Raw genomic sequence first — 72,089 nt, forward strand, 5'->3', positions numbered from 1 at the left:
GACTGATAGGGTGTAGGTCCCTTATAGACTCGGGGTGCTCCTTTTTTGAAATAAGCACAAGGAAGATTTTATCTCTCAGAGTTTTTCAAGAAATTCAAAGAGCTCTTTAACAAGTTTAACCATCTAGGACCCCACAGTTTTCCATTGACTTTGGTAAAAAATAGGACCAAGCCTATCCGATCTTAGTGATTTGATTGCACCCATTCCAAAAACCGCTTCCTTTATTTCTTCATCTCCCACTGACTTCTCGATAGCTAACAGCTCCATAGAATTTATTTTTAGGTACATCACATTACATTGAATATTTCTTCTCTTTACCTCCTCCTCTAAGAAAAGGTTCTCAAAGAAGGAGGTTGTCATAGCTTTTAGTGTTTGACTGTCGTATATCCACTCTCTATCATCACCCTTTAAAGCACTGATTCTATTAGCTTTCCTGTGTCTATTGGCCTTTGTATGAAATTACTTTGTATTTTTATCTTCATACAAGAACCAATTAGACTTAGACTTCTGAGCCTATAATAAATTTTTTTGTAGCATAATATCTTCTAATTCAATCCACAGACTTCTTTGTAAATCTTCCAACTCTTTAAACTTATTACCTCAGCTTAGCGCTTTATTCAGCCCATCAATTCTTTGTAAAAGAGTTTTCTTCCTTGTGTTTAAATTCCCATACACCTTTATGTTCCAGATACTGCAATCATGAGTGAATTTGGATATTCCATCATTCCATCTCTCGCCCAGTTTTGCACAAACTATTCAAACTTGTCATGCAAAACCCGTGATGCAATGAAATGAAAAGGCCTATAAACTCTTTCTTCCATACTTGATTCAAGATTAGAAGAATGAGACGATGATCTGACTTTAAAAATGTGAGATGGGTCGGTGAAGCATCCAAAAATAAACTGACCCAGCTCTCATTTGCCAAAGCCCAATTGAGTCTACTTTTGCTCTCACCCCATTACCATGTGAACTCTGGTCCAATAAAACCGAGATCATGAAGTCCTTCCTTCTCAACCTAGCTACAAAAGTCCAGGTCACTACGAATTCTCCCACTAGAATGAGATCATCTTTCACAATGAATTAAGGTAGCATTAAAGTCACCTGCAAGGCACCAGGGGCCATTAATGCCCTCTCCAATCCTAGATAGTTCCCCCCATATACTCCTACAAACCATCACATTTAGACTAGCATACACAATGGTCAACCACCAAGTAGTCTTACCCGGGCTATCTATACTGAGATGAACATATTGTTGATGAGTTTTAATAGCGCGCACCTTCAATACATCATTCCTCCAAAGATACCAAATGCCACCACTATAGCCTTAAGCATCAACAATACCAAAACTATCAAAACCCAGACCAGCAGCTATCTTCTTAGCCTTATCACCACTGCAACGTGTTTCCATAATAGCAAGAAAGTCCACCTTGTAAAACCTTTTTAACTTACTTATGAGGCTAGGGACGGTTTTTGACCCTGTACCCCTTAAGTTCCAGATCATGTAATTCATGTGTACACTTGAAGGTTGTTTAGGCTAGAACCCCCTATAATATCCTCCAAGACTATATCCACAGACTGGGTTTCTCTTATTTCTTTTGAATTTTTCGACTCTAAACCACTTTGTGTGGCCAAATTACTCATGTCAAGGTCTTTGTAATCATTTACGAGTCCTTTCTCTATGTTGGGTGGCCCAACAACCATCTGGTCACTGTCATCAACCTCCACAGTCAGCTTGGTTTGATGGCAATGATTTTCTAGAGATGAATTTGGCCCAATGTCAAGTATTGAAAATGGATTAAAGCCCATTATGTTGCTAATATTACTGATGGGACCTTTATCTTGTCCATTTGTCGTACCCTTGCGCCTTCCTACGGGTATATTCTCTTTACCCTTGAATTTCCTTTTTGGTCTCCCTTTCTGTAAGTCTCGCACAGGGACCCAGTCGCTTGCGTTATTTTATTAACTCCCTTGAAGGATCGAGGAAGGATCCTCTTGTTTACTGGGTTAATTCCTGCCTCCTTAGTTGTCTCAATAATGTTCTTCAAATCCCGTGACTTCACGCTTCCAGATGCTCCCCCGAATCCTCCTATTGATTCTCCCTTCTTCATATCCTTCAAACACCTCCTACTTTTTCGCTCAAGATATCCATCCCTACCAAATCTTTCCCATTCACTCTTCTGCAAATATCACACTTGACCAGATTACTTGCACTGAACATTGGTCTTAGCTTTGGCATTTTTTTGACAGTAACCTCCTCCGCCGTGTACGGTGCCTCCTTAGTTTGTCTTGGGTTGATTACCATATCTGACCCTATCGTGCTGCTTCCGTCCTTTCCCATTTTGTCTTCACATACTTGATCTTTAGCCTTTTTCCCTATTGTTTCAGTCAGATTCGTGCAAACTTTCTCCAAGCATTGACCCTCATAACGGCCATAAACACCACAACAGAAGCAAACCATGTGCAGTCCCTCATACTCTATGTGAATATCCTCGCCAAAAGCAACAAACGACGATAGTAGTGGCTGGTCCAGGTCAAGTTCAACACAGATTCTCGCAAAGCCACCCTTGTCATGTAATGAAGTAGATAAATCTAACTTAATGGTCTTACCCACCATATTTCCAATATGCCTTAATGCTTCCACACTATAGAACTCGACAGGTAAATCTAGAATTCTTATCCAAGCAACAATGCATCCCTGAGTATCTGCCTTCGACATGTTAAAATTTAGCCTCCACTTTTGAATGAGAAGGTAATGGTCATCCATCATCCATGGACCTTCCTGATATGCATGGTCCCACACCTCCTTAGACGTGAAGGAAACAATGAAATATCCATTGTTGAGAACCATAACATTTATCGGCTCTGTAGTTCTCCACATTCTTTGAAGTCGTGTTTTTAACAATGCCCTCGTGATCGGTTTGCCCAGTAATTTCACGATCAACGAATTCATCCACAGCATGCACCACGCTTCATATTCTTCAGCTGTAAACTGCATTGTTGGTTTCTGTTGAGCCCCTTTCTCGCCTTCGTCTTCCTCTGTCTCACGTCCATCGTACTTTTCCTTCTCCTTCTTCTTCGAAGCATTAACAGCAGCGAATAACCCCTTCCACCCATTTGCCATATCACTGTCCTTGTCACTACGTGATAAGAAACCACTCATGTTCAAGCTAAATAAAGAATCCTTGTACGACACAGGTTTCTTGTGGCTATCTTTTTTCACCTCCTCGTCTCCCTTGCCTTTCGCAGAGAATTGGAACCTAATGGCGGATCACTCCAAAGGCCCCTACTCAGACCACCTCCACCATTCGGATCACCTCCACTGCCTCCGCTCCCACTGCTGACGCCACCAACTGTCTCACTTCCGTTACCTCTGGAATCTCCGCTCATGGCTAATTCGCTTTCCCCTAGGTTCTACGTGTATACGACGTCTTTCTTCCGCCACTGTGTTTGTTTGTACTCCTTTTAGTTCTGACCCTTTTTCTTTCTCTAATGATAGGTGAACAAGATAGTCCATAGATATCACTATTTTTCGCTGTATTTATGGGGACAAGTGCGCTATATAATGAGGAAGGATTGACCCCCCATGTTCTTCATTCCCACTAGAAGGCGCTGTTCGTCTATCTGCATTGGCAAAAGAGAAACCGAGCACTCCTGTTCTCTCATTCCATCCCAGGATCTTATCAATTTGCCCTAATTAAATGCGGTATTTTGTGAAACTGAATGCTTGGTTGCTACTATCCATTTTCCGATTTTGGTATATGTGGAAATTTTTTCCAGTTTCCCCCTGCTGATGCTCGCATTTAAAAAAAAAAAAAAAAAAAACTACTGTCAACAAAAGAAATATCATCGTATTGTGCTTCGATGCAATTTAGTGCTTGATAAAGACTAGTTCTCTGAAAATGAAAGTGTTGGCAAATGATGATCGAAATTCATCATGGGATATATTATCAAAGAGTTTGGTAAGGGTAATAGTGGCATTCATTCTGCTACCCTTCATTAGTATTTAAACCATGAACCCCTACCTCTATGCTTTACTTTCGCTTTCGTTTCCCACATGGTAGATAAAGTGTCAGGGTTTTTTTGTCTGTTTCTTCATCGTTAGAACTCAGAGCCTTGTCTAAATTAATCTGGTTTCCGACAGAGTACTTGTATTACTATCACGTAACACACACACAACAACCATAGTCAAATTGTTGTATCGTCTAGGGGAAGAAATTATGATAGGATCTTGACAGGTTCAGTTGTAATAAATTAAGCAAATTAGGTCAATTCACAACGGGGGTGTGGGGAAGGGCGTACTGATAGTGCTCTCCACTGGGTTTCTTACAACCATGGCCAGGGCCCAGGGTAGCAAAGCAGGAGGAATGACTAAAACGGGAATGAAATGAAAGGCGGTTTCAGGCTTTGGAGTGAGTGCAGTAGCCCACAGCTGAAATAATGCGTCCTGTATTCGGCCCCAGGATTAATATGATCACAATGGTGATGTGACGTCCAATACTAGAAAGGGCCAATCGAACATGTACATGTTTAGAAAGAATGAAACAAAAAGAGAAAGATGCACGAAGATCCAAAAAGAATAAAGGAAAATTCCAAGTGCTAGCCGAAAAATGGGGCCATAGAAGATATTGGAGCAGCATGCCCACAAGAGTATATTGTATATAGCAATCTAGGGATTCTCCAAAGTAAAAAATGTAAAAGATGAAGATACTGTTCTGCTCTACTTTCCTGGATTCTGTGTATATACTATTCACCTGTCAGACAAAAGACCAGTTGATGAACATGAAACAAATGCAATGGGCCGTTTCTTCTTCGTTCAATACTTTCCATGCAACTGCTCTCTCATAAGACACTGGCCTTCCCATGCTGGATAAGCAGATGCCTCCTTGCATGCACATAAAGCCCTGCATCAAAACAACACCTGTTTAGAAAGCGAAAGGCCACTACTTGGAATAACACTTCCTTCTTAGGAATTCAAATAATTCTACAATATAATGTAAAAGAAAGAATGAAACAAGATGGGAAGAGACACTAATTTAGCAGAATGGGAAGACGAGCAGAATAGAAAGAGCCACTAATAAGAATGTTTTTGATGCTGGACAAGTTCTTTATGGCTTATTAACATGCCCTGTCAAGGAGTCCAATTTATTCGCAAAGAAAATTTCATCATTTAATATGCATTAAGGACAGGGAAGTAGAACTTTTTGCATGCTTCAAATAACATGAGCATAAAAACACACACACAATTTCTTTAAAAGCTCCTGGTAACACGTTCTTTCATTACTTCCACGATTGAGTATTTGATTTAGCCACTTCACTTGACCATTCAAGACATCTGGGTTGGCATTTCTTATAACTCTCTTCTCAATTTCAGGTGGCCTCAAGACTACTCCCTAAATACTCTTCATAAGACCACTAATCTGTCTGATAGTAATTTCTTTTTACAACTTTAGGGAAAGTAGACACTTACTAATGATACTTCATGCTCAATTTACGGTTATTTATCTTAAAATGTACTTAAAAAATAAAAAAGAATGATGTCCTCTTGGTTTTGGAAAAAATAAAGGGAAAAAGATCGTTTGAGGCATAAGATTCTCACATGTTCCAGATTTTCATTTCCTGTTTCAGATCTAAATGGATGTTTAATTTTCTGGAGTCTTACGGGAAGCATCGTACCTGCTGCATTATCTGGGGGAACTCAGAGAACAGGGCTTTCTTCCCATTCTCGTCAAAAACTTTATCGAGAGTTATGTCTTGAAGTGCAACCAAGGTTGTCTCAAGCATGTCGAGTCCAGCTTGATTTGCGAATGTGAAAACTGGCGAAGCCTGGAAAAGTCATGGTAAGTTATGCAGTCTCTTACAAATTGACATACTCAAAGATACCAACAGGAAGCAAGTAACAACATGGAGATGGTAACAATAGCATAAACAGCAGAGTATAAAAACACAAGCGATCCAAGACCAGTGAAGGTCTGGAGAGAAGAATCTTTTCAAGTATATAAGCTCGTGGGAAATATATTTAGAAGATCAATAAAAACTAGAAAGGACTTTATCTTAACACAAAGATACTAAAAAAAAAAAAAAATACCTTCGAAGAGCAGCACAAGACTGCATCAGAGTGATGCCAAAGGGAATTGAGAATGGATTCAGTGCCTTCACATTTTAGTAGTTCTACCCCTAGATAGCTCCTGAAAAGAATTTCAACGATTATGCTTCACTTGGCACTCCTTTTTTTTAGACAAAAAATAGTAGTACTGAAGAACTAAAATCAGCTCCGTAGATCTTTCCAGGATGAAATTCTGGGCAAACTTAATCCATATTTCTTGTCATCCTAAAAAATTCCGTGAATTATACTGTTCAACTTAGATTCTACAGCACCACGCCAGAAGTCATGCATAAACAGAGTTTAATATGACACACCTATGGCTACTGCATATCCACTGAGCAAGTGTTTGTGCCTCAGGAGTGCCAGGTGGTGGGCGAAGACCATTTTGGGAACCAAAGTGGGAAGGGGAGAGTGCCAGTGCGACCCTTTGAACAGATGAAATAATACTCCGAACATACTGCCGAGCCATAGTTGCTACACTATCTTGAAGGTGGACTTCAAATGCAAACTGAAATGCTATTGTCATCACAGATTTTGTGCTACCAGAATTACCAAAATTATCACCAGCTGATTTGTTTCCAGTGGTTCCAACTTCAAGAGCAGAAGCAAGATCAAGTGTTCGGTTTGGAGTAGCAGCATCCTACATTATATTTTGGAATAAGAAATCAAAAGCCTTGATCAAACAAGCTGAAAGAGGTAAAAAGCGGAAAAAAAAAACAATCAAATTATGCGTTCAATTAAAGGCTTACCATGCCTGAATCAAGAGGTATGATGCGGAAACCAGAAGGTAAAATGGGTGCATCATCAGAGAAAGATGCATCGATGGGAGCAAAAATGAGTTCCGCACAGGTGCCAACGGCACGCTCGTCTACTCCACTACAAAGCTGGGATAAGTGCAACCACAGAAGTGTTGTCAATTATATAATTGAGATTGGAGAGATGCTCCTAGTTCTAGCTATTCAATCGAACTTCAATTTTTAACTCGTTTCCTCATGTGTCCTGTTCTAGATATTTATAGATTCTTTGGAAAGGAATAGTGACCTTCAATGAGTAATAAGCAGCCAGTTTTCTTCTATACAGTTGTACTTGCATCTAAAAATAGATGATATTACGCTAAAATGATATTAACAAAGGACTTACTTGCAAAAGGAAAATATCCCCAGGAATAGTCATGTCCTCCCTATAGTATCCCATATTTTCAAGCTTAATGACCTCCATAAACTGTTTCATGAGCAAGTGTTATCAACTTTAGAATAAGCACAGGAAAGAGAATCCGAGTGTGAGGCTAAGAATTGGATATTTCTTAACAATCAAAAGGTTATACGTTGGGATGATAAGATGAGAGTGAAAATAGTGGCAGATAACTTGCCTCTTCATTCTCAATTGTGTGCGCCAGTGGAAGAATAACCTGACCACCAAAACCTCCTGCTCGAACCCCCGGCAAGGTACAGGGACCAGCTTTGATGGCAGCGGCTGAGTAAGCATCAATATTGCTATCTGCCCACTCTGATCGATGCTCCCGCAAGAATCTAAGAAGAATTGCTGGAGGGACATTCTACAACAACAAAAGGAAAGCACGAGACTACTAAATCGATTGAATCTGAACGCTTCCTGTAGATGGAAAAGAATGAAAGAAATCCTAGGAGTTGATCTATGAGCGTTCACTTCTTGAGGTTTATGCAAGCCATTTATGAAATTCACCAACAATGGACTTCTTCCATTATAGCTCTCTAGTCATCGGAAATTAAAGACACCAGCAATTGCCCGGGCATATCAGAAAATATTTTCCAAACATAGATACTGAGACAGTAAAATTATGCCTTTTTTTTTTTTGCCGAAGTTAAATTATGCCTTGATATAAAGTTCCAGAAGATGTACTTCCACCTTTTAGTTGAAACTAGACATATTTTTATTAATAGCGTGGCTTGTTATTTGGTATTTTATACTGATGGTGTGAAATTAAATGATGATAAAGACACTTTTCATGCCCTAAATTTAATTAGATATCATGGAATTTCATTTAAGTCAAGTTTTTTTCTGCCTCACTGTTCATCTCAGATCAAAATGAAGTAACAACACAGTTAAGCAGTGTGCAACCGTGCCTACCTGTAACAACATGGATGCTTTTGCGCATAGCACGGAACTGCTCATCGAAAGAAACCCATTGTTATAACCAAGATTTACCCCCATTGTCTTGCTAGGAGATGAATTCACAAGAAGGGTGACATCATCAATGCCATCACTTTCTAACATGGACCAGCCATCGTCTGCAAATCCATTGACAGCTTCATTGAAGCCCCTGCAAGAGGGAAAGACACAGTCAGATCACTATTGTTAAAATATTTGAAGGAAAAATGCACAGGCTAATGACACAAACCTGCTCAAACGCTGACTTAGTGCTCGCAAAGCCGCAGGCCTTCTTCCCCACCCGGTGACATTTGGCTGAGAAACTTCTTGAGAAATTTGTCTCAAATGACGTAAAGCCTGAATGACAATTACAAAGGTTACTGTTTGTGGCGCGTAGAATAGAATCCCATTCCCATCTCCGTCATGCTTTAGCATGTTCGGCATAAGGAAAACCTAATGTCTATATAGGAACAATCTGGCACTCAGCAAAATGTAAAACAATAAGCTTACAAAAGCCATAGGCTTATTGTTTTAACTCATAAACCAGTAAAAGTTGATATGTAATTTAGCTTGGGGGAGAACAGTCATACCGCCATAGCTGTCCTTTGAGCAAGCAACGTTGATGACTCATATAGTGGGCGTAACACTTCAGGTACACTCCAAGGCTGATTTCAAAATGCCTCAATAAGTCAAGTATCGTATGCTATCAAGCAATGGAATTAGTTTCATAGCATTGCAGAGCAGAGGTTTCAAACCTCTAAGTTGACGTGATGAACAATATGGATGATGGATCCACCTCCTTCACAAGGTCTAATCAGATATCCGCTTGGCAGCATGTCTGCTCTCACAAAATGCTGCGCTGTTGGCATAGTGGGACCGTTCTGAGTGTTGTTAAGCGATCTTTCACAGACCTGAAATTTCAAAATCAACCTCCATAAGCGTCAGAGTTAGGAAATGAAGGAAGAGGAGGAAAAAAGGAAGGAAATTCGCGAAAAATTGTAGTTAACTTACCACAAGACTACTATCCTCCAAAACAGAAGTGTAACGCAGCAGCCAGAAGTCACGACCTGGTGCCAAAGTTGTTGGGGCATACAACTAACAAATATAGCAAATGATGAATCAAAATATTGCAATCAGGCTGCTACATATACGCGAAAATGATAATGACAGAGAGCTCATTAGCTAGTACCTGCATGTAAAGCAGTTCAATGGTTCCCCCATTTCCAGTGGGCATGGCATTTAGAACATCCACAGCTCGGCAGTCACGACACCAAGACGGCCGATCTTTGAGGATTTCAGCAACCTGTATACGGCATTGAGATCTTCAATCAATATTCAACGAGGTATGATTTAGTCCTCTCACACAACGACCGTGAAGGAACTTACCCTCGTAGGTTCCAGACCCACAAGGCCGCATGCACGGGCTGCCACTCCAGGGCAACCATGAGAAATAGCAACGATTCCAATGGAATCCGGACCAGGCTGCACACATGCAAACAACAGTTTAAACTGACATATTCATGAACTACAACGCGTGACTCGCCTTTCACAGTGAGTAGAAAAGCGAAAGATCAGGTATATCTGATTAGTGATTAATTATCTGATACGTGTAAAAAGATGGTTTGCACTGACTGATTGATGTTTCACTTAAAAAAAAAAAAGAGGATTTTTTTTCTTTTTTCTCTTTTGTTTTTTTTTGGTGGGGGGAGTGTGGGGACTTTATTAAGAAACAAATAAGAAAACCCGAACCGATGGATGAATAATGTACAGTCCGTGAAAAAACCTGTAACTGCCTACAAGTAACTGAATAATGCATAATCACATGAGGTCAGGTGGGACAAACCCAAAAAATAAAAAAGACTAGTGGGTTGATCATATTTGTCAAGTCGCTTAGAAGGCTAGCAAGGTTATTAAAGTTCTTTATTATAATGCAGATTCATATAGCGACAAAGAATAAAATGTAGTGGTGCTAACAATTGACACATTGAGATAACGACAAGAAAGGAGGGGTTACCTTCATCCCAGGCATTTGGACCCACTCCACGGCAGTTCCCGTGGCCTTCGAAAGAAACTCCGCAAGAGTCTCCTCTGCAATAGACAAAAGTCTATACAGTATACAGACAAAGACGCATCAAAATTCCATTAAGCCATTAATTGAATTCGTCAGGTACAAACACAACACAGGGCCCAACAAGAATGTCAGGACAAGGATTTTCACTACTCACCCAGCTGGGCTGGCGTCCCGTGGTGGATGCTGAGGTGTCAAATGGTGCTGACCGCTCGTCACCACCGACTCGCAACTTGTGTCTGTGGTTGCAAGAGTCGCCTGCTCAGCAAATGAACCGGAACAAACTTGAATTCGTTATGTCAACGTAAATCAGATCAAATTAAAAAGATTGTACCCAAAAGATTTCACTCATAGTGAAAAAAAGGTGAGGAATAAACTGAATTACATTCTGAGTCTGTTGACGGAAAAAGCTGTTCTCGTAAACCAGCTGTGACACCTGTTTCTGCAATCTGTCGTTTTCCTCCATCAGCAGTTTATTCATAGCCGTCAGTTTTCTGTTTACAGCTTGCAGGCGTGAAGCTTCTTTTCGCTGCTTCTCTCTACACCTGAAACAACAAAGCAACAAAGGAAATTACACCCGACATCTATGATCTGTAAGAATTACCAGAAATCGGGAAAATTAAGGAGACATGTTGGAGAGAAACACTGGAACTTGAAGACATCTTTCCAGTGGGTGAAACACGAAATTATTGATATGTAAAATGAAAACTATTATTCCAGTTCAAGCCCAATTTCCTCGGCTATGTAATTTACACGCGCAAATAATTAAAACTGTCCATAAAATCATTGAATACATGAAAGCGAACGAGGAAGGCAAAAAAAAAGGGAATGAAAATCTTCGTTCTATTAAGCCATGTGCGCCAACCCTCTATGATTAATTAAATTCAACCGAACCATTGATTCGATGGAGGCCAAGAGCAGGCAGGGCAGGCAAGATTCATAAGTTACCATTTTCCGATCCTTTTACTAAACTCACTATTGACAAATAATGAAAGAACAAGAACTGGAGAATGAAAGCGAATACTGAAAAAGAAAGCAGGTACCTTCGATTCTGGAACCAAACCTTGATCTGTTTGGGCTCGATGTTAGAGAGAATGGGACACTCTCTGATAAGCTGCTGACGGCGGATGGAACTGGGTTTGGGGCACTCGTGATACAGCCTCTCCAGAGCCTCCACCTGCTCCGGCGTGTACCGCACGTACTTGCCGTTATCCATTCCCAACTTGCTCATATCTTTGCAGGCCGAGCTCACCGCCATCATCCCGTCAAACTTCTCGTCCAATCAAAACTCAGACTCTCAATTTGTAAAAGCGGAGGGAGAGGAGGGAGGGAAGGGGATGAAAAGCTTCTTTGAAAAGAAGAAATTGAGGGAGGTCACTTACCTATATACGGTGCTTTCACAAACGAGAAGATCAAGCAGACATGGGAGGGAATTAATGGAACTGAAAACTGGAAAGAGGCACTCAGAGTTAGTGAGTGACAGGTGAATATGTATAACGTGCGACAGATGTGAATGGGAAACTGTAGTTTCTGTTCTGTAGAAAGGAAAGGGACTGGTGGGAATGTATATCGGGATTCGGATAGAGACGGAGAAGTTGCTTACAGGAGAAACCCCAAGTAGCAGACAGAACAAGCCACCATTTGTTTATTTTCACAATACCATTCCTCTTTCTCCTATCAGTCCCATGCGATAGCCTTCCTTTGATTTGAGCTGTTTTGCCTCCTGCTTTCGCTGTTGCTTTTCTCGCGCTGCCACTTTCCAAATACTCCACCCCTCGATCTTCTTCCCCGCCCCACAAGCACACTCACGCAGTGGCCTGTAATGAAATAATAGGGGGGAATAAAAATGCGAGCCACGCTCCCTTTCAGGACGCGTGGGTTGCAAAGTTTTTGGACATGTGCTGTTCCCATGTACGCTAAAGGGGACACCGTTTCACCTCATTCCTTGTATCCCACTGTCAAAAAAATAAAAAAGATCAGTCGTTGATTGTCTTTCACTCTTCCTCCCAATTTGCCTTTACCCCAACCTCGCCATGATTAGCTTTTTCCCCCCCTTTTGTTGCTTGTCTTGGGCACAAGATGCAGATTTGGTCCTGCTATGATATTTTTGTCATTCCCAGTAGAAAAACAAGTTGATCGGCCAATATATTTCTACATTACTCAAGTGACTTTTGTTTATACAATGTATTATATATATATATATATATGGTAATGGTACTACACAATTTATGAAAGTTTTGAAAGTTTTTAACCGAAAAAAATAAAATTGAAAGTCGTGCATGAAGCATTCTTCTTCTGTGCCATGTTGTGTGACTAGTAAATATGTGCCGATGAAGTTGAAGCTAGGTTGAAGGCGTGTGAAGAAATTTTGGGACATAAGGCACAATTATTTAAGAAGCCCAGTAAATTGTCATTTATTGGATAAAGGGTCTCTCATTTTTCCTTACTCTTCTTTTTCCTTCATCACCATTAAATTTGAGGTTTTCAACAGTTCCAATTTAATTTTTTATAAATTCTTATTATATTATATACATAGATTTATATAAATAAAATATTAGAGCTTTAAATTGATTAGATCAAACTTTTTGCGTGACCTCTAATATCCTAGGTCGAAGTAATTTGGCTGGCAATTGAAGGCACCTTTGTTTAGATCAAATTTTAATAGTTTAAATTTATTTATATATTTTTATGTAAAATTAACATAATAATTTCATAAAATACTAAATCAAAACTGTTGAAAGGTTTGATCTAATAGTGATGAAGGAAAATAAAGGAAATGAAGAGTAAGGGAAAAAGGAAGGCTCCTCTCTCTCTTCGTTTAGCTAACTTTTTCGTATCAATTTTTTAACCTTTTGAATTGCAAAGTTATATATTAAAATTTTGTAATCAAGTAATTTTTATATTTTAGTTTCAATGGATAATATAACTAATCAATTTAATATTTTGTAATATGCATGGTTAATTTTAAATAATATTTAAGCAATTTTAATTTGTTTCTAAAAAATTCATAGTAGCAACCATTGCCTAGTCTTGTCAATAATACTCTATAAGTGATATATGTATTTGAATAATAGTATAAATATAGTTCAATATTTAATTGGAGTGTTAATTTCTCCAGTTAACATTTCTCTCAAGTCTCAATACCTTCAATTCTAAAAATAAATTAAGTTGATCGATATGAGAATGATCATTAAAATTTAGAATTTTTTAAAATTACAAGAAAATTTCAATTCATCCTCATTCAAAGCTTTAAATTCTTAATGAAAATATGTAAATCAACATTAATGCTTATAATGAGAAAAATAATGACCTGTTATACATAGGATGTAGTTAGACATTTTTTGGAGTGTAAGGCAATAGCTTTAATGGTCTAATTAACAGTCTACACAGCCCAGGCTAAGGTTATATATATATTTCTGACAATCACGGCGAAAAATATAATTAAACCATGTACTGAATCTGAATTGCTGCCGTCGGGAGAAATTCTGGAGTCAGGTGCCGGTCTCCAGAAATTAACGTAGTAGTTTCTTAACAACGTAACTATGCCTTGGGAGTCTCCCCTGAAGCCTTTTTTTAAGTCCACGAAATTGATCAACTAACGTTTCCTCGTGATGTTGTCGCTGAGCGCCCATTCTCATCCCATGCTCCTCTAGTCAAGAAATTGATCCGGATGGTCGTACAGATTTGCCTAATAATGGGTTGGTTTTTCAATTTTCTCGTGGATTTTCTCGTTTCACACGAGCGATGAATACAGCATCGTAGCAGATACGTGAATCCTTGGTATTCCAGAGGTGCTGTTTCGTGGTAGACCACGTAAGATTTACATGAATTCAAAGTGGCAACGTCAGGTGGCGCAAAGACGGGAGGTAATTAAGCGGGGAACGAAGGGGATGAAGTGTTGTTTCCGATTTCCTTCCGCTGGAAATGGAACAGTCCTAGCGGTTTGGTCAACACGCTCTTACCAAACAAATATGTTCTCTGCTGCTCACTAACACCTGCTACCATTGAGCGAAGAAAAAATGGTTAGAAAGCGTCAAACATTCCAACTCTGGGTGAAGAAGTGAAATGAACACTATGATATCATTTATACCACATATCTTGTAGTCTATGGGAATGGCCAGCGTGAAGAAGGGATAATGACAATAACTGGTGAAAAAAAAAGAAGAAGAAGAAAGAAAGAAGGCGTTTGTTTGGGCAAATGGAGAGTAAAAAAAAAAAGGGAATAATCTTTTGAAGTTGAAAATGAAAAAGTCAATAAAGACAAGCGTGACAAATAAAACAATGAAGGAGGAGGCATGGCAGACCAGTACGAGTGGGGGGGTTTGATTCTACGGCATCCGAAGAAAAGAGCGAAAGGAAAACGCGCGTTTTGACGTTTCACATGGAAGTGGGAGGACGGCCCCATCGCCGCCGCTGCCTCCTCCTTTTGCCATCTCAAATTGCATGTCAACGCCTGTCAAGCCTTTCTTTCATTTTTCCCCCACTCCTCTGCCAGCCTTCATTTTCATGTGCGCTTCCACACACTTAGTGACTAGTGAGTAATCCTCGCCCCCCTCCACATCAAATGCCACGCACCGGTATGGCCCCCTTAAAAATATTAGCCTGTACTATATATCTCTATATCTTGGCCTAACAAAAAGCATATATCTCTATATAATATAAAGCTTTAACCAATCAAGAGTCATTCACGATGAAGTTTATTTACAAACTTAAAACTGTCTTTTACACCAACTCCTAATCCCCGGATATTCATTTAAGAAAAAAGACGCACGCGATTATTTATTAAAGGAACTGGACAAGCGGCGATGGGTGAAGCTGGGGTATTACGGGCGGGGAGGGTGGGCCTGGGAGCAAATACTGGAGAGTGGACCCCACGCGCATGAGATTGGGGTGGGCCCCTGCTTTGCAGCGTGCGCTTTACTCCTCTCGCCTTCTCCTCATTTTCTATTCTACTTCTACTTTCCTAATCGCTGCATATCCCATAATCATCGTCCCCCGTCAATTTTAGGAGATGGGTCTCTTCATTTTGTTTATTCTTCTGTTTTCTTCGCTTCCCAATCGTAATTATTAATATCATTCCATTATATAAGTCTGTCAGGTGGAGGGAAATGAGGAAAAAAAAAAGAGAGACCCCCACTCCATCACGTCCTTATTAGATTTATTACATTAAATATACTTAAGTCATTTGATTAAATGTTTTCTAAGTTTTATATATCATAATATATTTTTTAATTTTTTAGATGTAAGTTTTTTTTTTGCACTCTAATATTTTTTCTATTACTTTTTTCTCTCTCTGCCTTTTTATTTTTTTTTTTTTGCTTGGTCTTGTACTTTTTTAGTCTCAAAAGCCTTCTTCTCTCTTTCCTTTTCTTTTTTTAACTTCTTGTTGTATTTTTTTTCACCTTTCTTTCTTTTTTTCTTTTCTTTCTTTTTTCTTTTTTTTGGTCTCTAATCGAATGGCTCATGATACCATGTTAGATTTATTATACTAAAGATTTTTAAAGATAATATACTCTATCAAAATAGCTTAAGCCATCTGATTAAATACTTTCTAAGCTTTATATATTATAATATTTTTAATCTTTTAAATGTGAGATTTTTTTTTACACCCTAATATTCCCGTGCTGGTTTTTATTAGACCATGGCCTCATTTAATCCTGTTTTTTTAAAAACAAAGTGTAATATGTAGAGAAGATGCATGAGTTTTGGAGGGAGGGAGGGCCATGCAATTGGGAACCCGGGATATATGGGGAATGGGGCGCGTGTGTAACACATACGGGAAGAGGAAGCTATGGCTTGAATGAAAAGAATGATGATTGGGGGAGGACGCGAGCCCACTATTCACTTGGTGTTGGTGATGTAGCTCCCATACATACATGTATTATAAATTAGAAATTTTTTTTTGGGGGGGGGGGGATTGGGAATGAGGAGAGAATGATGTGAAGCACGAGAAGCAGGAAAGGCATGGGTTGGGGGGCCCCTTCCAAGGAATGCGTGTCGCTATCTTTCGGCGTCTGCTCCCCCCCTTCTCTCTCCTCAATTACTCTCTCTCCATAGAGCTTTCCATTAAGCATGTAAATGCATGTGAATAGGCTAGATAATGCCATTGCTGTTACTTGCTGCTTGTCCGGTTGTCCCCCGGCTTATTTACCCCTTTCCCTCTTTAGTTAGTTCTTTTTGGCATCCTAAACCACTCGTATGGGCCTCCTTCCACACAGCCCATCCCAATGGGTCGTGGGTTGGAGCCCAGCTGAATAGCTTGTAACTTCAACGATTGCTCGAAAGGTCCGCGAGAGTGCCCATGGTCGTACCTGAAACATTTTGATCCGTGAAGAAACTCAATTATTTGCACGGTTATCAACATGGTTGAGCTTTATGGAATGGACAAGAAACGATCCTCTCCGTTTTCCCCCCTTGTTGGGGTAAACAAGAAAGGATGTCTTTCATCTAGGAATTCCTTGCATTGCAATTCAAGGAATTAATCAAAAGGTGCCGTATCATCTTGGCCGAGAAGGACCCATTTTGCTGGGCTGGCAAAGCCTCGCGCTTCTTCTGCTCTCTTCTTCTTCAAGCCTGTCTCCTTGACTGCACTCCCGCTTTGTCTGGCCCCATTTTTACCTTCACACGCTCGCCTTTTTTTTTTTTTTTGCCCTTCTCTCCCCCCTCCCTCATCGGCTCATCCTCGTGATTGATTTATACTAATATCTCATTGCTTCGGTTACTATTATTACTATTCATACTGTGTGTGTTCGGAACTCTTTTATACCTTGCCTCTTGAAACAAGATCTTCTCCGTTAATTTTCGGAAAAGAATATTGCCAACACAATACTCAAACTGCACCGTCTTATGGTCAGTTCCAATGTATGGAAGCCATGTGTTCTCTAGCAACACGCATGCATGCCATTCTGGTTCATGCATGAATATATGATGCATTCATAGGGATCTAATTAACGTAATTTTTTTCCCCTGTAAGCACGGTCCATTCCTAGGTTCAGCTAATATATCTTGTCTTCCCCTATGTCGAATATTTGCTGGCTGCATGAACGGGCATTCAGCATATTGCGTTAGGCAAGCTGGGCCTGGGTGCACGAGGTTAAAAAAAGAGGAGAAAGAACAAGAAAGGGATGCGTTTAATTAATGAGCAAGATCATGCATGTCTTCTTCCATGTTATATTATACAGGGCCAATGATCATGCAGACTAATGCTATGATTAATTGTATAATGGGATGGATAAATTAGACAGGGATGGACGACATTCAGTTTTTTTTTTTTTTTTTGCTGCATTTGGGGGAACGAGCGGCTCTACAGTCTACAGCCAACACACTTTCAAAGTGTGGCTTAAATATTAGTACGCGCTAATTACAGATTTTTGGCTAACCCGGTGACTGTATCTTAATTTGTTAGTCGCTAGCCTTTACGTTTCCGCGACAAACATATATGTATTCCACTAAAACTTGCCCGGCTTCTGAACGGAGTGGAAATTAAACGAGAATAAGAAGAAAGCCTCGTTTTGCTATGAGTATAGATTCGAGTGGAGACGTGTATTTTCTTTTGGATACGGACCTGAAACAGAGCTCCGCACTTGTAGACTGGACAGTGCCATCAATTATTAAGCGGAGGACGTAGCGTTAGATTTTTTATTTTGGCATTGGTGTCAAAGAAATAATTTACTAGAGGGAAATGTTAGGGCTCCCAAGCCAGCATGAAAATAGAGAGAATTTTATTAAAATTCTACACACAAAAAATTAAATGCTATAAAATTTAATAACAAATGAATTGAAAGAATTGATCGACACAATCTTTAATATTGTATTCATCAAACTTCTTAAATCAATTATCAATAAATTTTATAATAATTAATTTTTGTATGTGAAGTTTACATGTGATTCTTTTCTAAAAATAAAGCTGAAAACTAACTGGATGGGTTGCCGCTCCCGGGGAATCACGTGAGGGGGGAGGGGCACGTGGCGTCACGTTACGGCCAGCGAAGCATCCCATAAAAGGGTAAAGGCGAGTAGATGGTGGCCACGTGTCATTGACACTCCTGTCTTGGCCCGCGACACGAGCCACGCACTCACATGCCGCCTGACACTGTCACACTAGCCCACCCCAGTCACGTGCAGCTACGGTCCCACCCCGAAATATCTTATAAAGAAGTATTTAAAAAAAAAAAAAACCGAAACAGATCGAAGAGATATTAACAACGAGGTCTGCAGAATGGAAACCTCCACGCCAAGCAATCACCCCTGTTCACCTTTCTTATAATTGAAACTACATGGTAAAATAGTTTGTTTTCTTTTTTCTTCTTAAAAAAAGAGAGAGTAAAAAGAGAGAAGCATCTTAACCGGAGAGAAGCAATAGATGAACTGATGGTTACAGCAGAAACATCTTATCCATATAGAATAACGGCACAGGGATTGGCAAAATGATGCTCCATTTGACTGAGACTAAACTTGTGAGGAAATGACGCGTGGAAGAATTGCCGACATTCCATTTGAAGGGATAAATATAACCATGTCTGCATCCCCGCCCAAACTCATCACCTGCATCAAACTAGCAGGATACTCTTCTCATATTATTTATAAATTATTTTTAACATAAACATGTTCTATTAATATGAAATTGATACTTAATTTTTTTTAAGTAGGATAAAAAAATTAATAATTATATGAGATTAATTAATCATACATATTAGAGTGAGGAATAAGTCATTTAAATATAAATTGCTACTTGTATCAACATGTTCTATCAATATGAGACTAACATTTAAAATTCTTTTAAATTAAAATTATAAGAAACAAATGTGATAGAAAAATTAACTTGCAGAGTAATTAACCACACACGTTAGAGTGGCAAACAAGTTATTTAAACATAAAATCCTACACATATAAACATGTTAGTCTATCAATATAAAATTAAAACTTGGAATCAAACAAGTTGTTCAAACATATTGTTATTCATTTTGCTTGCATATTGTTATTCATTTCCCTACTAAATAATGCTCATTTGCCAATTGGATTTTTTCATAACACTACTTAAAAAACAAAATGCAGCCTCTGATTATGAATCGCTCCTCAGCTTCCAATTTATAAGATAGTTAATATAATGCATGCAGCGACTCCATTTTAAGGAAATGAACAATGAACAAAATTTAGTAGGAAAATAAACAAAATTTATCCATGATCCAGTCAAATTTTAGTTAATTTCCCATTCCCTTGTTCTTTATCATCTTCCTTAGAATCCTCCATGGTAGATTGAAACAGGAGAGAAATTATTGGAAAAGCGTAGAGATGAGGTGGTCACTATTGTTCTCTTGAATATTGTTCTCATTCTTGGGCAAGGAGCTTCGTTGACGAAGACGCAACTTGCACAACTTGTCTGAAGAAGACGCGTGTTAGTGTCATGGTTGAGCTAACGGATAGTTTTTTCTTTTTTCTTACGATGAGGGGCAATATTATCATCTAATTATAAAATTTAATATTACCTGCCTTGCGATAATATATCAGCAATTCTAAAGTCTTATTTTTTAATATATATGGTCAAAAGGTCTTTGGTGAAAATTTTCCATAAATATAATGATAACTGTATCCCCGCCCACGCTCATCACATGCATCAAACTAGTAGCATACTATATATGCATGAGATTAGGTATATCACCCGTCAGTAGGTCAACTGCATGGAATGAATTATTTTTGGCTGATGAAATAAAATTGGTAGGCATGCATGGAAACGAGAAAAGGGGTAAAGTAGAAGTTGAGAACACGAAGGACGAGGCAATGCAATCAAAATGAGAGGTGGCTTTGGCTTTAATTAAGCCTAACAATACAACAGCTGACTCGCTCGCTTCGGGTCATACCTGGCTGATATGAGGTAAATGCTTGCGACACGTTTCATCCACCCCTCACTCTCTTTAATCACCCTCTTCTATCCATTGTTCTGCGTTGGTCTCTTGATTCATTCTTTCTCATAAACTAGCTAACAAAGCGCGCGCGATTCCCCCTACTCAACCTGGTAGATCGCTTCCTGAGGCGATTCATTGACTGAACCAACCATATTAACCCCTCCTGGCTTCTAACATCCCTCCTCCATTTTTACGCTTCTACCCTTTCACTTCCGCCGCACGCTTTTGCACTCGCAGCTTTCACCAGCTCCGCTGCACTGTCTCATCTACTCCATCATTGCCTCCATCATCATCTCATCCCTTATAAATCAACCTCCATGCATCAAGCGTGCTTCTCTTTCTCCATCCACATAACTGGCAATTTATTTAAAATTTTATGTAATTAATGGGGGAAAAAAAAGCAAACTTAATCTGGTTAATTTTACATGCAGCTTTATTAATTAAAAACATCTGGATGTACTTCATATAGGAACCAGAACAAACTACCATCCTCCGCCTATGCATACGCTATATACAAGCGCAACAATATATTATCGATCTCCAGTAGCATATTGATTCACCGCCCACGCTACTGCAATATTAAATTAAGATCGATTTATCGCCCCTGTTGCTTCCAATGATCTCTCTCCCCTCAACAAGGACGCCACATTCGGATACTTAGCATGCTTATATATAACTTTGTTGTGTCGTTCACCCAATAAAAAACAAAGGTTTACGCTATATCTTGCTCACAGTGGTTTGAAACTGCAAATGAGTAAGGCCAGGCCATGTAAAATACTCCCTCTAAAGTTTTTAAAGTAACATAAGGTTGAAAAATGATGCAAACTCGTCTTTCGATGCATGGGTCGTGAGATTTCTCCCAGTGGAAGTTTTAAAGTCGCGTAGCCCATTAATTATTTTAGGAACAAGAACGGGGATGCGATCAGAAAAGACAAGCAAACCTAACGTGAAAAGCGGCCGGAAAAGAAAAAGGGTGCTAAAGTAACTTCCACCACAATTTCCTTTAGTTTCTTTGAATCCGTTGAAAGCGAGAGTTTATTGATAATTTACGTTCTCAATACACTTTAATACGTTTGGCGGAGAAACTTGTTTATTCCTATTAAAAAGAGAAGGAAAGGAAGCAAGAGGTCCTTGAATTTAGGTGTTGGCTTGTCCCATTCAAACCCAAACGAAGCCTCGTATCCAACTCTCTCTTCATTTCTCCACTAAAAAAACCATAACTTCGTTACACTGAGTCCCCCTGTACTTGGTCACTGCTGGTCTCCTCCATCGCAGCCCCTTCTTGTCGCCAGAGTTACAACCCCGGGACAAAGCGTAGGCATGGAAGCACCCGAGTATTTCCAGGGCAGCTTTTGCTCCCAATTCTCGTCCTCCGATGCCAAGACCGACCATTTCATCGTGGAGGACCTCCTCGACTTCTCCCACGACGACGCTATCATTGCCGACGTCCCTGCCTTCGACTCCCTTCCCACCGATTCCTCCATTCTAATTAACTCCATCGATAGCTCCAATTGCTCTCCCTTCTCCGGCTACGGCCCCGGTTTCACCCCAGACATTCCTTCTCGAAATTTACCCGACCCGTGCTTCTCCACCGACCTCTGCGTCCCGGTACGTTTCAGTCGCACGTCATATTCATTATTTTCTTCCCACGTAAACTACAGGCCCAAGGCATGTCCTGTGGCCAGCAATCAGTATTCTTTTCTTTCTTTCTTTTTTCTCCTTACCAAGAATTTCATTTCCAAAATAATTATTTGAAATTCTCCACTTCTTCTCTCTTTTCTGTTTTTGAATTTTTATGTGTTTGCTGGGCGGAGCGAGTCCAATATCAACATGGCTCCTTACGCGATTAAAAGAGATGCAAGCATTATACAAATAAAACAGAGACAAGAACATAATTTAAAGGAATAAATTACTGATGATGAATGTGAATGACTAAAACGCCGTGGTTGAATATCGAAAACAGAGTAATGATATGGCGGAGCTGGAATGGCTCTCGAACATCGCGGAGGAATCATTCTCGAGCGAGGACCTGCAGAAACTGGAGCTGATATCGGGCATGAAAGCCCGAAACGAAGAATCATCAGAAAGCCGTGAATTGCAGCACCACGAAGAAACCAGCCGGGAAAACGTCATATTCAACCGCCAAGTCTCGGTTCCGGCGAAGGCTCGCAGCAAGAGATCCCGCGGGCCCCCATGCAACTGGACGTCTCGCCTCCTCGTTCTTTCTCCCACATCATCCTCTTCCGAACCCACGTTGTCCTTCCCACCCAGCCAGGAAAGAAGCCGGGAAAGTCGGGAACCAGGAAAAAGGAGAACGGCGATGACGGGGAGGGGCGGAAATGCCTACATTGCGCGACAGATAAGACGCCGCAGTGGAGGACGGGACCGATGGGCCCGAAAACGCTGTGCAATGCTTGTGGGGTGAGGTACAAGTCGGGGAGGTTGGTGCCGGAGTACAGGCCTGCGGCGAGTCCGACGTTCGTGCTGACCAAGCACTCGAACTCGCACCGGAAGGTGCTGGAGCTCCGAAGACAGAAGGAGATGATGGGCGCCCACCAGCAGCAGCAGCGGCAGCTGTTTCTGCGACATCAAAACATGGTGTTCGATGTGTCCAACGGCGACGATTACTCGATCAACCAACAGGTGGGCCCCGATATCAGGCAGCTCATCTAGAAAAAGTGCTAGACTAGGACATCTTCCCTGGACATTCAGGTTAAATTAGCTATCACACGAGAGTTTACTGGACACTTTCCTTATTTCCGGCCCCGTCTAGCATTTAATTAGATTTGCAAGGGATTATTTTTTTCCTTCCCTAAGTAACTTATAACTTTTTTTTTTGCGTTTTTTTTTTCCAGTTTGTGTAGATTGATATAATTAATGTTAATTTCTTTATCATGCATGTCCTCGTTCAGGCCAATCTTGGCATAGTCCGTCGAACTCCAAATTCTACTGATATAGCTTTTTCTTCTTCTTTTTTATACAGTCTATTTCAATTCTCCTATATATAGTTCTAGCTAGAACAGCCATGTGATTTAATTTATGCAAGTGCAGTATATAAGTTGGAGTAATGAACGATATTATTTCATCCGCTTCCCGAAGTTTCTATGGCTCTTCAATTTTTTCACTGACTGCGCGCGGGAGAACTATATAGGAAACACGAATTTATATTATTAGAGATAAGCTGGAATATATAGACACACAAACACGCTCAAACGTACGCATATGGTATCAAGCTATTTCGTGACTAGCTATCAAGTTAATAATTTTTCATTGATGGGAAGTTCTAGCAAAAGAAATGCCTATTCCTAAAATGCCAATTATTTTAGTGAATATATATAAGAATTTACCGTCACATTCTGGAGTAAGTCAGGACGGGCTTTCTGGTTTAGGTAAATGTTAGCGTCACTTATCCTGTCACTTGTGCGCGTGGTAAGAAATCTAATTCAAACAATGACTCAAAGTGTCTACCCGATGAATTATGCTTGTATTAATTATAGCAGCCCATGAAAGACGAGTTATCGGCAAGACTAACACGTACATTTCTCCCTATCCCCAAGGTCAATGGCCCATTATTTTTTAAATTAATCTGTCTTTGGGGGTAAATTAAAGAAAACACGAAGTACATTCTACAAGTTTCTATGAATACAAGATTTCCCAGCCAGTTTTTGGCATCAATGGACGTGTTGGTGTCAAAGGGATTGGAGTCGATCAGGTTTTGAGCTTGCAAGATTAGTGTTGGGAAAACTTAGAAGATGGTGTCATCATGCCATAAGTCAGTACTGCAGCGAGAAGCAGGAAATAGTGGGCATCGTTAAAAAAGGGGAAAATACAGAGAAGGCACAGCAGAGGATTGCAGCTTGCATGGTATAAAAAGGAGTGGACGGTAATCCCAAAATTATCGAAAGAATAAAACAAATAAAATGAACATGGATTTCAGTGAGCGGTGACTGTGATTAGTGGGCGAACAGGAAACAAAGTTACGGGGAATGCTGGTAGAAATGCACCACACACTATATGTTTCGATATTCTTCGTGTACGTGCACTGCACACAGATTTCAATTACGCCTCTTTCCTCTTTTTCAGTTTCGCAAGGCCCGTTCTCCTCTTATTTCTCACTTTTTCAGCTTTTCATTTTTCTTCTGTTTTATACCCCTCGTCGGAAAACATAATAGCCACATATAATCCACGATTTATCGCTGTTCACTCATATATGACACTTACTGTTCATTTCGGTTACCAATTCCACCAAGTCTTGGGCCTATAGCCTTGTTTAATTAATTAATTAATTAATTAATCAATATCAACAAGACCTTGTGAAGTTGATGTTGTGTGGGTTTATCAAATCAATAAATGAAGGCGAACAAAGTAATCCATACTTGCTTGGTCCAGTTAAGTGCATGTGAGCAAGGATAAGGTGTGGAAGAGGGAAGAAATTTGACAATTCCTGATGCATGCACAGACTCGACCACTATAGAAGCCCCCACGTGACTGAAGTTTTGTTAATCCATGCAGGAGAGAGAGATTAACTCCAAATTAAACTAAGACAAAGATTAATTATATTATAATGAGGAGTGCAGCTAAAACCTCATGCCGCATGGATCCACATATAATACTTATAGATTTGTATTTGATTACTATATTTAATACAAGCATTGAGTATATAGGACATTTAAACCATTGAAATTTATATCAATGATTTTGAATTTATATTTTATTTAAAATTAATAAATAAATAAGTTTATTTGAACAGGTGATTTAGATTTCAACAATTTAAATACTACAAGCATTCAGCAATTGTATTAAATATAGTTATCGAATTCAAATCTTAATACTTCCTCCAATTCAGAATATAAAACTTATTGGATGGATGGAAATGTTTTGATCCTGCGCATAAGACTTTAATTCACCTAGCCTCTCGTAATTTTTTTTCCCCTCAACAGTACACTTTAGACCCATTTTCTCCTTTTGCGGTATAATTTAATAATGTGTCTACTTTATCGGTATTCTAGGTAAAATTAGACATATTTTTATATAATCATTGCAAACAACAAACTTCCTAATTTTCTTAACATGCGGGAATTGATCAAATAGGTCGAACATTTAGGATTGAAAGGTGTAAATTATGTGCGTGTATATATACATATGTAAGAATTATCTCAACATATGGATTAAATTTTAAAAGCCGAATCTTTTGTCTTATTCTTTCTCTGGTACCAGAACGATGCATGATGTAAATGGAGAGAGTAGAGGGGGCCGGCGAGGGGGTTAGCGAAGTCTATATTAGTTCAATTCAATCATGTCTGGCCCATTAAAAAAAAGAGTTAGCAACGTTCGTTGAGGATAATAGAATGGTTTTTTCCCAAAAAAGAAAAAAAAAAGAAAAAGGATAGATTAGAGTGTTTATTAATTAATTATTGAATAAATAAAGGGGGAATTATTGGAGTGAGAGAGAAGCCCGATAAGGCCTAGCATAGCGGCGGTCACGTGACGCTCTACGGGGTTTATTTTTTATTTCCCACCGCCCTTTGCTATCCACATACTCAGGAATGGAGTCAAAAAATTTATTAAAGAAAATTGAAATAACAAAATATATATGATAATTAAAAAAAGTTAAAAAATATACTTCCTCTGTTTAAAAATAAAGATATTTTTTAAGAGTTAAATGTTAAAATATGTTAGGCATTTTTAATCTTTTGAGATATAATCATTGTTTTTTAAAAGTATTCTTATTAATGAATGACTTTATATTTGTTGTAGGGTGTTTAATAAAAATAAGTATAAAAAAATAGGGTTAGTTTAAAAGTAGGTATCTACTTTACTGAGAGGTGAGATTTAGTTATAAATGATTTACATTTTTTAACGGAGGAAGTATATATGTGTGTGTATATCACCGATATATATATAAATATTTCAACATATATATATATTTATATTTAATTTTACACATGTATGTGTGTGTATATATATATAAAGCTTTGCTCATTGATTTTTCATAGTATAAAAATTATTAGTTATTATGTCTCTGGTAAATGTGTTAGCAATTTTCTTCTCAACATGAATTATCATTAAATTGATGAAAATTTCATTATCTCTATGAGTATTAAATGATTTAAATATATTATTGAAATTTAAAGGTCTTTTTAATATAATAAGCTATATTACTTGCTCATTGAATTTATTATTTAATTTTTTCAATTGGTAATTGTAATAAACAAATATATCAACACTAATAATGCTCAATTGTTATAAAAGTTTTATGTTAATGAGATCAAGCTATATCAAAGTAAAAACTATTCATACCATAAATTTTAATAGCAAAAGTAATTTTTTTAAGAAGACATCTTCACCAAACCTTTTAACTTTTGGATAAGTGATTTTATGATAGATATCAAACACATAACATTCAATATATTTTGAGATTTTTGTTATAATGTTTAACAAAGTTTGTTAATAATAATTCTCACAATTTTTTCATTAAATATAAAATAAAAGCAAAATAAAATGACATAAATACTTTAAGTGCATGCATAGCATTATCTTATTAAAATGAATAAATTCTATAACAATTATATCTTTAAGTTATTAAAATAGTTTATATATATATATATAAGCCTACATATAAAATTAAAATAAAAATTTCATCCAATATTTTATAAATTCTGTAATGTATTAATTTAGAGAAGTTGAAAATATATAACTTCTATATTTTGCTAAGACAATATTAAAAAGTTAAGGGTACTGTAGCCCCTGTCAGTCTCCCATCTCTCCACATATGGTCACATGCTGCTACAATTACTGCAGTTAAGTAACAATCTATTCGAGCTTAATTCACAATAATCCAATGACGATGATTAATTGACGATATTCCTTCAGGTTTAAATTGGAGAACAATTGGATGAGCGCGTTAGTACCATAGTTTTGGAACTTCATGTGTCACCTGATCCGCGTCAATAGTAACTAAAAAGCGATAATGGTCACCGAAATAAATAAAACGAAAGTTAGCCAGAGGTAACGGATCAGCGGGAGTGTGGTTCGTGTCCCGTACAGCTGGAAGAAAGACGAAGTTAGATTCTGACGCTTCCATCGTGGTCATATATCTTTGACCCAGCCATGCCAGGGATGAAGGATATAGGAGGCCAATAGCACCCCCTCGACAAGTTCCAATTCAATTATTGAGGCCACATGGAATGGCCTCGCACGTTCGTGATGCACTACTCCATCGTAGCAAATCCATAAGAGAGATCCAGAAACATATATCAAAACATGAGCCACTGTCAATCCTTTGCCTGCACACGGTGCTTACAGTCTTCGGTCACTCCTATCTCGAAGCTGCTTCTTCTCATATATGCATTAGCTCTTACCAGCGTTTAGCCACGACGGCAGGCATTTATATGATAGCGACGTATATTCACGAGCAAAGACTTAAAACAATTAAACATACAGAAATGTGAGCTAGCGAAGAGAGTGATGAGATCAAATGCCCTAACTTCTAGAGCAGGCAATGAATATAGTTGCCATTCATGGCTCAACATGTCTCCGGATTCATGATGGCGACGGTAAAGCCTCTTTAGCCATGGCACATGTGAAAATAATTAGTTGTATATGTCTCTAACTGATTAAATTAAGGTAGAAACAAGACTGACAAGCATGTCCAAGTATCCGAATTGTAAACTAGCTAATTGGCTACTGCAGAGTGCAGACCTAGTTTAGCTAAACTGAAACAAGTACCCATCTCTATATAAAAAAGTTTTCTGAAACTTTTTTTATCTTTAAATAAAAGACTGTTGATATTTTTTTTAATAAATAACCATTATATTCTTATTAAACTAGAAAAAAAAAAGTAACTGCTCTTATTAATTTACTTTGAAAAAAGAGGTTTATTTTTTATTTATAATAATCAGAGTCAACATTAAAATGTTGCTGTACTTTTAATTAATAATAATTTTTATTAATTTACATGATTTAATTAAAAATATCTTATATAGATCCCAACATGCATGCTTCGTTTTTAAAAATGAAGTTTTGCAGCTTTATTTATTCGTTTGTCTTGAACATGGAAAAAAAAGAACATCATCAGCCTGATCAGTTGCATTAACGATACACTTAAAAAAAAAACAGTAAAAACGTATCCTTCAAAAAATAAAAATAAAAATTCCTGAGCATAAACCAAAAACTTGGATAGACGCGATCCAAGTTTTCCCGGTCTCTTTTTCATCATTTGGAATATATTGTATCTTTCGATGCCTGTAAGGCCCAGATCAAGTTTCGACATGCATGGCCCAACTAATAAGTTCTAATCAGTAATTACCGTCTTGGATTGGCAGCGGGGACTCAGAAGGTCTAGAAGAGCAAGCCTGCGTGCGAGGTTGCCAAAGAGAAGGGGGGGAAAAAAAACATTGAATCAATCGTCACGCAAAATCAAGGTCTGTCTATGAATGGATTTCAAAAGTGACGGTAACAGTAGCTCCCAAGCCTTACTCTTTCTTGAAATACTGCTTCAATGCATCTTTCTTGCACCCCCGTGCGCGCGCGCGCACACATAGCTAGAGTTAGAAACAACACCGTCATTATTTCAAGAAATAAATACGTTCATGCTTAAATTCTCTTATACTGCGCGCGCATTTATTGATGCTCCCGTTTCTCCTTTTTGTTGAGTTTTTAAGGAGATAACATCAACTACACTTGTTCTTTCATCACACACTGCACACACACACACACGTATGCATGCATGTATATGTATATGTATATTAAAACAAGATTACTTTTCATCTTAATTTGAGCGGAATTTTTCTTTTCTCTTTTTCTTTTTTGATAAAAAGACAACTTTATTTATGATTAAAAACGAATACACTGCATATTTAAAAGTGACCCAATCAAGTGATTGAGTTAGAGGAAAAAAAAACAACAATGCAAGAAAATAGAAAAAGCCACACGACCCGAACAAAACCAACAAGCCAAGAACCGAAAATAACAACCCCAACAAAACGAACAAATTAAAGAGCCCAACACTTCGAAAGCTTGCAACAAGTCAATAATCAGTGAAATTTTTTTAAAAAAGAAAAAAATATACAGAAATTCACAAATATTAACTTTAGAGGATTTAAATCCAGTACTTATATAATCAGTGAAATGTATCGTGACATGTAGTATATATAACTTTATAATTAAAACAGAGACGCAAAGCTGCGTACTTTAATTAAAAAGATGTTGTTATTTATTTATTTATTTTTCAAAAGGATGGTATTACCAATGGAAGGGAGATATTGGGAAGGTGTTGTTGAAATACAAGTAAAATCTAAGAAATAGTACGTCATGACTAATTAACATGAATGGATTGAATATAGCACGTATATAGCAGGAGGTAGTGAATGGTATGTTATAATAAAAAGCAGATGAAAGAAGAATATGGAAGTATTAAATCAGAGGGAGCATTAATGGTGAGCAGCATATAATGGAAGCGGTCAGTTGGTCGAGTAGTTAGCTAACATGTCGTCGGCTCATAATCATGGGTGCCTTCATTGCTCCTTCCATTCGTTGCCTCCAATCCAAATTTCTCCAGATTTTGCGAGCACCATACAGATGTAATACGATATTATGACATTCTTAATTAATCTTGACATCTAACTAAATAATATATTACTGCAATATCGAACATTTATTGACTACATAATGAATCACTTAAGTATATATATTAAATCGCTTAAACATGTATATATAACTCAAAGCACCGTATGTGTCTGCACAAAGCAACCATAAATTTCCAAGAGCGTCCAAGAAAGAAAAAAAAAACAAATAACTGACAGGAGGCTTTTCAGGCAGAACCACAGACCACATGTTAACAAGAGACCTTATACATGAAAAAAAACTAAAAAAAACATTCCATAATCATATTCACCGCTGTTAAGTCTCTTCTTGCATCCGAGAGTTCTTGCATGAGACTATGGGACCGTCAAAGTTTGCAACTATTTAATTAGGAACAAGAGCAAACTCAGACACAAAAATCTGAGCTTGCTCACACATATATCCAACGACATTAATCGTAGACGATTGCATGCTTGGAGCAATCTATCAGAATGCTTAAAGCTAGGGTGGGGTAAAAGTTAGGACTTAGTTGTTTTAGAAGTTACTCTTGTGCCTTATAGCGTGCGGTGCACCACCATTTTACAGCCGAGTATGGTTAACAAGTTAAAATTTAGAAATCCTCGGCCTCACGAAACTACTCCCTTGCCTTCCATCTGTCCTTCACGTGTCCCTCTAAACCACTCAAAGAATCCCAACCACAATATTCCCCCTCCTACATAATTCACCACGATATATTCTTTTCATCCATATCGTATTTCCTTTTCCGTTACCCAATCAAGTAACTGTCCTCGACGACCTTTTCCCTCCAATGGAGTCCGTCGCCTCCAACTCTCCTTCACCGGACCTCCACCCCCACCACCCTCGCTTCAATCCCAACCACCCCATCTCAGACCGGATACTCCGAGCCCTCCGCCACCCCCTCTGCCTTCTCCACCGTTCCAATTCCAATTTCTTCGTGTTGGGTACCACCGGGAATGTCTACACTGTCAACTTATCTTCCACGCCCTTTTGCTCGTGCCCTGACCCCACTACCCCTTGCAAGCACGTTTTATTCGTCTTGATTCGGGTTTTGGGCGTGTCTCTTGACGATGTCTGCCTGCGGCGGAGGACCCTCCGGCCGTGCCAGCTCCACCGTCTTCTGGGCATCCCAACCCTGCCGGAATCACTAGCGGGTGCCACCCTCCGCCAGAGGTTCCACCAGCTGTCCTCTAGCGGAAGAAGCCTGCAGGAAGGGGCTTTGAATCAGATGATAGAAATAGAGGAAGGGTCAACGTGCCCAGTGTGTTTAGAGGATATGGGGAAGAAAGAGAAGGTGGTGGCTTGTGGGACGTGCGAGAATCCTATTCATGAAGAGTGCTTTGTTAGGTGGAAGAGAAGCAGAGGAAAGAGATGGGTGAGGTGTGTGATATGTAGAGCCAAGTGGAGGGACATGAGCGAGCAGGTCAAGTATCTCAATCTCTCCTCCTATGTTATTGGGGAAGGCATGGCCGGGCCTAGCTAGCGGGGTTTTCTAGAGTCTGCAGATCTTCACTGCCAAATAACATTTATTAACTAATTCGTGTGCATGTAAGAATAATCAAAATACAGTTTCGTGAGATGGTTCATCAAAACACTACAATATATGTCTACGTACTGATATATTAATATAAAATGAAAGTAGCGAGTCTCTGAGGACAGGCTATGCTCAGAGGCTACGAAAGCAACGGTTGGATTCTGAACGCCATCATCTGAAAGGAGCATAATCATGCGTGAAATAGGTACTATATATGGTATTGCAGAAGAATTGAAGGAAGTAGCATTTTAATTAATTAGAAGAAGCTGATCGGTGATCATGGACATGGTAAAGTTAGTTAGGTTGTAAATGTTAGGAGTAGTGATTGCTGGTGTTGAAGATAAACTTGACGACGAAAAGACTGAAAGATTTGAAAGCAATGCCTGAAATCTTCAAGAATTAGAAATTTAGTGTATATCTGCATGTGCAGACGAGACGTGCATCCCCTTCTCAGTCAGCTGTTGCAGAAAATTGTAATAGATCTGTTACATACATGCTTGTTATATATGTACACACAAGGGCGTATTATAGCAGCCTCTCTGGAAGTGGGGAATTATTATTCCTCTACAGAAATCATGACCAAAGACTGTTTCATAAGTAATCTTTGTTTTTTTGCAATTCTCTTCCAGATTAACATATGCATAAGTACATTAAGAATTTTATTATTTCTCACCTTTAAAAAATTGATTGTCTGTGCTCTGGCATTATTTATCTGTTAAATGGGTCCTGCATTTATTTTTTTAACATTTTTATTATAAAATATTTAATAGCAGGTCCCACAATTTATTTTTAATATTTTTATAATATAAAAAATATTTCTCTCTCTCCGCCCTTATTCCACCTCTCTTCGCGGATTGCATCTCTGCGTTGCGTTAGTACTGCCAGAGAGAAAGAAGCTGGATACTTGTACTGGTAAAGAGTGGATACAGAATCATTGAAAACAAGAGAGAATAACGAGGTGACCTTCTGGGTGCTTGTACACGGCGGAGATCAGCAAGTCTTCAATGTCGATTTGTAGCATCATTCTGAGCATCTCCGATTATGTGTTTGAGGAGGCTGGCGAGGGAGGGGTTGTGGGAGACATGGGCTCTAGCTGAACTTTGATATGGGACTTGGATGAGCTCCATGGATTGATTGAAGAAGGTGCATCTTTTATCGGCGGGCGAGTTGGGGGCATTGCTTACGTCAGAGTTTGCGGCAGAGGTGAGCTAGATATCGGCGAGCCAGTAATATCTCTCACGAGCCAAGTCCTCTCTCTCCTCTACTTTTTCTCTCCCTCCTTTTGTCCTTCCCTCCTCCCTCTCCATCTCCCTCTCTCTCCTCCAATTTCTTCACAGTGACGAGCCTCTTCATGGTAGCGTCTAAGCATTCTCTTGCTTCAACATAATCCACGGTCAGCTATCATGGCGTGTAGCAAGCGGGGCTGGCAGGAGTTGATTAAGTGAGCGTAATTGCAGCGCGGGTAGGGTGTATGTCGGCATTGTAGTGGCCACGACATTCCTTGGTGCACCATAGCTTGGATTGGCAGTGTAAGATGCCAGCGATGGTCGATCCTCGTATTCTGCAGAACTAGAATAGCTTGTAAAGGCAATGACATGAACGTCCCCATTCGTCTTTTGACCAGCACTAGCACTTTTCTTGCCATAGTTTAGAATCTTATTTGATTATAAGAGTTGCGCTTAAGACTCTGAAGTGAAGCAAAGGGAGGTGGTCCTGAGCATTGCGTGTTTGGCTATTTAGTGTCAGCATTGTTTGCAAGTCACATTCAGTGTAGCGTTAGCTATGCTTGACTAACAGGATGAGTCACGTGACTGCAAGCATGGAAATAAAGAATGTAGAGAAGGAATGGAGGAAAAGGTGAAAAATGTAGAGAGAATGCTGGTGCTGTGGCTAAGATTTAAGGGAAAGAGAGAGAGAGTAGAGGAAGGGAAGGAGAAAGAGGTGGGGGAGAGAGAGGAAGGAGGGAGAAGGTGGCAAGGGGCATCTTTTTAATTATTAAAAAATCTAAAAATATTGGTGGGACCCACAAGATAATATTTTTATAATAAATAAATGCTAAAAAATTTTAACGTCGCCTAACTAATAAAAGAAATTGACAATACAAATAGCGGGGTGAAAAATTAACTAGTCAAGGAAGGAATGTAAGTGATTCATAATTAAATTTAAAATTATTTGTATACTTTATGATTAATTTAAGAATAAAATTAACCTTTAATCCTACATTGCACTTTAAAATTTAAATATCAATCATAAACTTCAGCCCAAATAAATAAAAATACATTTCTCCAATGGATTGGATATTTGTGTGAAGGTTAATTAGGAATTACTCTCTTCAAAATAAAATATAGAGCATTAGTAACTGATTTATGATTTAAAAAATATTAGTTAAAAATTTATTTTTTTAAAAAATTTACATTTTGTAATTTTGTTTTTATTGAATATCTTATATAAGTGTTTTTAATAATAATAATAATAATAATTAAAATTTTAATATTTATTTTAAAAAATAATAAATGAAGTAGGGGTATAGTTATAAAATACATATAAAAATTATTTAATATTTAATATTTTTAATTAAATAAGTTTTTTTAAAAATATATTATATCATGGGACATAGTAAGATATTTTATATCAAATGTAAAACGTCATTTATCAGGGCCGTCTGCCAAAAAGGCAATGATTTACAAAAACTAAAAAGCGTGAAATGGCATTCCTCAATTATTTTTATAAATTATTTTTATTAATTTTATCAATATTAATATAAAAAATATAAAGAATAAAAATATGTAAAGTTTTAAATATATTTTTATATAATAATTTTAAAAAGTAATATTATTTTATTTTTTTTACATAAAGAATATTTTTAAAAATATTTTATAAATATCATATGAAAATCTTATTGTGAAACAAGAGGGAGTAATGATTTGCAAATTATAAAGCGGTGCAGTGCACTCAATGGCGAAAATCTCTGCCGTCCACTTGATCCGACAATAATCATCAAACCATCAACCAATATGACATATTACAAACATATACTTTTTCTTATTTTTATATATAAAAAAACTGTATTATAATTTTAAAAAGTTAATTAATTATAATAATTATATTTAAAAATAAAAAATTAAATTAAAATATTCTATATTAATCAACATAAATATGTACGTATAAATTATTTTTTATTAATATAAATTATGAAGTGTAGTTTTAAAAATATGTAATAAATATTTATTTAAATATAAAATTTTATTTATATAGAAAATAAATAAAAAATAATAGTTTTTTTACGAATAAAAATGAAACAGTGCATACATGTGTGTGTTCCTGACATTTAATTACAAAAAGGTTCTGCAACTATATCTTAGAGAATGGTTGCAACTGGGGATTTGAAGGGATCCCTCCAGATGAACGACTATTCTCAAATGGAGAAATAGAGGCTAAGCAAAAAAGTGTGTTCTGATTTCTGAAAGTAGCGTTCTTTTTACGGGATGCCCAAAAAAGAAAAAGGTACCAAACCAGGCGATCGGCGGGATTCGTGCTATTGAGTATTGACCCAACTAACAGCGCCGCCTTGGCACTTGGCAGCCCGCGTTAAGCAGTCCGTTGGGTCATTTCCCCTCCTTTCCTTACTGTCTTCCTTAAACAGTGACATTTTTGCTACCTCACCGGGACTTTGACTGGGGTTCGGTCCACTCACAAACCCTTCCCAAACCCTTAACCTCCTTCTCCCCCTGCAATGCCCGGCGGAGACGGCGTTTTGGTTCCTGTGCCCACTGAAAACGGAGGCTCAGCAGTGGTTTACCCTCTACACCATGGTCTTAGCCCTCCAATAGCTTGCCTCGCCATCTCCTGGTCTGGAGGCAATTCTCTCCGCGTCTCCGTTTTCAGGCCTCCTTCCGAAGATGAAGCGGGAGGCAAGGTGGTGGAGGTTAAGCTCAGTAATGGAGACCAGGAAATTTCCGGCGCGCAGTGGCGGAGGATTGCATACGGGTCGGTCTCACCATTTGCTCTGCTTCAGAGTCGTCGGAGTTCTTTTTCCTGTTTGTCAAAGCTTTCCAAGAGTCCATCGCCGTATCATTTGGACTGGTAAGGGTTTCGAAGGCATTTTAGTGAGTTTTAGCTGCTGTTTATGGAAAATTAGATACTGAGGCTTCGAGCTTTTCTTCGCGGAGCCTTGGAACATGTTAATTTTACTCGCGAGATTTCAACGTTATTCATTTTAGAAGCTTCTCGTGATACTTTAGGCAAATGGATTAGTTATCAAGTCTGAAGCTTGTGATTCTGCCATTCTAGTTTAATTTTCAAAATCAAGTAATACGAAACCCCTGTTGTTGACCCCAGCATATTGCAAGAAATGCTTCTAATATATACAACATCTCCTGCCATTGGAGAATGCTAATTTAATCACTATTGTTCTGATTAATTTTCACTGTTGTTGAATAAACATTTCAGTAAATTAATGCTTTTGTTTCCGAAAGATCACTTTGCCTTCATTTAGTCCTCCAATGATAAAACCTTTCAATTAGTTCTCTTATATCTAAATATGACGCCTTCCCTTAGGGAAAAGAGAAATTGGTCCCTCCATTAGGCGAAGTTATAGACACTAAACTTGCTAATGATGCATCTTTGGGAGCTTAGATGGCCAATATGAAAATTCGTGGGTTGAGATGTTTGGGAGATTAAATTGAGACGCTTCATCATCGGATCACTAAGAGCAAGTGATCTTTCAGAGGTTAACTCATTAATTTATTCTAACCCCCCCATTTTCCTCAAGCATTTGCACTGATGAACAATATTTTACTTTGTCTTATAACCAGGTGGGAGTATGTAATAGAGTATAGTAAGGACATTAGCTCACTTCTTGGTGGGCGAAAGTTGGCTTCCAGTCCAATAATTGAAGAATCAAACGCAATTCTTAAGGTGCTTATTTTATTTGTTGCCTATAGCTGTGCTGATATCAGATTTTTGGAACTATTTTAATGCAAAGCCAGTTGCTTTTTCTAAATATCCTAGTACTTGTTGTAGAAAGGTGAGGAGCCAACATGCTTGAAAGCAGCATGGGAGATGATGGAAATATTTTATGCAGATAAGCAATCTCAAGCATGGCTGCCTGAAAGACTAGTTGATTGGTTAGCTGTAATGATCTCTTTGATACTCTCGGTTGATTTTATGAACACGTTTTCCTAATCATTTGTTAAAGCTGGTCAAATATGCTGTTTAAGCTAATTGTTGCATTTTGTGGCAGGATTACGACACCCTCTTTTCTAATACGCAAGCAACAATTCATTCCAAGCTTGTTGATTTTCAAAAGGATCTTGTTAATATTCAGGTCTTATTAAATTTGCATGTTCCTTACTTCGTCATTTTGAGATGAAACAAGACTATAATTCTGATATGCACGCATCATGATAGTGACCAAGACATATCGATATATCCCTGAACTTTGTAGGCATCGTTTATTCAATCTTATCTTAAATGCTTGTTACTGAAAATATATGGTGCTTTGTAATCTAGATGTTCTTCGAGTTCCATTTCATGGCTGCCTAGAAATTCTGTAAGCTATGGGAACCTAAGTTATATTATCTTTTTCTTTGGCTGCTAGCTCTTGTTTTAAATGCATTTGCTGTAAGTATGATTTGTATAGTTATTTGATGGTAAGCTTGTTGACTACAGCTGTAAACCAATTATTAGTTTTTTTTAAATTTTAACCTTGAATATGAGGAGCATTCCTTTATTTATGGAGGCAAACTAAGAACTTCATTAGTATCAGATTGACTTTTAGGCTTTATATTTTGGCTACAAAGGTGAAAAATTCACCTGATTATAAAATGGTATGATTCTTTTTTCCCCCTTCAAAAATGGTATGATTCAGGGATTGTATTATTTTCATCCTCTCGGCACTATTTTCATTAGTTTCCTGGTGCACCTTGTCCTTGTAGAGGGAAAAGTTTTAATTAATGCTTGCCTATGCATTTCACACAGTGCGATTGTTTCAAACTTGAATATTTGCTCTTCATTTTTCTCCTGCTAAATCAGGGCATAGTTATTTTAATTGGCTGATTTCATTTAAGGTTGGTTGGCGGAGAGAGTTATGAAGTTGTTTGTGCAGGTGATTGAGGATGATCCTAGATATTGGGAAGTTTTGTCATCCGCACTGGCAGTTGGTTGGCTTGATATTGTGGTTAGTAGAGGCTACTATATTGGTTCCATATTACTGTAGCATCGTTTTTTTTTTCTTGGGGCTAGTGAATTAAGAATTTTATGTCAACTTGATTTCAATTTGTAGGTTAAAATGCTGCGTTTGCATGGATCTTACCAACTAGATCAGCTCAGCAACCGTGAGGTTTGAGTGAAATCTTTAAGAGCATTATATTTGAAATGAAAACATGAATTTGGAAAGTATGGGTTTTCAATTTTTGAGTTCAAATTTGGCTCTCTGGGTAGAAACCCATTCATTATGGCCACATACCGGATGTTCATGTTATATCAGTTTTTCCCTGTGAATCAATTCTTCTGCAACTCCTAATATCCTCAAACAGGTTCTCAGAGTCTGCTGTCTGAACCTTATTAACTTTAGAATCTGAAGCTATTGATACTGCTTCTTTAAGGCTAGTTTCTAAAGTTCAACTTTTGCTTTGTCTTGTTTATATTCTCTTGTGATGCAATAGATAGAGAATGGACTAGTTGAGGCAGTGCAGTTCTTATCTCTAAAATGCCTCGTTTGCGTCCTGAGTCTGCTGTTGGAAAATTAGGTGAATGCTTTAAATCCAAGCCTGAATTTATCAAGGTATATCCTGATTTTTATAATTTCCATGACATACTGTGACATTTCATTTATCACGGTACACATGATATTTTGCATTTTGATATTATAGGCTTGGGAGAAATGGAGGGCACAGATTACAAAGCTTGATTGCAGTGCTTTTTGGATTCAATGTGATAATCATCAAACACGCGAGGGCTTGAAAGGAATGCTTCAAATTATGCTGGGTAACATTGACAGTATCCTTATGGCTACATGTCACTGGATAGAGTTGTATATTTCCCATTTTCTTTACATCAAGCCATTTACAACGGTAAGTTTAATTTGTATGTAGTATCCTCTTGTATCTTTTCATCAGATGGAGCTCTGCATAATTTGTTTCCCCCGTTTTGCTACCAGGGTATGGAAAACATGCTTAGCTTAGCATTGAAATGCATCCAATTGAAACCAGTATCCAACACCCACAAGTTGACAGGACTTTTGATTGGAATTCTTGAAGAAAACACTGAGGTTAGGGATGCACAATTCATTATTTTCTTAAACATTTGGGTCAAGTTCCTGCTTCTTTTTGTTCCATCATTCCCTATTCAGTTTATTGTTTGCTTTCCCCTTGTTTAAATTTCATTGAGCTTTTTGAAATGGTTCAGGTTGTCTTAGCAGAATGTTCTCAAGAATATGGCCCTTGGTGAGCTGCTGAGTTTTTTTCATTTCTTTTTAATTATGCATTGGATGCCTTCCCTTTGATGAAAATGTGGTTTTATATTTATCATGTCTCAATAGGATGGTTGCACATGCAGTAGAATTGTTGAGTGCTGGGAGTGAACAAGCAGAGATTCTTCTATACGAAGAGCGTTATAACTTGGGGGAATCAGCATAGGGGAACTGCATCGACTTATATATGCTCAAGTGTTATCTTCACATTCATTGACTTGGCAAGTGAGTTCTTGTTTCTTGAGAAGGAATATGCATATATTCTGATCAACATATATTATGTTGGAGGATTTTCAATCACCGTTTCCATGGTCATCAAATTTTTTGCACACAGCCACGGGCTTGCATTGGGATTTTGGCATGAGTTTGAGAGAGCAAGAATCAAAGTGAAATCTCATGCATAGGGGTTGTATCTTATAGAGATCCCGATGGCGTCAACAAAATGAAGTCTGAAACTAAGAGCATAATTAAATCCTCCCCACTTCTCGGCAATGGCATTTTGTATATATTGTGAATGTAATGCTGCTCACTTGGTTTAGGGCTCACTTTTGGTATAATTGCAGATAGCACCAATATATCTGACATCATGCATGAAGCAAGGAATGGGCTTGTTGGAGACTTTATTAGACAGACAATCTGTTCGACATAATGAAACATTGCTTAAGGTTGTTATTTCATCTTTATATGATCTACTTCTGCTTCACAAGACTTCCCAAGAATTTTAGTATTTCATGTTTAATGTACTTGTGAGTGCTATATAATTATTATAATCATGCAGAATATAGAGTTGTGTCGTCTGTATGGGCTAAACCATGTCAGTTCAAATATCATGAAGGTACTACACTCTTAATGATATTAACTGTTCTTGCTTATAGTACAAACAACATCTTGCGGGATTTGAGGGAATCCTCAATCCTCATCGCTTTTTTTTAGTTGACTTCAATTGAATACCTCATTAATATTTAGGTTGCTGGAGTACATCATTGGAAGCATGGTAGAAAAGGTGCTGGAGTATATTGGCTTCAGCAAGCCCAAGATGCTAATCGCCTCCATAGGATTGCTCAACAATTATTTGATTCAGTTGGGAAGTCAATCTCTGATGAAAGCTTCAAGGTGATTTTTGACAATAAATTATTAGGTCATCTGTATTTAGCCTTCACTGGGTAATTCAGTTGTAGATTATTTAGATTTCTTATCTGTCTCTATCCTTCATTTTGACAGCAATGGGAAGGTGTAATCGAATTATTGGGCTCTGATTCTAAGAGTGCAGGAGGTCTTGAATTCTTGCGCAAGTATAAGTTTTTCTCATCTTTCTAACTTTTCTATAGCTGTAACCACTGCCACTTTTTTATTGTCATCATTTATCTATGTATCTCAATTCTTGCATTAATGCATTTGGTGCACTACAGGTACAGGGATTTGAAAAGATTTCTTCAGCAGGTAACTAGTGGAAAATCAACTGAAGCTGCTAGGCAAGCTGTTGACTCCCTCATACTGGTATTAGCTACCATATGCACTTCTTTTGTTATTAGTTTCAATCTGGTCTCTGGTTAATGAGAGAGCTGCTTACTGGTTAATGAGAGTGCTGCTTAATAAAGATTTTATGTGGGTAAATTTTTATGCTACATTCAACACACACTGGCGATCTTTCTGACAATAAGAATGCCCTAAGAACATGGAAGTTCTTTGACATGGTATATTGTATTAGAGATTATTATTAGTTTTGGACTTTTAGGTTTTCATTCTGAAATAAGATACGTATCTTTCTATTTTTCAGCTGATGAAGAATCCATCAACCCCTCAACGCTTTTGGCTGCCCATTCTATATGATTCGGTGAGCTTATTTTACTAGTTCATAATATATGCTGATAGTTAGTTGGAACGTATAGAATTCTTTGTAGTCTTTTCTTTAATTGTCACATTGTTTTGGAGTCAATAAAAAACACAGGATGCAAAAGACTGCAACCAGGGAAATAAACTTTTCAACTTAAGTCATCCAGTTAATCAAATCAATTATCCATGTTATGAGAAGTATACTGAGCCATTACTAATGGTTCGAGGCTGACTTTTGTGAGGTGTGAAAATGAGAGGGTGTGAGGAATATAATGTGCGTTTGGGGTCAGAATAGGCAAGCAATCAGTCGGTGATATGTGAGAGAACTTCTAGCCTCCTGAATACTGTGGGGAACTGCTGGGGAACCAGTTACATCTTTTTTGCCCCCGTGTTTCATTGTATCTGGGGCTGTTGTGTATCCACCAGAGCCTTCCGCTACTTTTTCATGTCAGAATAGAGTAGCACTGCTTTATATAGATAATTCCCTGTTCTACATAAATCTGAAAGACTTTTAAACTTTTGATGTGTCATTTTTAATTCATTTGAAGCCTTTTTTCTCTCATGAAGTGTCTTTTTTTTTTTTTGGTTGGTATTTTTACTTGTTTGACATGGACGGTGTTATGATTGCCCTGTTCTCTTTCTACTGGGTGCAGTTGAAGCTGCTTAATTGGCAGGGTTGCCCTCTGCTAAACGTATCTGAGACCAATCTTCTGTTAAATAAACTACAAGAGTCATCTCTGGCAAGGCTACGTCCAGACTTTAAAGAGTCCAGCTTACCGCCTGGGGCACTAAGTTGTGTGAGGCTTGCTCTAGCAACAAATCTTGGACGTGCTATTCTTGATGAATAGGCTGCCCAGAAATTTAAATCAGGTGTGGATGAACACAAGTGCCTTCCTATCACCGATGCTCTTTCAGTGCCTGGTTTTCTCGCGGCATGCAGCATGGGCTTCTAAATCTCAAAGGAGCATACTAACGGCGGCACGAGCATGCTTCATGGGATGTCGTCTCTTGTTAAGTCGCATGTAGTGAGTCCTGTTTGAACTCTCTGATTTTTCAAGAATCGGATGACATCAGCAAAGAATTAATTATGCAGAAACCTTTTAATTTTTTTCGTTTTTAGGGTGGAGGTGAATCCTGCGCGTAAAAATTAAACCACTGTAAAACGAAGGGCATTCTTTATTGATTCTGGGTTTACGTAAGGGTGTAGCGTTTTGTCGTTTTCCCCAGCGTTTGGGATCTGCTAAGGAGATGTCATTTTTAATATTACGATCGTAGGGATTATGCTGGCTGATTGGCCCCAAAAAAAAAAAAAATTGTCCTCTGGCAATATCTTTTTGGGGAAAGCTGATCTCTCAGTTCTTACACTGGCCTCGTGGATGGTTTAAAATATCGGGTGATTTTTGTAAAATAGTTGAGAGGTAAACTTTTTTTTTTTTTTTTTGTTAACTCATCTTTTAATTACTATTGTGGAGAAAAATGTCCCGTTACTTTATACTTACGCCTGTATTGTTTGAATTAGGGTTGCATAAAGGACTGGACGGCACTGGACTTCACCCTAACCCGAAGTCCGGTCTTTTTCATGAAAAAGACTGGGTTAGGCAACCCGTAGTCCAGTCTTGTCCAGTGATAACCCGAAGATTAACAGTACTCACTTTTGCACAGCCCTAGTTCGAATGAAGTGAAAAAGGCATGTGATTGTGTCTCCAACGTGAAATTACATTTAGGCCCAGTCCTGGACCCTAAAACATCCCATCTAGAATCAAATGATTTGCATTGGAGCTTGCATGTTTCTTGCGTGTATAAAATCAGCTTTTGAGCTATCAATAAGGATTTGGTTTAGCAAAAGTAGTTAGTCTTTGTTTTTGTTGAAAGAGGTATTCATGTTTAATGCCTGATGGTAGCTTAAACAAAATTATGTTTAGCAGGAGGATACAAAAAAAGTTTAGAGCCTATGAAAACCGAGAACGGTGTTTTCGGCCGCTTTCTTTCATATGTAAGCCCAAACTGCCTGCGTCTACCATGCTTCATTATATGGCAGTTTATTCAAGCATCATACCTTCCAGACAGCTCCTCCTCCTCCTTGGGGTTTCCAAACACAAATGTTAATTAATTGCATAATCTGAGGCCGGCGAAGTGTTCACAATAAGCTTTGCGGTCAAGTAAGCCGATAGCCAATATTGTATGTGTTTTTGTCAGTCCAATCAGAATATGCAGATCCCCCAATACTGTGTTTTAAATATGGAGTCTAATGACAAAACTAGGCATGTTAGCAAAATATGAGGGGGGGGGGAGAGAGAGAGAGAGAGAGAGAGAGCCAAAAGTAGATATGATCAGCAGAATGTAAATTGAATTTTATATCAGCCAAAGGTAGATATAGTCTGAAGCATGGTAATTGGGTAAACGCCAACCACCTTTCTTTGCCCAATAGAGATTAATTATATCTTCTGGTAATTGGGTATCTTTGGAAAAAGGATTTTTTACAAATACTAATATATTTATATTATTTGTTAAGATTAATTAAAAAATTTTTATATTTTAAAACGGAAAAAGCATTTTCCTTTGTAAATACACAGAGAGGGGGGGATATTTTGGTCACGAAAACAAATATCAATTTGTGTGAAAAGGGAATAAAGAATGTTAAAGCCAGCCTGGGCTGGGGGACCAATGGGCTGGACAGCCCATCAATATCATGGACGAGCTTATCCATGAGTACCAATGAATAAACCACAATAGAAGTCTTGTCATAAAAATGAAATACTGAGCCATGATTTGATGCGAGTTCTAGATTTGATGTTTTGATAACTGGTGAAGGTTGAAATGTCTATGTAAAAGATATATCCATTGTTTTGATCATTTTGTAGAAATACTTTGAGAGAATTATTTTTAAAAATTTGAAAAAAATATTTACAAACAAAGAGTAATAATAAATTTCATTTGAAATAAGTAAGTTCATATTTTTATTTTAACAATACATTTTATTTATGTTGATCCTCATCTATAAAATAACTGTGTTGTTAGGATGTTATTCTCTCGAATATTTTCTAGCCTTGTATTTATAAAAAACGATATTGTATGGCACGTAGCTTCGTTGTTAGAGATTGGGATTGATTGAAGGGGAATCGATGATGATACCTACGTACGAAACAGTAGATCAAAATAATGGTATTTTGGATTGTGCAGGGTGAGGACAAAGCCCACAACACACAATTTTCCTCGAGCTGTCCCAGACACGGCAGCTCCATAATTAATCCTAGTTATTCAATTCTAATATAATACAAGTAAACCAACGTTGTCCTAGGTACGGAAGCCAATTAACACTAACAATGAAGTCTATAATCTGCATTATCAAACCCCTTGAAAGCCTTTATTAGAGGTTACTAAGTCGTGTCACCCTTGCTAATTGATGTATCGAGTTACATGGATCAGTCCACGACGGACTTAATAAAATGATTACCTCCTTCTCGTCTCGATAATAAATGACTGCTCAAAGTAGGACAATCGTGTTCCAGGGGTTGAGATTGAGATCCAGCGTGCCGACAATCAGGTTGTTGAAAAATTATGAAATGATTGGCCTCTGCTTTTGCTTTTAAAACCTTTTTCTCGTGGTTATCTTGTTGAAATTCAAATCTTAAATTGACAAGTCCTTCAGCCGGCCGACTCCTTCTGCATGCGAAAACTCTGATACATTGTTCATTTAGTTTTTTTTTTAAATAAATTGCATTATTTATTAGTTAGAACCAGTGTTTCTCATTTTCCAAATTATATGTATATATATAGAAATATATAGAAAATGTGTCTAGTTTAATTTCACTTGTGTTTGGATTATGAAGTATTTGGGCCAAATCTATGACTCCTCCTTTCAATATTACAAGTACTTTTAATTGAGTTATATCTCTCAATAAATAAATAAATTATTATTAAAATTATATTATCTTTTTATATTTACCTTTACTTTAATAAGACATCTCAATTAAAAAAATTATTAATTACATTACATTTTGAAAAACCTAAAATGCCTTGTAATATTAAATAGAGGGAATATTTAGATAGATAAAATTCATGGATTTAGATTTGATTTAAATTGAGGTGAATTTTATGATCATAATTTTGTAAAATTTTAAATATATATCCATCCTAATCAAGTTATTTCAAATCAATTTAAACTGTCTCAATACAATTTCTGTTCAAGCTACTGCCATTTGACATTTGGCTTTAGAATTTGAAAATTTTTGCACTGCAAACAAATGATTTTAAATAAAAATTTAAATTCATCTTGATCCAAACATAACATTATTTGCATATGTTAAGAGAGATAGCCTAGTGATCAAGGAAGTGTTTTCAATCTGTGCCTCAACTATAAAAGCACGGGGGATTATGAATAGCCTCAGATAAGAAAAAATGCTAGAGGTCAATGCACATTTAATCAATGAGACAAATTAGAGATGATTAATTTTTGTTATTTGGAATGAATCATAAAATTTTCCAAATTAAATGCTGTTGTAATCCGTGATCAACATGTTAAAAAAATCACGACACACTCGTATACTCACGCAATACGATGATTTCTCTAGTGACTGTTATATATAGATGACGAGAATGGCGAGCAAGGATGCATGTCGTATTCACATGCTTGGACATTATCATGTGAGTGTTATATTTCTATATCTTAATTTATATAAACAAGTAAAGTAATATATGCTTACCTGAAGAATCCATGAGCACTTGAGAAAGCTTAATTATCTCGAGTGGAGATAGACGCACAACCCATTGGTCCTCAGAGTCTTCAGAAAATGCAGAGATAATGGAGCAGAAGAAAATGAGTCGTGTGTATGGTGGTTATCGATTGATTAACTTATAAGAATCAGATCGGTAACCGCCTTGTTAAATAATTAAAATAATTATATTACATCATCTCTGACTTAGTCAGTTAAGAGATGAGGAATAACTTATGGTTATTGGATTGTGGGTCAGGCCTTTGCCTATTGGGCTCATTTGTGTGGTCTACCTACCACGGTCCACATAAGATCATTAAGACCAATTTGTTTGAACTTATTAATTAATGTTAATCTATAAATAATATTCCAACAATCTCTCACTTGAATTGCATTAATTAAGCAAGTTGTATAAACAAGCCATAAACAAAATTTAGAAAATGAAACTCCATAAAATCACCAATCTCCCACTTGAATTGCATTAATCAAGCAAGTTGTATAAACAAGCCATAAACAAAATTCAAAAAATGAAACTCCATAAAATCACTAGATCCTATAGGAAACAAGTGATATGATGTCTCATAATCTGAATAAAATACGAAATTTTATTTCAAACACAGTTCAGTAAGATAACAACAAAAATCACTGATTTCTATGGGGAAACAAGTGACATGCATAGCATACTATAACAGAATCATAGAATCCTATGGGGATATAAATGATGTAGACGAATCTAACTGAACTAAACATAACTCAAAGAAGAAAACAACGCCTAAAGAGAAATTGCAACACAAAAGGTTCTCGAACTCTCACTAAACCAAGGCATCAAACTAATGCACAATAACCATACAAGTTACATGATTTTAAAAAACTTCTACAGGTAAGCCCTTGGTCAACAGATCTGCAAGCATTTGTGTGCTAGCAATGTGTACCATATAAGTTTAGGACTTAGTAATTTTCTCTTTCACAAACATAAGTTTGATATCAAAATGCTTTGTACGACTAGAATTTCTATGGTTATTAGTATAGTATACTGCAGATTTGTTATCACAATAAATGGTTAAAAGACGTGATATTAACTCAACTAGGTACATGCCAAATATCAACTTCCTTAGTCATATAGCGTGACATGTAGTCTCAAAACAAACAATGCACTCAGCTTCCATAGATGAAACTGTTATAAGTGTCTATCTCAAACTTTTCCAAGAAACGGCTCCTCCAGACAACATGAAAACATAGCCAGTCATAGATTTATAATCATCCAGATAGGAGGCAAAATCTGAATTTGAAAAGCTAACAATTTCAAGATCTTCTAATCCCTTAAAGTCATAATCAGAATACCCAACAATCTCAAGATAATTTGACCTTCTGTAAGTCAACATATAATTCTTCGTACCTTGAAGATACCTCATAACTTTTTTAGTAGCCTTCCAATGATCCGAACCTAGATCATTTAAGTATTGACCCAACACTCCAATGACAAAGGCTATATCTGGTCAAGTACACACTTGAACATACATAAGGCTACCGACAGTGAAAGTGTATGGTATCTTTCTCATTTTAGCCCTTTTCTTATCATCTTTGGGATACTATAACTTTGATAATAGCTCACCTTTCTGTACAGGAGCAGGTGAGGGAGAACATGAATCCATTCTGAATTTCTTAAGTACCCACTTAATATAGGTGGTCTGTGATAAACCAAGAATATCACGAGATCTATCACGATGAATCTATATCCTAAGACCAAAGGAGGCTCCACCCATGTCCTTCATGTCAAAATGGCAAGACAATAAGTGTTTTATCTTATTGATGAAATTCATTGAATTGCTGGCTAATAAGATATCATCAACATAGAGAACAAGAATGACAAAATTGTTCCTATCAAACTTCTGATAGATATACTGATCTGAGACATTCTTAATAAAATCGAGCGAGGTGATAACTTCATTAAACTTTAGATACCACTGCTTAGAGGCCTGTTTTAGTCCATAGATGGATCTCTTCAATCTGTACACTATATGTTCTTTACCAGATTCAATAAAACCATCAGGTTGTGTTATGTAGACTTCTTCATACAAATTTCCATTTAAGAATGCAGTCTTGACATCTATCTGGTGAAGATCAAGATTAAATTGTACAACTAAAGCCATCATCACTCTAAAAGCATCTTTGGTGGATACCGGAGAGAAGGTCTCTGTGTAATCAATACCTTCTTTTTGGGTGTAGCCCTTAGCTATAAATCTGGCTTTGTATCTATCAATTTCACCTCTAGCTCCTCATTTTGTTTTAAAGACCTACTTACAACCCACTGGTTTAAAATCCTTTGACAGCTCTACAAGTTCCCATACATGATTGTGGTACATAAAGGTAATTTCTTCACTCATAGCCTCTAATCATTCAGAAGAATGCGAGCTAGAAATAGCCTCTTGGTAAGACATTGAGTTTAAACTATCAATAGTATTTGAATCAAATTCCTGCAAACACACTATATAATCATCTGAAATTGCAGACTTGCGAACCCTTTAGGACCATCTTAGTTCAACAACCAGATCATCATCACCCTCTAAAGGTGGTTCATCTTCAACTTCATCCTGATTCACATTATTATTTCTGTCAACATGAGGGGTTGTCATGATAGGCATAAGCAAAATACTGCTTTCGTCATGTAAAGTGATATGCTTAGGCACAGAGCTTCCACTGTCTAAGGCATGTTCAAAGAAATAAGCTCAGTTAGATTCAATAACCTTAGTAGTGTGATTTAAATAATAAAATCTGTACTTATAAGATTTGATGCAATAGCTGATAAAGAAACCATCAACAGTTTTAGCATCAAGCTTTATCTATTGTGGATTGTAAAGTTTTACCTATGCTTTACAACCCCAAACTCACATATGCTTCAGTGTAGGAGTCCTTCCAAAATACAACTCGTATAAAGTCTTTGGAATTGACTTGCTAGGAACTTGATTCAAAATATAAATAGCAGTTTTAAGTGTATCATCTTATAAGAATTCTGGTAGTAAGGAGTGATTGATCATGCTTCTAACCATATCCATGAGAGTACGATTTTGCCTTTTTGTAATCCCATTCTGTACAGGTGCCAGGCATAGTATATTAAGCTTCAATATCTCAGTATATCTCCTATAAAATTCTCCTCTTCTATCAGATCTCACACATTTACTCAACTTGCCAGATTTTAATTTGACTGCTGCCTTAAAGGTCTTGAATGTATTAAGAGACTCGCCCTTTTCATGCAAGAGTTCAATCTATCCATGACGAGAGTAATTATCTATGAAGGTGATGAAATATTTAAAACCACCCATAGCTGGAGGTATGATAGGCCCATAGGTGTCAGTATGAATTAGATTTAAAGTGTTTTCAGACCTCTTTGCCCTTTAGTTCTAGCTCTAATAGGGAATTTTCCCTTTATGCAATCAACACAAGTTTCAAAATTTGAGAAATCAAGGTCTTACAAGACACCTTGCTTGGTCATGCGTTCCAATCTCTCTCTAGAGATATGACCTAAATGACGGTGCCATAACATAAAGGAATTATCATTAGGCCTTTGACATTTATGCCCAATAGTAGCATTGATATGGAGATTAGGAAGTTCAAGTGACTAATCATTCAATCGATATAAACCATATATCAAGGAAGCACAACCAACATTAATGGAATCAAAATAAATATCAATTTTCCCATTTTCTTGGAAGAATGAATAGCCATAAATATCCAATGCAGAAGTTGAAATTAAATTTCTCTTCGCAAAAGGTATATAAACAACATTATTCAAATTTAAAACATAACCAGAATTTAAATACAAAGAAATAGTTCTAATGGATTCAATTGATGCCTTACTCCGTGTTATGCAAAAAACTGACCTCTGTACCTTACTTAGAACCTTCTGGTTTTTTAGCCCCTTTAGAGAATTCACAACATGTACAGTAGCACCAGAATCTAGCCACCATGAGTCAAAAGAAGTTTTAATGGTGTTAGATTCAACACAAACTAGAGCTAGAGGGGCATTTTGGAGAATTATACCTTCACTTTCTTGTTTGTTCTTCAGTTTGAAGCAATTAGCTTTAATGTAATCTGATTTCTTACAATAATTGCATAACCCCTTAAAGGGTTTCTTCCTCAACTTCTCACTCTTATCACCATCCTTCTTAAAAGTTAGATTATTAAACTTTGGGGTGTCATGCTTCTTCCCCTTTTTCTTATACGACCCTTTAGATTTGCTGCTAGAGTCATGAGAAACATAGTTTATTGAGTGAGAGGAATTCTTCTTTATAACTTCCTCTTCTTGAGTGACTATTGATATCATCTGGTCAATAGACCATTCAGCTTCTTGTAAATTGTATGAAATCCTCAAGAATGCATACTTCGATGGCAGTGATTGAAGAACACGGTAAATTAAAGTACTTTTACCCAAGTCAATTCCATATGATTTAAGCTTGTTATAGTAATAAACAAGCTTGAGAATGTGCTCCCTGGCACCAAAAACTCCATCATATTGAGTATTGTCAAGAAATGATAAATAATAGTTCTTTTGAGTCTTATCAAGCTTCTTGTATTTGTTACCAACAGCTTTCAAGAATTCCACTGTAGTATCCTTTTCAGAAATATTGTCCCTAATTTTCTTTTCAATTGTGTACTTGATGATCGCTAGATAGATTCAGTTGGACTCACTCCATTATTTATGAAAGGCCATTTCAAAAGCACTGGACTTGAAAGAGAGATTATAGGCTTGGGTTCTCTCAGAGCTAAATCTTTCTTAGAAATGGTCATATACATATTTAGGGACTCTTTTCAGTCATCATAGTTAGTCCCATTGAGAGCTTTCACAAAGGATAGTTGCGCAAAAGCAAAAACTGAAATTGTAAGACAAAAAAATGAGAAATATTAATTATGCATGCACAATATAATTATAAAACAGAATTCTCCAACAAGCGATTATCAATTATGCAACTATAATTATGCATTAAGAAGGCTCAAATGCCATAAAGATTTAGCTTATATAAAAGTCCATACAAAATAATTGATTAAACATTTCCATACCTATAGAGTACAACAAATATCTAGCACATTAAAAGAGTGCTATTAGCCTATCCTCAAAAGCAACCATTAAAAATCACATTATTAATTTCACACCTATGGTGTATGTCCATTATCAATGCTACAAGATTCTAAGCATCATCAATAGTTCACAAAGTCATAAATTTTATGACTTAGGGTAAAATAAAATAATTTCAAAAGTCCTTGGGGTCTTTTGGGAATTAAGGAATAAATTTAGGACTTAGGTGAAATTTTGAAACGTGTCCAGGAGTAAATAGGCAATTCTGAAAGAGATTTAGGTTAAAATTATAATTCTAGAAGTTAAGGGACTAAACTATAATTTATAGAAATATCTTAGAAATTATGGGCCTAGTGATGTAATTTAAACTGGGCCAAAAAATGTAATTAACAGAAACCAAATTTCTTTTTTAATAGTACTACTGGGCTGAAGTTAAGGCCCAGTACTGTTAAGTGAAACGGTTCATTTCACTTCTGGCCCAATTTTCTTATGTTTTTTAAAGATTTAGGCCCAAACAGAATTTTGGGCTTGAAACCATGAAACTGGATCCTTAAGATCAGGTTTCTAACCCGTTGCTGCATCTTTAAGCTGCCGTGAGCTATAGAAGCCATGGACGGGAGGACGCTGTGATGGCACCAAGAACCTGTTGATGACCATGACACCGGCGACCATTCAACGCCCTACTAGAATGCCGGTACCTTATTTGGCAACGTGAAACTAATGCAAACGACACAATGGCGTGAACTAGGACTACGCGAAAATGTATCTGCAGCAACCAGAATGACGGCGCGATGCTGTCGCCGCCATGAAGGAGCAGCAACTGTCCGCGACTTCGATAGCTCCTCTGAGGAGAGAACAACACTTGAAGACCATGCTATTGCAAATTAAAAACACTATGGGAAAAGCTACGGTGTGACAGTGCCATGAGGAAGACGACGCTGAAGAATCCATTGACGGTGAAGGCAAGGATAAAGAAAGATTTGTACAATAAATAGATTACGAGTCTTGAATAATATGAGGAGTCAAGAGCAGAATTACAATATAAAAAAAATCTCACATTCACTTTTAATCACAAGATTGAATGAGAATTAGCAAGATATGAGTAGTTCATAAATCTCAGTGTGTGCATAAGATAATGCATCAAGATATATATAAATTAATATTCATATAACCTTGCTCTGATGTCACGTGTTATATTTCTATATCTTAATTGATATGAACAAGTAAAGTAATGTATGCGTACCTGAGGAATCCATGAGCACTTGAGAAAGCTCGATTACCTTAAGTATAGACAAACGCACAATTCACTAGTCCCCAGAGTCTTTAGAGAGTGTAGAGATAATGGAGCAGAAGAAAATGAGTCGTGTGTATGGTGATTATTGATTGATCGACTTATAAAAATTAGATCAGTAACTGCCTTATTAAATAATTAAAATAATTATATTACATCATCTCTAACTTAGTCAGTTAAGAGATAAGAAATAACTAATGGCTATTGGGTTATGGGTTGGGCCTCTGTCCATTGGGCTTACTTGTATGGTCCACTTATCACGGTCTACATAAGATTATAAAGACCAATCTGTTTGAGCTTATTAATTAACGTTAATCCATAAATAATATTTCAACAGTGAGATGATAGATGAACTTGGGATTGAAACACTGAGCATCCCTTGGGTCCAAAATTTAAACCGCAGGCAGACATGAGAGTATTATTCATGTAAATAGATAAAATCAATATATATATATATATATATGTATACAGGAGGAGTTATCGCATCCCTCTGATGAGAAGAAGAATAATAGTAGTAAAGGGAAAAGAAGAGGAAAATAAAAACAAGTGGCAGAATGTAAGAATGCCGACAGTCGTAATTGGAAGCTACTGTGGCCACAAACATGCAAAATATTATATTGAAAATGGCAATGGAATCTGGCCACTTAAATTGATTAGTAGAATATCACTAGAAAGTGGATTACAACTTGTTGGATCATCTTCTCTCTCCACACTATCATGTAGTTCCCCACTTCCGATAATTCTCTCTTCTATTTTCCTCACCAACCCCTTTTCTATTTTAAGTAACTCCTCCTCCCTACCTTACCTACCTACCACCTATTTCATCATTTATATAGAATACGTACCATTCCTTCCATTATTGCTTATACTTTTCTTTATTTTTATGTGTTTATTTAAAATATGTTAAAAATAATTTATAAATAAAATTATTGGGCATATATACAAACACTATATACATCCCCTCCTATCCTTATATTTAGGTGTTTTCAACATTTTCATGTCTTGAGAAAATATTGTTACATGGTTAAAGTTGTCACAAACGTTAAAAAAAATAGTTTTACTGATCTTATTAATTAAATGGACATCAAATTTCACTCGCAAAAACCTCTGAGAGGCAAAAATTAAAAATTATTGTGTACTTTTACACGACATTTATGATTTGGGTTAAGAAAATCTTCTAAAAATCTTATATATATATATATATACATAAAGAACATGGAGGGTATAATTTGAGGTCCCTGTAGATCAGAGTCCCTAAAAAAAAAATAACAATTATTAAAAAGTCCCACCAAAAGTACAAATGATTATGAGGTCCCTGGGTCCTTTGCTATAAATAAGATTGGGACAGAATTACTATATTGCCATGGTGGAGTAAAATGAAAAAGAGAGAATTTCACACGCATGCATCTTACCGCCATCAAATTCCAATATAATAGAGCTCTTCTTCACCATCTCAGCAAAAGTGAGGTGGGTAGTGTTCCTTTCTAACTAAAACCGAGGACATATTAGTGCTTCGGCTGAAATCTAGATTAAGACTACCAATGTTTGTATGCAGTAGACGGAACAAAAAGCTTGGAAAATTGGAGAAGAAAACACAGGAGGAAAAATGATGTGGCTTCATGTGTATTCACTGTAGAAGTAGCCCCTGTGAGCTTTTGACTAGGGGAAGTGGGATTACTGGAAGAAAAGGACACAGAAGAGGGAAAATGAGTTTGCTCTCTTCGCGAGATCGTATGGAGTGATGGAGTTTTTGGCTTCATTTTCTATTTTCCAACCATGGGCAATCTGATAATTGAACAACACAAAGTATTTACATTAAAGGATCTAGGGACTGTATAATCATTTGACTTTAGAGTAATTTGATCTCTTCTATGGAACTCTACAGTAATTCTCCTTATAATTTATATTGCACTCTTTCATTGTGTTATACTTTGATTATTAATTTTGTTGATGAGAATTAAGATGTGATAAAGAGACTAGAAGAGTGTCGCTAGAAATACAGAAACACAAAGTGCTATGTAACCCATCGCAGGTGCCTTTACGCGAGGATCATATCACGGCTGCGTGATAAAACGTCATCACACACAGCGAGATGGGCAGGATACTGGTTTTATTCATTTATTTTGGGCCGAAATATTGGTTTTAATTAGTGTTTTTCTTTTAATGAAGAAAAGGTGTTTGAGGAACTCAAAATAAAAAGCGAGTGCATCATGATGAAGCACTTTGCCGGTGGACAAGGACGCGGTAACTAATCTGAAAATTACTCTTCCTTTTCCATAAAGCAGACCTTTCGACAGCAGTTAGTGGCTGTATGAAGGGCTTGAATATATATCGTGGGATCTATCCCTTCAAGGGAGGCTCAACTGACAACTGAGAGATATTAGCTATCAGATAGACTATTTTTCTCTCAATTGATGGGATGTCCAAATGTGAATATTGTGTCATTTTACTCCCAATACATGTTGATTTGTTCAGATATTTGCAAGATTTTGTTGGATAGCATTTGAAGATGAAAGAGGAGGGAGCTGACAGGCACTCTCCACCCACAGAAATATTAGCATCCATAATTCACTGCAAAAAAAAGATCTTTCGCGGCGATTTTTACGGCGGCAAAAAAAATTGCCACTAAAAGTATGGTCTTAGCGGCGAGAATTGAGTGTCACGCCAAAACCTGTCACCAAAGCTAATGACAGTCGCTGCCAAAAACACTTTTAACGACGACAAAATTGTCGCCACTAAAAGGTCTTTAAAAAAATTTATTTTAAAATATTGTAAATATAACTTAATATCTTTTAGTGGCAACGGTGGTTGCCACTAAAAGTATTTTTTTAATTAGATATAATTTTAAAAGTATATAATAAATTAAATATTTTTAGTGGCGAAAACTTGTCGCCGCTAAAAACTTTTGGCGGCGACTAATGTCGCCACTAAAAGTTTCTTTCTTAATTTTTTTTATCTTTGATAAATGAAAAAATGTCTCCTAAGCTCGATTTAGGGATAATTTTAATTATCAAGAGGTTCCATGGAATGTAAAAAATTCTTCCAAATCCCTAATCTATTATTTAAACATATTTTATTTTAAATTACTAAAATAGAAAAAATAAATGTTAGTTTTCTTTAAAGAAAAGCTTCCCACTATTGGTTGTCGGACCTCTGGCGACGAAATAATTTTGGAAAGGGTGATCTTGGAGGGATTAGAACCCAAGACAACATGGTTCGTAAAAGAAATGTAAATGACTTGGGTTATATTAAGGCCTTTTATTATATATATATATATATATATTGAAGGACTTGTGTGTGTGTTAAACTTAGGGAGATGAGGTTTGTGAAATAGAATTGTTATTCACACTCAGTGACTTATCAAAATATGCACATTTAGTAATAGTGATATATAAAATAATTGTTATTCACACTTAGTGTTTTGTCAATGAAAAGTATGCACATTTAGTGGTCAATGATGAATAAGATAGTTGTTATTCACGCTGAGTGATTTGTTAATGAAAAATATGTACAGTTAGTAGTCAATGATATATAAGGTAATAGTTATTCATGATGGATGACTTATCAATGGAGAAGATACACAATTAGTAGTCAATGATATATATAAGGTACTTGTTACTCACATTGCATCACTTGTCCATGGAGAATATTCATTGAAATGTTAGATAAGTACTCAATTTCCATGCTAGAAATAAAACTAAATCCAACCCCCTATCTAATCATATTCATTGAAATGTTAAACAAGTTCTGGGATTGATCCTTATTAATAGGGAAGACACTTTTTATTGATGTGTTTAAAATGTTAAATTTTATAATTCTAAAAATTGACACTTCTATTTCAATAATTATACTTCCTCTAAAATTCATGTATTTCTCCCCTTTAGCCCTGTAGATATTAGAATATGATTTAACTTAAATTAGATAGATTGACTCACATTAGTTAAGGGCAAAATTAGTTGAATTGAGTCAAGAGGTGAGAAATGGGTGGGCCAGACCCATATGAGCTGAAGCTCATAAGTTCGATTATCTTAAAATTGCTCATTTTTAAAGAATGACCTTTTATTTAAAAGGTTTAGGGTGGGGCTCGTAAGCCTTTTTTATTATTTTTATTTTTTAATTTTTAAAAATTTAAATTTTCAAATGAAAATTTTTAAAATATGAGTTATAATCTTCAAAAAATTGAAATAAATAATAAAAAATATAATGTTAAATTATAAACATATATTGTAAAAATCAAAAATAAAAAATATTATGTTTTTAGGGATAAAAATAAAATAGGCTAAAAGAGCAGCCCAAGGTGAGTCTTTATTAAAATGGGTTTAAGTGGGTGGCCTTTTAAGCCCAACTTTTATAGAAATGAGCCAACTCATTATTATATGAGTTGAGAAAAGTATGAAGTAAAATATAAATTATTGATATTTTTTGGATATATTACTAACATAATTTTAATTTATAATATAAACATTACTTTTTATTTCTTAAAGATAATTTAATTGTATGAATAAAATTTAAATTAATAATTATTAAAAAATTATTTATAATATTTTATATTTTGTAAATATTAATAATCAGTTTTTTTACGGTGAGACTATTATCTATATATATGCATTTATTTATTTATTTGTTTGTTTTAAAAAAACAGTTGATTTATTTATAAATTATAAATTTTTGTGAAATGTTTTTGGTAAAATTGTAGTGTTCGGTGGAAATATATTCTTCACAGCAAAAATCTTTCCTTTCACCTGAAAAGTGTATCTCTTTCCAAACCTTTTACTTTCACTAGTCCATCTGAAAACCCTCTTGTTCTTGCTTTGTCTACGACAAAATCTCTCCATTGAAGCTTCTTGCTCGTATTCTCCTCCCTTGCCTGTGATAACTCCACAAAAACTTCAGTCTCGTGACAGCCTTCAATCTCCTTTGAGAGTAAGTCTTTCATTCCCCATTTATTTTTCAAGTTTTTTTGTTTAAGCATAATCTTTGTTCCATTCTTATCCGAAAAATTTTTATCTTAGGTTTTCGATTCCCTATACTTTACTTTCAGATTCATTGTGCTTCCTCTCTCATCTTGCTTTGCCTTAGAGCTCTCCTCTGAAAGCCATTGAAGCTGCCTCTCGTCGCTCCTTGCCGTATTCTCCCCCCTCGCCTGCAATAAGCTTAACAGAAATTTCAGTCTCATCACAGCCTTTGGCCTCCTCCTAGAGTAAGTCTTTCACTAGCAATCCCTATTTATTTTTGATTTTTTTTGTTCAAGCATTATCTCTGTTCCTTTGTTTTACTTACTGTCAAATTTATTGCTGTTGGACTTACGGTATGGGTAACTAAAGATGATGAGATATTGGCTTACTATTAAGTAAAAAAACATAATTTAACTGAACTGTCCTCTCTTGACAGCATCCTACTATGATGGTGTGTAAGGGGAAAACATAAGAAAGTTATCATAAAAAAAAATATCAACTTTTTTGGTGTAGAAAATAAGAGATATGTAGTTCACGAGTAATTGAAATTTTAAATGCATAAATAAATGGAAAAAGAGATTTTGTTGCTTTTATAATCTAACTAGATATCAACTTGAAGTTTGGTTTGCTCCCATCACACCACATAACACTACTAGCTGATCAATTTGAGTGGGACTAGATACGACATACCGGTTATTAATATTGTACCATTAAAAATTAACTCCTCAACAGGTGGGAAACATTAATACAATGTTTATCAAATTATTAATAGGTTAAAACCTTACCAAGTGAAGTATAGGAATAGTAGTCAATGTTCCAAATCTTCCATTGATGCGACCAACAATTTCATGAACCTAGCTTTTAAGCTTCTGATATGGGAAAATGCAAGAAATGAATCCAATTCATGATCCAAAAGAGAACTAAAATCACAAATCACGCAAAGATAAGTTGAAACTTGACACATAGGATAATGAGCTTCCGTAGAAATATTATCTCAATCAAAGCAAAAGAAATAGTAAAAATGGTAGAAGGACCTGCCATCAATAGAATGCAATATTCCCAAGGAAAGTTCTTGACATCAACCAAACTGCAAAAAAGTTTCTTTACCTTACTCATTTGCTTTCTCTAACTCTGTTTCCCCTCTACCGAAGAGTACCTTGATGTAATAGAGTATACCAGAAAGACCCTCTCAGAAATAATTTGTTTCTTTCATTATAAAGCTACCAAATGGTTTCAATTCAGTTCTAGAATGCCTTGAGTGATTTTTTTCTTGTTACATCAAGAGGGTTTGAACCCTTAATGACTACCTAAACCCCACCATATTTTTACCTTGCCACTATGTTAATTATATTATATAAACCAGCAAAACTCCAATTTGACAAAAGATAGAATCACAATCATTTTAGTATTCAAGTATGGACTTTCAACTCAGTGTTAGTTTCTCAATCTTGCTAGAGAAGACTTTTTACATAAGTTTCATGTTATAGCACATCTCTGACATATTATAATAGACAACTTATACAATTTTGATCTTTCACGTGTTGGACATGAGTAATATTACAAAGACAAGCCTATTTTGTGGACCTTCATACTATAAAAGGCAGAATAGAAAAGGTAACATAAGGAGCATACACTCAGGAACATTTGTTCTGGTTGGCACATCAATTTGAAGCAAAACTACTTTATCACACCAATAAGCATTCTCTTCCAAAAACTTTTCAAATGTTAATTTTTTGAGGAATCCCTTTAATCATATCAAGACGATCAACACCTAACATTACCTGTCATGCCATGAAAATGTTAAGAAGTCAAAAGAATGTATTAAATAATGTTATAATTATGCCCGAAGAAACTAAAATAGAATTACATGAAACTTCATATTAACAACAAAACTTATGTAGTGAAAGAAAAATCGTTAAAAAAAACATGTTCTATTTGCTAAAGTACACAATCACTTGAAAAAAGCAACATAAATTTGACAAAGACATATCATTATGAGGGATTTAAGGATGGTTAATCAAGTTAGTTAGGGATTAGCATAAATAGAGGAAGATAAGGCGGTAGGAGTGTCTAATGAGTGAATAGTATATTTCTATGTTTTCAATGCATGTATAACTACAAAAACGCTTTCCTCGTTGTCTATCTAACAGTGATAACATGGAATATACTTACCACAAAGTGAGAACCTTCTACAATTAGACAGATTTATAGAACATCTAATTGAGAGAGCATAGGTAACAGATTTCCAGCTGACCCATAGATGAATATATGCATAAGTTTGTTCATTTTCTATTCTTTGGGTAACAATTTGCTGCAATAATGTACAATAAATGCTTGTCTTTGAGTTGTTGAAAATTTATTTATTTATTTATTTTAGGTTTATTTCTCCTCCTTGCTGTCTTAAATGGTTAATTCATAGTAAAGATAGACGCAGTAATGTACTTTTGGTTTATCCATTTTATCTTATATACATGTAGGGATTGAAATGGATAAAAGTTGGATGGATACTAAAGATAGAGGAGATATCAAGTATATAAGAGGAATAGATAGTTTCTTGCAATGGGCATTTAGCCAAAGTAGAGCAGAAGAGTTAATACGTTGTCCTTGCAAGAGGTGTAGGAACTCTCTATTTAAAGCACGAAGTGAGATTGTAAAGGGCGTCTTAAATTAGGACTTAATCATCACACTAACCATCACACTAACCATGGTTAATCAAGAACTAACCAAAATGGATTATCCATTACGAGATTAATCTAAATGAATTCTTAACATGTATGTTTCACAAACTATTTAATACAAAGGGATCCCAAGTCTTTAAAATATTTTAAGAACTCATATCATTTAATTAAACATATGAGGAAGCATGATAATAACTATTTTTACTTGCACAAATAATTTTGGCCCATTAATATAACACAAACATCATAACACATTCTCAAGGGCCCAAAATATCTTTCTATCCAACACAAAACCCATAGTGCAAGTGGATCAAGAATATCTTATCCTAATTGGCAATATCATAAACTAAATACACATATCAACATAAAAGGAGAGAGGCCTACAGAAGTGATTATTATCACTTGGCCTAATGCTCCTTTCCTCTGTTCTTCTTAGATGAGCTATCTCCTGTAATATGTTAAAAGAGAGGGGTGAGTACAACCACTCAGTAACTAAGGTATATCTAAGTTATACAAATGCATGATAATTAATTATGAATGCAAGTAGCCAATAAATTTATCAAGGTGACCATTCAAACAATCACATTAATAACATGTTAATCACATTAACATTTAACTCATGTGAATAATCTCAAGAATAAAGTCAAGTACAAACTTTGCATAAATGGCTATATATACATTATTCACAAAATTAATACATATTCTCATTTCCACAATTATAATCATATTCTCAACATAGCCATCAATCACTCAAATGGCATGATAATAATAATATGCATGATCAATCTCTTCCTTATATCCCCCCTTATTTTCTCTGACATGACATTCGTGGGCTAACAACCGAAAGGGATCGTCCATGTGGTGAGACTACCCAAGGTCTAAATCATATCATGAGGGGCTACCAGGCCAGGGTTACCTTACTCACTTATGAATATGGTTTCTCCCAAATCACACACTATGGGGTGTCATACCCAAAACTAGCTCTACCCAAAACTTCAGGTAGGCCAGTAGGGTTAAGTCCCTTAATAGAAACAATGCTACAGTACCTTATAAGGTAAGTAGCGGCTATAACCCCTAGGATTATTGGTTAATAGCCAAGTACTATATGGATTTTGCATAACCGCTAATTCCTTCACTAAGGCGAACTCCCGCTATATGATCATGCTCATGAGAAAATGCATTTCAAAAACTCATATATATAATTTAAAATTATCCCACATGCTCATCAACTTTCTTGCTCAACAAACATCAAGAATCATCATATTTCAATCATGCCTCTTGCATCAATTTTTAAATTATCATACAAAACCATATTAGCATCATATAAAACTCAACATGCTCATACAATTCATCACTCTGCATAATCCACAACTTATAACCAAGAGTGTACACATAATCATCAACCATCAATCTCATTACTCACACCAAGTCATAATTAACTTGGTCACAAGTCATAGAGTTTCAACAAAGCCACATGCATTACAAACAATCATTTCAAAATTTAGACATATATATATATATATATATATATTATTTTATTTCACCAACATAATTAAGTAACATACAAATGCATAAAATAGATTTCCCCCGGTTACCTCAACCTTTGAGAGATCAAAGGTTGCCTTTCAAGTTACAACACTCCAAAGCTTTTCAAAGCTTGAATGGTGTTAAAAGAAAATTAATCTATAATTGATCATATCCTAATGTGTCAATAATATTATTAACATAATTTTCACTTATACTCTAAGACCTAAGTATTTATTTTATTTTATTTTATATTTATTTTATTTTATATATATATTTTTAAGAATTTAGTTTTAATCTCTTGAATTTTAAAATTTAATTTCATGTATTTGAACCTATCTACTTGGTTCAATAGTCTCTTTCACAATAATTTTATTTAAATAATTTTTAATATCAAAATTTTTCTTTTTATTCCAAAAATTAGCACATAAAAATACTCAAAATTGCAAACTTGATTTCAAGCCTGGAATCATTATTCTATAGCTATAATAATTTATTTCTCATCTCAAATAATCATCTAAATATCAATAAATCAATTTATATTTTTAGATTTAACCAAAAATCTACCCATAGGGATTTAGGGATAAACTCAAATGCCTCAAATTCTAATTTTATCAACAAAATAATACTCTAGAATATTTATTACACTACTAACAATCTCAAAAATTATATTTATTCAACATAAATTTATCCCTCTTTCAAACCCTAGGTTCTCTAAAATTTTAGAATCTGCAGCTCAAAGGAAAAAACGACTAAGAAAAAAATATTTAGAACTCTTACCTAGTCATATAATACTTAAAATCTCATTTGAAATATCTTACTATGGAGCTTCACCTTCTAAATCAACTCCTCTAGCCGCAGCGTTGCTTGCTTTCTCGCTCGCTCTCTGTGTGTGGATGCAGAAATGGAAAGGAAGAAGAGAATGAAAAGCCAGAAGTCTTTGGCTTGTTTTATTTTAAAATGGTGTGGGTCCCACATAATAATTTACACTCCTACTTTCTCTTTTTTATTATTATTATATATATAATCATTGCAGCATGCGGACGCTGAAAGCTCTCTTCTTCTTCTCTCTTTTGTTTATACCTTTTCTTTTTTTTAATAATAATAATAATTTAATTTTTTTAATTAATTAATTTTAATTTTTTTAATTTAGAATTATATCCTAAGTTAGATTTAATAATCATCTCTTACTAATTTGCTTACCTTTAAATATTTTTAAAATTTCTATTAATTCAAATTAACTATTAAAATTTAAATTGGGATGTTACAAGATAAGATTTGATCTTTTAAAGATAGGTTTTTTGGATAGTTACAAGGTGTGGGATATGTATGGGGAAAGAAGAGTTCAAAAGGAATGTGGGACTTCTAACATTATGGTGGAAAATGACACAAGCGAGGAGGAGAATCTTGTAGAGATGATATGTGATGCATATAGAGTTCTTAGTGTGAATGATATGGGTATTAGAACAAATGAGAGTGAAGAGCCTAATCATCATGCTAGAAGATTTTATAACTTGTTGAAAGATGCACAAACTGAACTTTATCCAAATTGTGACAAGATCTCAAAATTATCTTTTATAGTGAAGTTGCTTCAGTTAAAGTGCCTTAATCATTGGAGCAACAAATCTATGATAATTTATTAGATTCATTGAGATATTCTCTTCCAAAAGGGGCTTTAATACCTAACTCCTTCTATGAAGCTAAGAAGGTAATTGTGATTTGGGATTAGACTATGAAAAAATTGATGCCTGTGGTAATGATTGCATATTGTATTAGCGTGAACATGCAAATGCAGAATTATACCCTAAGTGCAATATGCCTAGATGGAAGTTAGACAAACATGGGAGAAAGAAAGTTCCATAAAAAGTGTTACTTTACTTTCTAATAACGCCTAAGTTATAGAGACTTTATATGGCAAAAGACACAACTTCTGAAATGAGATGGCACAAAGAAAAATGTATAGAGGATGATGTGTTGACACGTCCTGCAGACTCTCTTGCTTGGAAGTCTTTAGACTAACAATATTCAAACTTTGCTGCTGATCTAAGGAATGTTCGGCTAGGTTTGGCAAGTGATGGGTTTCAACCTTTTGGAAATATGAGTTTCAATTATAGCATATGGCCTATTGTTCTTGTACCTTATAATTTACTGCCTTGGCTTTGCATGAAAAATTCATATTTTATGATGACACTCTTTATTCCTGGTCCAAAGTGTCCTGGTGATGAAATAGATATTTACATCCAACTAATGATTGAGGAGTTGAAGCATTTATGGAAGTTGGTGCCCAAACATATGATGCACACTCTCAATCAAACTTCACTATGCACACAGCTATCTTGTGGATGATAAATGATTTTCTGCATATGGAAATCTTTCAGGGTGGTCCATTAAAGGCAAGCTTTCATGTCCATGCTGCCATAAAGACACACATTCAATTTCCTTAAGGAACAAATTGTGTTACATAGACCATAGGCAATTTCTTCCACCTAATCACTCATGGCGCCAAAATAAGAGAGCATTTGACGGTAAAAAAAGAATATAGGCTTGCACCTGTTCTTTTAACTGGAGATGAGGCACTTAAGCAGCTATAAAGTTTGGGTAATGTGAGACTTGGGAAAGGTAACAAACAAAAGCGATGCTTCCTTACCAATGCTTATAATTGGAGAAAAAGAAGTATTTTTTTCCATTTACCTTATTGGAAAAATTTATTGATACGACATAATCTTGATGTTATGCACATAGAGAGAAATATTTTGATAATATTGTATCCACGGTGATAGGTATAGTTGGGAAGACAAAAGATACATTGAAAAGTAGATATGATTTGGTGGACTTAGGCATTCGGAGTCACTTACATCCAGTTGAAGATGGTGAGGGTGTTTCAATACTTAAAGCTCATTATAAATTGTCCCTTCAAAATAAACAAAAGCTTTACAACTTGTTGGCTAACTTAAAGGTGCCTGATGCTTTTACATCAAATATATCAAGGTGTGTGAACATTCATGAACGAAAATTGTTTGGTTTAAAATGCCATGATTACCATGTATTACTGCAAGAAATATTTTTAATTGCAATATGAGGTTTATTAAAAGAAGAAGTGTGTGAACCTATTATAGAGTTGGGACAATTTTTTAAGAATCTTTATTCAAAATGTTTGACTCTTGCTGAACTTGACAAGCTTTAAAATCAAATAGCATTAATGTTATGTAAGTTGGAGACAATGTTCCCACCTGCATTCTTTGATGTTATGGTTCACTTGCCAGTACACGTGGCAGGAGAGGTAAACTTAGTGGACCTGTTTAATATCGATGGATGTATCCAATTGAAAGGTAATGTTTCAATATTGTTACAATTAGTTACATTTGAATTTACTAATAGAAATACCTAAAGGTTTGCGTTTGCTTGTAGGTATTTGCGAACACTTAAATCATATGTTCGCAACAAGGCTTGACCTGAAGGTTCTATTGCAGAAGGTTATTTAGCAGATGAAAGCCTCACATTTTGCTCATGATATTTGAAAGATTTTCCAACTAAATTCAACATGCCACATAGGAATGATGATATGTCTGAGAATAATTCTAACTTTTCAATATTTACAAGTGGTCAATCAAGAGGACAATCATAATCAATTACTCTTTCCTATAGAGAGTTTAAACAAGCAACAATGTACGTGTTACAAAATTGTGAAGAAGTTTGGCCATATTTTGAGTAAGTTAGCATTATATGATCATAATTTTTTATCAAGATTTGTGTGACAAGCTTTTTTTATTACTAATTACTAGTAAAACTTGTAAGGAGTATGAAGAGCTTCAAGAATAAGGTTTGATGACTAAGCATGGAAAACATAAAGAGTTTAGTAATTGGTTTCGTGAGCGCATGACATAAATGTGTGCGCAAGGTCATGCTAGTGAAGAATTTAAAAGTTTAATACTTAGCTGATGAAAGTAGTGAATTGATACTCCATGTTCATGGTCAACGGATTTTGATTTCATATGCAAGATCGTGCAATGGGAAAAAAACTCAAAACAGTAGAGTGATAGCTTTGGGTGATGATACTGACTTTAAAAAGGAATATTATGGTGCCTTAGAGCATGTTTATGAGTTGTCTTACATTGGGAATAAAAAAGTGTACTTGTTTAAGTGTCATTGGTGGGAAGTCATATTGGCAAGGGATATAAGGTTGACAAGTATGGATTCACAAGCATCAACACTCGACATTCATTACAGACAAATGAACCGTTCATTTTGGCATCTTAAGCAAAGCAAGTTTTTTATGTGAAAGACATTGTCGATCCAAGTTAACTTGTAGTTATCAAAACCAATCCACATGACTTATTCAATATGCACTTGATAATGATATTGGTGCAATTGATAACAATGTTATGATTAATGAAGAGGCTTATCAACAGTTGGTGGTTGACTTGAATACGTTTGCTGAAAGTTCAAAACAACCTGAGTTGTTTATTGACTTGGTTAGAGATGATATGCCACTAAAACTTTTGCTGAAGTGGGTGAACTATCACAAATAAACAATTATAACATCGAGGATTTAGGATTCATTAATGACACTAGTACACAATCACCATTGAACATGGATAATGAGGAAGAGGAGTTACTTGATGAAAATAGTACAGATACTGAAAGTGAGAGTGAAGAGAATGAATTATAGGAGATTGAATCACAAGAAACCAATATAAGTGAAAGTGACATAGAAGACCAAAATAGATGTATTTTAATATTATATATTACTCCTTACTTAATCAAAATGTTTTAATGTTATTAATTTTATTTTATTAACTTTACTAATTGTATTCTTACAGGATATGTCTTCAATGCATAAAAGCAGAGGTCGAGGAAGAGGTCAGGGTGGTAGAGGTTTTACTCTTGAAAGAGGAAGAGGAAGGCTTATTTGTAGTGCCCCACAACCTTTACCCCTTCAATAGGATAATAACACATCTCAAACCCCTCAACTAGATTTGCAAGAACCATTACTTAAAGAAGATGCAGTCTTCCCCGCTACAGAGATGAGTAGCGCAAGTAAGTTTTTTTCAACTTTAAATAATACAAATTATCTATTTTTCATAATGTATTGCCTCGAATTATTTCCTCCCTTTTATTTGAAATATAGCTTCTAATACTTTCCAGAGGAAAGGTAGAGGTATTTATAAGGCAACTAAACTTGACCGCCGGACAAAGTATGGTGTTAAGCTTAATTTGAGACTTGCAAACCATGCAGATAGAGTATTAGGAGAACATGCGAGGGGGTTTGTGTTACACTATGGTTATGTTGTTAGGACCATAATATCTTACAAGCAATCCTCAGGCAACCCCGATGTTGCTATTGAAAACTGTTAGGATGAGTTGTTATTGAAAGTTATGGTATTGTTTTTACCAAATATATATAAATTGATTGTATCTTCTGTTATTAAATTTCTAACAGGTATACATGCTTATGTTTGCTTTAGGAAAAATATCAACCAGAGGATGAATCAAAGAAAGAGAAATTTGAGTCTATTATATTTGAAACAATGAAAAAATAAGCTAGGGATTGGAAAAGTAAGTTACATAGAGATTATTATCAAAAATATTCTACTGATGAAAAGAGGTTAGGTAAAATACCTCCGTGCATTAGTCCAGGTGAGTGGGCTTGGCTTGTACAACATTTTAGGTTTGATGAATTTAAGGTATGATTCTATATTGTTTTAAAGTTATAATTTTCATAAATAAAGTATGATATTAATCAATTTAAAATTTTATTATAGGCAATAAGTGCAAGAAACAAAACAAATAGAGGAAAGCAAATAACAAAACATACTTGTGGGCCTCGATCATTTGTAGAAGTTAAAGATAGATTGGTAAGTTCTTAATTTTAATATCTTTATATCTCTATTATATTTATCTATTGATGTTTTTTTCCTGTAGAGAGATCCTGTTACTGGAGATTTGCCACCACCTAATCGGATATGGGAGATAGAGCATACAAGGAAGACTGTAGATGGACATTTTGATTGGGTGGATCCGCATTCGGAGTAGATTCATGTATGGATTTTCTTAAATAATTAAACTTTAAATTTTTATATAAATCAATTTATTAAATAATTCTAATTTATTTACAGACTCGACTCAAGGATCTTGTACAGTAACAAGACTTAAATAGTGATTGCCAATTGACCTCAGATGAGATTTTAAGCCAAGTTCTTGGTGAAAGGTCAGGGTATGTGAGAGGTAAAGGTTACGGAGTACATCCAGCAAAAAAAAGGGCCCAATCTCAATCCTTTGAGATGGAAAAAATGCGACAACAAATAGAAGCAGATTTTGAGAGTAGACTTCAAGAAGAGCGTGAAAGACATCAACAAGAGCATGGGCAGATAGAACAAAATATTTCACAAAGGATTTGGGATGAAGTGGCTGCCATTATGGCTTTATTTTAGCATGTAATTATTAATTTACATTACTTTTTATATGTATATTATCTAGAATTTGATTAATTATTCATAAGATAAATTATAATTCAATTTTTTTTAGGGACAGCCCCAAGCACTAGCTCCAGCTCCAACTTCAGGTTCAACTCCAAACAATGATGCATGAAATGGTGGTGACAATTGTAGTAATTTAGCTACAAAATTAGTCTAGTTGTATTTATTTTTTCTAGCATACATTATTGGATTGATTTTATATTCTAGTGTTGAATTGGATTGTTGTTATTACAAATTCATGTATTGTAATTCTAGTTCTATGTTGGTATTATGATATTATATAATTGGTTGTTGAATTTTAATATTTTTTTTTGTGTGCCATATATTACCATATATTAAGTTTGATAAAAGGAATTAAATATAAAATTATAAATTAAAAGAATTTTTTTTGCAAATAACTTTTAGTGGCGACAATAAGTTGCCACTAAAGGGTGTATATTACTTTTAGCGGTGACATTTTGTCGCTGCCATAACTACCTTTAGCGACGACAGTCTTCGTCACCAAAGGTAAATGCCATCTTTTCACCTTGACTTTTGTTGCCGCCAAAATTTTTTCAATAGCAAAGACATATCTGAAAGTATTAGCGGCAATGTTCTGACCTTTAACAGTGACTCTTTCTATCACCGTTAAAAATTTTTGGTGATGGCTATTATGATGGCGAACTTTAGTTGCCGCTAGGTTGCCGCTAAAGACCTTTAGCGGCGACTTTTGTACTTTTGGTGGCAACTTTTGGTCGCCACCAAAAGTCTTTTTTTTGTAGTGATTGATCTAGCCTGATATATTATCAATCTCCTAGCTGCATTAAGTTTAAAGAGAGCGAGTCACAGTGTTGTTTACTCGTAAACGGTGTGTTGATACATGGAAAAAGAGAAGAGAGAGGGTAGAAGGTTTTGGTGGTAGAGTCATTTCCCCGAGAAGTGAACAAAATTGAGAAGGCTATTGCCCATGCTCCTTCCCAACCATGTTGTCAACTATATCGTCATCGATCCCTGTGTTCATTAGCAAACAATTAATACATCCATATTTTAAAAATATCCACCAATGAGATGAGTGAATTGGGAATCCTGGAGGGGAGTGTGGGATTTAGACTCTTGACATTTAATTACTAAGATGTGGGTAATGGATCCCCATTCTAATATGTGATCTGCATCTCTGAACGCCTGGTGTCTATCTATAGGGGTTGGAGGCCTCTAATGTACCATTCTCTAATGCTCATTATAATATTCCAAGTTTCCAATTTTGTTTTTTGTTTTTCTTTGAATAATTGGATTGACATTTGAATATCTTGAAGTCCAAGATGGTAAATATTTATATTTTTTTATGATTTTTCAAAAATAAAAGGGTATAATTCTAATATTTTTCTTTAAAAATTGTAGAAAATACAAATCTTCACCATTTTGAGACTTTAAAATATCCAAATGTCTCTTGTTTTAAATAGAATCTAATGATCCAAAGAAAAATAAAAAATAAAATTGAAAACTTGAGACATTAAAATGAGCATTAGAGAAGGGCACATTAGAGGCCCTCAACCCTACCTATAGGATGGCACAAATTGTTGGCTACTTTCCTAAAACACAACATTTAATAAGAGTCAAATATAAACTCCGATGGATATCATTTGGTTCATTTGAAATTTGAATTAAATGTGATATACGTATAAATATTTGTCTTCATTCCCATAACAAAAATTAAAAAAAATAAAAGACAGGAAATTAGAATTGCAAGAGAGACATGAGTATGTGGCCCTAAAACAGAAGAGAGAAAAGAAAGCCCAAGCTGTGAATAGCAAACTACCCGTCATTCAGCTCTCGAGTTTTGCTGTCTAAATAAACCAAGATTAGGTCCATATATATGACTACTTACGTTTTTGCGTATGTGTGTGTGAGAGAGTAGGGGGTTGTGTCTTCAAGTCGAACATTGCACGTGGCTGCAACTGCACACCCAATGCTCTCAAACCTCTCTCTCTTTACACGAGTAAAGGTGCATTTTCTTTCAAGAGCACCCAATATCATAAAATATTTTACGTAACATTTTTGCCCCTTGAGTAATTAATTTGGAGCATTCATTACTCACGTTAAATATCTAATGTTGACCAATAGAAAATGTTGACTCGAATTGAAGTTTGATTGAAAAGTTTTACTTGTCATACCACCTAGATTTAGATGACTTGTTGACTGAAAAATAAAAGGGCAAAAAGGAAATTCAATCGAACTTAAACTTTCATCTCCTTTTCCTTCTCCTTCTCCTTCAATCTTTAGGCTCCTTCGAGCTTCATCTCCATTTCCTTGCTCATCATCACCTGCCATCCTCTAACACAATCACCAACACTGGGAGAAAAATTGCTTCAATTAATTATTTTAGATGTAAAATACTTTAGAATATTAGGTACCCTCAGAGAAAATATTAGGGGTAAAAATACATATTTACCCTTATTACATTAAGTTTGGGCATATGAATGGACAAAGTAAATGAAATGTGTTAAAAATAATGACCTCTCGCTAATCCTTAGCTTAATAATATGCATTGTTGATATCTGGTGATGACCTCACCTTTCTGCATGCATTGTGCGTATTTTGATTTCAACATATCCATGGACACACGTGTACAAGATCTTCACTCCGCATCACAATATTTACCTGGGCACTCAAACAACTGGCTAGTGTCGCAAATCACAACTAGTCGCCACGTGTTTGTGTGAACGTATGTGTTGTTCGAGGGATTAGTTATTGGGAAAGTTATGTATAGATCCCATGAAAAAGAATTATTTACAAATAAGTAGTATAAAATTTAAAAACCATAACTAAATTTTCTTAAGATTTGAGTGTAGCTTGCAATTAAAGTCAAAAGATAATAATGCCTCTGTTAAAAATACATCACATCAATTAAATAATTTATAATTATTTTATTAATAATTTATAGTTATTACTTTAACTTTTTACAACAGTAACTTTATACATCTAATAGTTAAATTGATTATACATTATTAAAAAGTTTAACACTAATCACTTATAATTATTTTATTAGTAATTTATAATTATCACTTCACATATTTAATAGTTAAATTGATTATGCTTTACTAACAAAGTTTACAGCTATTTCATCACTAATGTACAATTATTATTTAAAAATTTTACAATTATATTCACATATCCAATAGTTAAAAATATTTGAATATTTGATGTAAGAAGTTGAAGTAAGTAATGTAATATATTTTTAATAAGGGTATTATTATTTCTGCACTCTAATTTAAAACTACATTCAAGTTTCAAGGACCTTGAAATAGTTTTTAAATTTTGTGAGACCTATTTATAAATAAGTATGCTCCACAGAGCCTATATGTAATTTTTCCTTAATTATTTTGGATTATATTAACTATAATTTTTTTAAAGAAGAGAATGAGATCATGCATATATTATTTTATTATTCATAAATCATCTTTATTAGTAAATATAAAAAAAAAAAGTACCGGATCCATTATTTCCGCGTGCGCGTTTATAGGTTCTTGCGCTCATTTTCCATAATGAATGTAAATGCCCTTAGCAATGCCCTGCACTTGTTAGCATATAACAAGTATAACCAAATGTTGGATAGAAATGAATAAAATTGTGTTTATGTTTTATAAACAGTGCTATTGTAATGTAAAGATTTGATTGACATACATATGTATATATAGATGATGATATACAAAATGATCTTGGGAAGAGATCAGGGACTGCAACTACTCACTGTTCCCATGGAGGCTCTAATAACAAATTAGTGCTCACAGAATTGCAAATTAGCCGAGTGCAATGATCCTTCGTATCAGTCAGTGACGTTTTATATGTCGTCAGATTCCATGCAGGACAATGATTCTCCTTCCCCACAAGATCGGGGTGAAAAAAATCTAACGCCATTATAGCTTTTCTCCGCTTCATATTTCCTGTAGATGGCTTTTTCTTAGATTTCAAGCATTCACTTTATGGTCCGCCGAAGTGATTGGCTAGCACTGACGAAAATCGCTTCCAGAAAGAAATATGTATTAGCCGCTAGTAAGTAATTAATCAGCACTAGTCGGTAGTCGGGTTGAGTGTGAATTTCTTTTCAGCCTTTATATTTATATGTAGTATCGTTCGTGGTGCGAAGTTTGACTCAAATATATCAAATTAATAATACTTGCCCCATTAAGCATAGGCAAGTGGGGTCAATCACACGCACATATGATATGTAAAACCAAACATGTGTGGAAGACCCACGTGATTTATGAGGACTTAATATAATAGAATTATTCTTATTATTTAACGAACGATAGATCTGAACCATTAATGGAATGGTCGACCTCATTAAGATGTTGAACAAACCACGTATCTTGGCGCGTGATCAAGAAACAAAGAAAAAGAGGGAAAGCTAATAGGTGCGGAACGGATCTTATTCAGAAGTAACGAAAAGATCACTGTATAAAGCAAAAATTGGCACAATAAAGTTAAGCACAAGTACCATTATTATTTTAAGAGAGAGACAAAAATGTCTGAATATGGAGACCTCACAGTCACAAGCGACAAAGAAGAAAAAGGAGAAGATGCTCCATGTATGATAGATCATCGAATCCTTGTGCATATACAGGTTTTGTTTTGGTGCACTAAGACCAAATACATTAAAATAAAACTCGAATGGCACGTCAAAAATATATCGCTGTCAAAATTAATTTAATTATATGACTCTTCAGACATGCAATAATGCTTGAAAATTTGGGTGAATAAGTAAAGC

General features: G+C 35.9%; 5 protein-coding genes and 1 long non-coding RNA gene across 6 annotated transcripts; 3 read left to right on the forward strand and 3 right to left on the reverse strand.

Annotated features, from left to right (window-relative positions):
- Positions 1 to 1,324: 1,324 nt before the first annotated feature.
- LOC129302000 (uncharacterized) lies at positions 1,325 to 3,387 on the reverse strand. Its single transcript, XM_054940655.1, has 5 exons — positions 3,221 to 3,387; positions 2,300 to 3,137; positions 2,001 to 2,177; positions 1,517 to 1,917; positions 1,325 to 1,391 (listed from the first exon to the last, which is right to left on the reverse strand). Exons 1-5 carry the CDS (start codon positions 3,385 to 3,387, stop codon positions 1,325 to 1,327), a joined length of 1,650 nt encoding a protein of 549 aa, XP_054796630.1.
- Positions 3,388 to 4,574: 1,187 nt separating this feature from the next.
- Positions 4,575 to 12,109, reverse strand: LOC129303046 (homeobox-leucine zipper protein ATHB-8-like). Its single transcript, XM_054942046.1, has 20 exons — positions 11,902 to 12,109; positions 11,681 to 11,747; positions 11,342 to 11,568; positions 10,684 to 10,843; positions 10,456 to 10,556; positions 10,245 to 10,335; positions 9,617 to 9,712; positions 9,420 to 9,533; positions 9,242 to 9,325; positions 8,986 to 9,141; positions 8,821 to 8,895; positions 8,481 to 8,587; positions 8,210 to 8,402; positions 7,473 to 7,658; positions 7,244 to 7,324; positions 6,853 to 6,987; positions 6,418 to 6,743; positions 6,086 to 6,185; positions 5,674 to 5,823; positions 4,575 to 4,901 (listed from the first exon to the last, which is right to left on the reverse strand). Exons 3-20 carry the CDS (start codon positions 11,557 to 11,559, stop codon positions 4,755 to 4,757), a joined length of 2,520 nt encoding a protein of 839 aa, XP_054798021.1. The 5' UTR covers positions 11,560 to 11,568; positions 11,681 to 11,747; positions 11,902 to 12,109; the 3' UTR covers positions 4,575 to 4,754.
- Positions 12,110 to 21,269: 9,160 nt separating this feature from the next.
- Positions 21,270 to 23,144, forward strand: LOC129304105 (GATA transcription factor 12-like). Its single transcript, XM_054943748.1, is given in 3 exon segments — positions 21,270 to 21,808; positions 22,164 to 22,458; positions 22,461 to 23,144. Coding segments are annotated over 3 exon segments (996 nt in total). The 5' UTR covers positions 21,270 to 21,520; the 3' UTR covers positions 22,874 to 23,144.
- Positions 23,145 to 28,268: 5,124 nt separating this feature from the next.
- On the reverse strand, positions 28,269 to 30,188 carry LOC129303812 (uncharacterized). Its single transcript, XR_008591542.1, has 3 exons — positions 30,096 to 30,188; positions 28,679 to 28,743; positions 28,269 to 28,554 (listed from the first exon to the last, which is right to left on the reverse strand). It is a non-coding gene; the product is annotated as an uncharacterized LOC129303812 (long non-coding RNA).
- Positions 30,189 to 30,295: 107 nt separating this feature from the next.
- Positions 30,296 to 32,012, forward strand: LOC129303811 (uncharacterized). The gene has a single exon (XM_054943340.1). The coding sequence runs from the start codon at positions 30,591 to 30,593 to the stop codon at positions 31,281 to 31,283; it is 693 nt and encodes a 230-aa protein (XP_054799315.1). The 5' UTR covers positions 30,296 to 30,590; the 3' UTR covers positions 31,284 to 32,012.
- Positions 32,013 to 34,679: 2,667 nt separating this feature from the next.
- LOC129302982 (nuclear pore complex protein NUP85) lies at positions 34,680 to 41,837 on the forward strand. The gene is given in 20 exon segments (XM_054941944.1): positions 34,680 to 35,417; positions 36,149 to 36,251; positions 36,357 to 36,467; positions 36,577 to 36,660; positions 37,441 to 37,512; positions 37,618 to 37,674; positions 38,000 to 38,021; positions 38,024 to 38,118; positions 38,207 to 38,407; positions 38,494 to 38,604; positions 38,742 to 38,779; positions 38,875 to 38,948; positions 38,951 to 39,030; positions 39,369 to 39,470; positions 39,584 to 39,640; positions 39,772 to 39,918; positions 40,027 to 40,097; positions 40,215 to 40,302; positions 40,583 to 40,639; positions 41,292 to 41,837. Coding segments are annotated over 20 exon segments (2,115 nt in total). The 5' UTR covers positions 34,680 to 35,067; the 3' UTR covers positions 41,487 to 41,837.
- Positions 41,838 to 72,089: the final 30,252 nt, after the last annotated feature.

The sequence above is a fragment of the Prosopis cineraria genome, unplaced genomic scaffold (assembly GCF_029017545.1).
Source record: "Prosopis cineraria cultivar Desert tree isolate PC_DT_omini unplaced genomic scaffold, ASM2901754v1 PC2, whole genome shotgun sequence".
NCBI classification, from domain to species: domain Eukaryota; kingdom Viridiplantae; phylum Streptophyta; class Magnoliopsida; order Fabales; family Fabaceae; genus Prosopis; species Prosopis cineraria.

Bases quoted from the DNA above. Each gene is read 5' to 3' on its own strand.
- LOC129303046 (XM_054942046.1), bottom strand. From the start codon at position 11,559: ATGATGGCGGTGAGCTCGGCCTGCAAAGATATGAGCAAGTTGGGAATG. The intron at 8,403-8,480 runs GTTTGTGTCATT...TCCCTCTTGCAG, and splicing joins CTAAGTCAGCGTTTGAGCAG to GGGCTTCAATGAAGCTGTCA. The intron at 7,659-8,209 runs GTAGGCACGGTT...TTGTTGTTGTAG, and splicing joins AAGCATCCATGTTGTTACAG to AATGTCCCTCCAGCAATTCT.
- LOC129303811 (XM_054943340.1), top strand. From the start codon at position 30,591: ATGGAGTCCGTCGCCTCCAACTCTCCTTCACCGGACCTCCACCCCCAC.
- LOC129302000 (XM_054940655.1), bottom strand. From the start codon at position 3,387: ATGAGCGGAGATTCCAGAGGTAACGGAAGTGAGACAGTTGGTGGCGTC. The intron at 3,138-3,220 runs GTGAAAAAAGAT...CTTATCACGTAG, and splicing joins AAGGCAAGGGAGACGAGGAG to TGACAAGGACAGTGATATGG. The intron at 1,918-2,000 runs GTAAACAAGAGG...CGAGACTTACAG, and splicing joins AGGAGGCAGGAATTAACCCA to AAAGGGAGACCAAAAAGGAA.